Genomic DNA, 72089 nt, shown 5'->3' with positions numbered 1-72089 from the left:
CAAGAATTCTCTTTCTTTATCCTCAATTGAATCACTGTTCGCGACCCAAGATTCTATTTTATCATCAATCCAATCCCTGTTTTTTCTTTTCCTTAAAAATAAATAGATGAGGGCATGCGAGAAATCAAACGGCTATAGAATGGAGATTGAAATTTCATTTTTTTATATGAAAGGGGTGGCATGTGAAACCAACAATCCCATATTATGGAACAAGGGCAATGGCACTTGCGAAAATAGGTTTTGAGCCTATCTTCCTGCCCGCCCCCGGTTCTCTATGCTCGGTTCCACTATCAATCCCAGATCCATCTATTTGAGGGAGTTCCAATTCTGTGCTCTTTTAATTGCTTAGAAGGGTTCAAGAACCCCTTTACATCCAGGGCTCATCGAAGTCCTATTATGTGTATATTCGGTAACAGGGATATCAAATGGTCGACTGCGAAACCCATCAGTGTTCAAAAATAGAATAATATTGCGATGCCCTCATTCGACGATCATTCAAGGGACTGCTTTTGCAATGTCTATCATATGAAGAAGCTCAACAAGCCTTGCAAGAATTACCTACTTCACTAATAGGGGCATAGTAATAGTTGTTTGCTGGGTTGGTTTTGCTCTCTACCTTCTCACAGTGGGATGAAAATAAGAGAGATGAACTGGAGTAGAAGCCAAAGATGGGGCCGAGAATCTGTGATCAATCCGAAGAACCACTCCCAGATATGATTTTGCTCCCCCTTCGTACTACAATGAGATTCCTTCCCAGCTTTCTTTAGGCTTAAGAAGGTTGCAGTGAGAATGAGAATCACTTCAGAACTCTAGGGGAATGGGCATTTTAGGGCACCCCCTCAACATCTCTTATAATGTGTTTTACGCTGTTGAAAACCTTCCTACGATTATGATTATTGCTCTGAATGGAAAAGCATAATAAATGTTCGAAGGACTGAACAAAATCTTAAATTCCCAGAATATGGATGAGATCCCGCCTCAGATGTACTCTTTTGAGGGATGATGAATCCCTTTTTTTAGGAACTGAGCAAAAAACCTCTCTCAAATTTCCATAAAGATTTTATCCAAGTTATTCAAAAGGAATTCTGACATTGAATTTCCTCTTCTGGTTTTAATATGAATTGACTCCACTTTGGTCACTAGCACATTAACATTCAATTTTTGATAACGATATCAGATAAACCAGATAATAATCTTACTTATCCCCAACGCTAAAGTACCAGGCATTTCGGGGACTAGCTCACTTCTAGTCTTTTTTTTTGGGAAACCAACTACTTTGCGGACTGCTCTTACTGCTCTTTTCTATGCTTCCTGCTTCTGACTACTTGTCTTTCCCTCACTGTCATTGCCTTCCTATGCAGAAATGATTCGCAAGCTTGCGCACACGTGGGAAAGTTGAAGCTTACTGAGAATGGAGAACCTTGGATGACTGTGGAGGTCTGAAAACAAGACAGTCCAAAAAAGGTCCCAAAGTGAAGTTGACGATCTGTTTAACCTTTTTCTGGATCTTCATCTTGCCCTATGCGCTTATGCGGTAAGTGCCGATGTTAAGGATCCTTTAGTTCTAAGCGAGGGCTTGACCCTTTGAGGCGGACATCTTCTTCTACATCTCTCTTCTCAGATCACCCATGATAGGACCCCTTGTCTACGTCGTCAAAGAGATGGGTCTTGGGACCCCATCTCCCACAGTAGACATAAAAATTTGATTATTCCTATTAGATATGAGATAGCACTTTATGGCCTCTGTGATACTTCTGAATTACATCTACCTTCCCCCTTTTCAGGGCTTCAAATATCCCCTATTGTAGTGCCTTTAAAGAAAGCTTATAGTTTAGGGATGCGCTAGTTTTCCACCCTATACAAGAAAAGCACTATGCCTCATTGTAGTAGGTGTCTACTCCATTTGGCCAGTTCTACAAAGATTCATAGCTCAATTGCATGTTGGAACAACCGAAAAAGCGAGATTCCCTATTCTTTTTATCATGTCCGCCCCCAATCCTCGGGTCTTGAAAGACAACCGATTAGAGACGAAAGTTACACCGGAGTTCAGGCTTTTTTTGTTAAGGGTATCACAGACAAGAGAATAAAGGGTTTGAGCATTCGAAATACTAATACTGGGAGATTGGGGATCGGTTGAAACACTCGAAGCTCACAAGATCCCACTACAGTGGATCGGCCGGCTCGTAGGCTCTTCCATGGACCTACAAAATAAGTACTTATTTATGAAATCCGCCTTAACGTAACGGGAAGGACCTCAAGATGGTTATTGCTTCTGTCTGAATTCGACATCACGTATGTAACCCAAAAGGAAGGGAAAGCCTTGATCAATATGATAAAGATGCGCTCAAGCGCCCAACCTAGTAAAGGGGCTTGGGCTCGAAAGCTAGCCCCGATAAGCAGCGGCAGTAACTCTAACTGTCCTAAGGTAGCAAAATTCCTTGTTGCATAAGTAGCGACCTGCACGAATGATATAGTGACTGCCCCGCTGTCTTTGACAGTCATCCAGTGAAATTGAATTCTCCGTGAAGATGCAGAGTAATAATGGCTAGACGGTAAGACTCTGTGTGCACCTGTCCCCAATGGAAGAATGAGTGATCTGTTCCCCTGCGGATCATGGCCTTACCGTTTGGGGTACGATCAGTTCACTGGGAGGATTGCCCTCCCAATTCTAAGTTTTTCCCTAGAAGTTTAAACCTGAGAAGTGGGTATTTGCCGATAAGTAGCCTTTTCTTTATTTAAAGGAGTCTAGTTTATACAAATGTGCTTACACCTGATAGTGATGGATATGGATGACGAAAGCCCTCCAGCAAAAGCCGAAGCACAGGTTCGGAGACCTCTCTAAATCCCAAGAAGAGAATTTATGGTCAATGTTATTTCACTCAAAGAGCATGACCCCATTGGCGAATAGAATATTTAAACTGGGGCTGGGGACTTTCATTTGATCGAAGGGCTTCTTTCTCCTTTCAGGTCTTTCTCGCGTCTTGCCGGGCATCCATTACCTTGTTTGACTGAACTCGTTGGTTCTGCTCTCTATTCGGTCATACCCCGGTTCAAAAACCTTCTCTCATAGATTCCCTTCACCAAGTCATCGCCAACAATCAACTCTTATCCTTTGGTGTCAAAGGGCGAGTTCCTTTCACTACTAGAAATCCGGAAAAAAGCGACCACAAAAAGCGATCAAAGTTGGTCGCTTATGGCACAAAAAGCGACCAAAAAGCGACCAAACACGCCTGGTAGCTATATTGATGGTCCCTTTTATTTAGGGACCAAAGTTGGTCGCTATTTAGCGACCAACTTTGGTCTCTAATCTAAAAGGGCCAAATATTCTGATTTTTGACTTTAGTGACCAACTTTGGTCGCTATATTAATTTAATAATATAAATTTGGCGACCAAAGTTGGTCTCTACATATGAAATACGTTGTTTTTAGTTTATCATTAATCATTAGAAAGCGACCAACTTTGGTCTCTAATCCAAATATTATATTTTAAAATCTGGATAATAGAGACCAAAGTTGGTCGCTAAATTCAAGAATTTAATTTTTTTTTAAAGATAAGCGACCAACATTGGTCGCTATATTTCCAGAAATTGTATTTTTTTTTAATACAAATCTGGGCAAGTAGCGACCAAGGTTGGTCACTATTGCCCAGAAAATTATTTTTTTATAGTGAAATGCGACCAAATAGAGACCAAAGTTGGTCGCTTTTCTTGGTATATTTTTGGCAGAAACTGCCTGTTTTGGCAGCTACACCACCTACCAGCTTACCAAACATCCTAAACAGGCATTTTATGCCAGCAACAACAACAACAACAATTAAAAGCAACAATCAATAGAACTAACACATTAAGCTAACAAAACTAAGTTAACGCTTATTACAAGCCCATTCGAACTAAAAAGAACTAACACAATAGAACTAAGTTTTTTGTCTAGTTCAAAGTATATAAAGTACTCAAGGAGTGTTCTTTCAGCATCCTCGTCCGAAAGTTGGATTGCCTCGCCCGATTTATTAGGTGGTTGACTGCGTATGAATTCCCCCACGTCAGCTGCATGTGAAGCGAACCTATATGAAAAATTATATATATTGAATTATTATTTCAAAATTTATATAAAAGTAAATCAAAATACTTAATGAAAAGTAAAAAACTTACATGTATATAGTCGAGGCTCGACCCTCCTTTCTGAATCAGTCTCTTTCTTCTTCTTTACAATACGAGTTTCATTGAATAGCTCATCTTGCTTCATTGGCATCATAAAGCTGTCTGGTGGCTTTGGTGATTATCCTCGTGGTACTATTACTCGGGATGAACTTGGATACAGAGAATAACTTGGATACAGTACCTGACAGGGTGTGTCTTTGATCAATTATTGATCTCTATAGCTACAATGATAATGAGAAGGCAACGACATGTGTTTCAAAATAGTGATGGTAAAGGTAGGATTTAACATTTCTTAAGTAGATAAAAGAGGTTATAGAGGAATTCTCTACTTCACTTTCCAAGAGGAAAAGAAGTTTGATTGATAGTGACAACGTTGATGAAGGCGGAATGTTTTCCGTTGGTCATGGTAGTTCCTATAAAGTGGGGATCATAAGACTCTATAATGACAAAGATTATAGGAAGTTTTGTTCTAAACTTTCTTCCAAGTCTGATCCGTACAAGCTTAATATGATATTGGTGATATTTCTTCGGATTCAGACAATGATTTGACCGACAAAAGTATGGAAATGCTCTTAAAAAGAATTAAAGGTAAAACGTTTTTCTTGGTAGAGAAGGATGATGAAAAATTTTTATCTTTAATTCTTTTTAAGAGCATTTCCATACTTTTGTCGGTCAAATCATTGTCTGAATCCGAAGAAATATCATCAATATCACATTAAGCTTGTACGGATCAGATTTGAAAGAAAATTTAGAACAAAACTTCCTATAATCTCTATCATCATAGAGTCTTATGATCCCTATTCTATGGGAACTGCCATGACCAACGGAATACATTCCGTCTTCATCAACCTTGTCACTCTCAATTAAACTTCTTTTCCTCATGGAAAATGAAGTACAGAATTACTCTATAAGCTCTTCTTTTGTCTACTTAGGAAATACTAAATTCCTACCTACACCATCACTATTTGAAACACATGTCATTGCCTTCTCATCATCATTGTCGCTAATGAGAAGAACAATTAAAGGCACACTTTTCCAGGTACTGTGTCTTAGTTATTCTTGGTGGAAGTTCTATTGCATGTCTAATAACGTCCGGCAATCTAAAATTCCAAAACAAAAACTAAAAGTTCAATTCATATCCACAAAAGTTCAACTCATATCCTAAAAGTTTCAACTCATATCGTAAAAAGTTCAAGTCATACATAAAAGCTTCAATTTATATCATATAAGTTCAATTCACAAGAACAAAATCTAAAAACTAAAAGTTCATCAATTCTTATCCTACGAGTTAAAACATAAACTAAAAGTTCAATTTATATCCTAAAGGTTCAATTCATATCCACAAAACTTCAAGTCATATCCTAAAATTTCTATTTATATCCTAAAAATTCAACTCATATCCTAAAAGTTTCAATTTATATCCTACAAGTTCAATTCAAAAGAACAAAACCTAAAAACTAAAAGTTATATTCATATACTACGAGTTTAAACATAAACTAAAAGTTCAAGTCATATCCTAAAGGTTCAATACATATGTGTCACGACCCGGATTTCCCACCATCGGGTGTCGTGATGGCGCCTACTATCGGAGCTAGGCAAGCCAAATATTTAAAACACCTTTCCCGCTTTCTTTCAAACAATATAATAAACGACACAGAATCTAAGCGGAAGACTTTAAATCTAAAGCAACTGAAAACCAAAAGTGCGGATGTTTGAACCAAAATGCTACCCAAAGTCTGGTGTCACTAGCTCACGGACTACTACAAAATACTACAATCGATGTCTAAGGGAAAATACATCATGTTTGTCTGATACAAGATAAACAAACAAAAAACATGGAAAGGGACTTCGGTCTGCGAACGCCAGCTAGGCTACTTCGAGAGTCCCTGGACTGAAGATAGCTCCCAGAAGTCCTACTGCTGCGGTCCGTAAGCTGCTCCCTGATCTGCGCACCAAAAAGTGCACAGAGTGTAGCATCAGCACAACCAACCCCATGTGCTGGTAAGTGCCTGGCCTAACCCCGGCGAAGTAGTGACGAGGCTAGACAATACCTACCACAATTAACCTGTACAGATATATATACAACAAGTGCAAGAAAACAATAACAAGATAATACAAAGTAAAACTGGGAGGGGACATGCTATCGGGGAGTAACAGATAAAAATGAAATATCGGAAATAAACAGAAGAAACTCTGGTTTCCATGATATATATATATATATATATAGTGGACGGCGTGCCACACATAATATCATATATAAGTGGAAGGCGTGCCACACGATCCCATAATATCATATATAAGTGGACGGCGTGCCACACGATCCCATAATATCATATATAAGTGGACGGCGTGCCACACGATCCCATAATATCATATATAAGTGGACGACGTGTCACACAATCCCATAATATAGATCGTAATATCTGACTTCATATAGTAGACCCCTTCAGGGGAGAATAACAACTCAATACCTTTAACCCGGCAAGGGTACAACTAACAGCCCAAAATATCCCGACAAGGGAGAATATATATATCAGTCTACATATCCCGGCAAGGGAGTATTCACAACACATTCTCCTTTTAAATCATTCTTCCTCAACCGTTCAAATTATATGAAACTTATCAAATAAACAAGGAGCTTGTGTCACATTATTCGAATTAAAAGCAATCAAGACACACGGTCATGCTAGACTCTGGTGCATAGATAACCGTCACCATGCTTATACACCGTACTCCACATTAGCAAGTAGCAAATATTATCCTAATCCTATTCCCTCAAGCCAAATTTAGAACAAACACTTACCTCGAATGCTCCAAACCCAACTCACGCTTCTAGTATAGCTTTACCTCTTGATTCCACCACCAATCCGCTCGAATCTAGTCATAAGTTACTTAATCACATTAATAATTACTAAATGAATCATCCCCAATGCATGAAAATAGATTTTTCAAGGTTTTTCCCAAAAAGGTCAAAAATACCCCCGGACCCACGTGGTCGAAACTCGAGGTTCGGACCAAAACCCGGTTACCCATTCCCCCATGAATCCCAATATATGATTTGTTTTTAAATCGGACCCCAAATTGAGGTCCAACTTCTCAATTTGTAGAAAACCTAGGTTCTACCCAAAACACCCAATTTTCCCCATGAAAATCTTTGATTTGAAGTTGAAATTATGTTAAAAGATGTTAAGGAATAAAGAAATTAAGTTAGAAATCACTTACCAATCGTTTTGGAAAAAAAAAGTTGTTTGGAAAATCGCCTCTTAGGTTTTGGGTTTTTGGAAAGTGAAAAATGACTGAGATTTTCCGAACTTGTATACATTTCTGAGGACCTGGCGCGGACCGCACAAAAATGTGTTGCGGCCGCGCCGAGTGGGAGAAAAATTGGGGCTTCTCTGAACCCTTCCAGCGCGGACCGCTCTGTTTTGGTGCGCGGCCGCGCTGGTTGACCTGAAACCCTAGCCCTCAGACTCAGCCACGCGGACCGCACAGAAAGGCATCGCGGCCGCGCGGCTCCAGCGCGGACCGCGCGGAAATGACCGCGGCCGCGCTGGTGTCTGCAACACCGGAACCTGCATTTTCTTAAGTCCAAGACCTCCCGGGCCCCATTCAAAACTCACCCGAGCCCTCAGGGCTCCAAACCAAACATGTACACAACCTTAAAAACATCTTACGGACTTACTCATGCGATCAAATCGCCAAAATAACATCATATACATAGGATCAAGCCTCAAACACATGATTTTATTTCTTCAACTTTCATAACTCAAATTCTCCATTTTTAGTCTGAACACGTCATATGACGTTCGTTTTTAGCCAAACTTTACAGATAGTGCTTAACACATATTTAAGACTTGTACCGGGCGTCGGAACCAAAATACGAGCCCGATACCTATATTTTCTATCCCCTTTTTCATTTCAAATTTTCATATCAACTTTCAGAAAAATAATTTCTTTTAAAATGTCATTTCTCGGGCTTGGGACCTCAGAATTTGATTCCGGGCACACACCCAAGTCCCATATTTTTCTACGGACCCTCAAGGACCGTCGAATCACAGGTCCGGTTCCGTTTACCCAAAATGTTGACCGAAGTCAACATTATGCATATTAATGCCAAAATTTATCAAATGTTTCACATAATTCACATATTCTAACATAAAAACTTTCCGGCTACGCGCCCGAACTGCGCACGCCAATCGAGGCAACTAAAAATGAGGTTTTCAAGGCCTCGAAAGTGCGGAACAAAGAAGAACTACGGTAATGACCCTTCGGGTCGTCACATTCTCCACCTCTAAAACAATCGTTCGTCCTCGAATGGACAAATGAAAGAAGTACCTGAGTCGGGAAATAAATGAGGATAACGGCTCCGCATATCGGACTTAGACTCCCAGGTCGATGCATCAGGAGGCTGACCTCTCCACTGAACATGCACCGAAGGAAAACTCCTCGACCTCAACTATCGAACCTGCCGGTCTAGAATAACCACCGGCTCCTCATATGACAGATCCTTGTCCAATTGGACAGTACTGAAATCCAACACGTGCGATGGATCTCCGCGATACTTCCGGAGCATAGATACATGAAACACGGGATGCACAACTGACAAGCTAGGTGGCAAGGCAAGTCTATAAGCCACCTCTCCCACACGATCAAGAATCTCAAATGGACCGATGAACCTAGGGCTGAGCTTGCCCTTCTTCCCAAATCTCATCACGCCCTTCATAGGCGATACACGGAGCAATACCGCTCACCGACCATGAAAGCAACATCTCTGACCTTGCGGTCTGCATAACTCTTCTGTCTGGACTGAGCTGTACAAAGTCTATCCTAAATAATCCTGACCTTTTCCAAGGCCTCCTGAACCAGATCCGTACCCAATAATCGAGCCTCTCCCGGCTCAAACCATCCAACTGGAGACCGATATCGCCTACCATACAACGCCTCATACGGAGCCATCTGAATACTGGACTGGTAGCTGTTGTTGTTGGCGAACTCTGCTAAAGGCAAAAACTGGTCCCACGATCCTCCAAAATCAATGACACAGGCTCGGAGCATGTTCTCAAGAATCTGAATAGTCCTCTCGGACTGACCGTCCGTCTGGGGATGAAATACTGTACTCAACTCAACCTGGGTGCCCAACTCTCGCTGAACCGCTCTCCAGAAATGCAAGGTAAAGTGTGTACCCCGATCCGAAATGATAGATAACGGCACCCTATGAAGGCGAACAATCTCCCTGATATAAATCTCGGCTAACCTTTCGGACGAATAGGTGGCTGCAACATGAACAAAATGTGCTGACTTGGTCAGCCTATCAACAATGACCCAAACTGCATCAAACTTTTTCCGAGTCATCGGGAGTCCAATAACGAAATCCATCGTAATCCTCTCCCACTTCCACTCGAGAAGTGCAATCCTCTGAAATAGACCACCGGGTCTTTGATGCTCGTACTTAACCTGCTGACAATTCAAACACCGAGCCATGTGCGCAATGATGTCTTTCTTCATCTTACGCCACCAATAGTGCTGCCTCAGATCCTGATACATCTTCGTGGCGCCCGGGTGAATAGAATACCGAGAACTGTGGGCCTCCGCTAAAATCAACTCTCGAATCCCATCAACATTGGGCACACAAACTCGCCCCTGCAATCTCAATACACCATCATCATCTAAGGTTACTTTCTTGGCACCTCCACGCTGCACCGTGTCTCTCAAGACACACAAATGGGGATCCTCAAACTGCCGCTCGCGGATATGCTCTAATAGTGAGGAACGAGCAACCGTGCAAGCTAACACTCAAGTATAGCTTTACCTCTTGATTCCACCACCAATCCGCTCGAATCTAGTCATAAGTTACTTAATCACATTAATAATTACTAAATGAATCATCTCCAATGCATGAAAATAGATATTTTTTTAAGGTTTTTCCCAAAAAGGCCAAAAATACCCACGGACCCACGTGGTCGAAACTCGAGGTTCGGACCAAAACCCGGTTACCCATTCCCCCATGAATCCTAATATATGATTTGTTTTTAAATCGGACACCAAATTGAGGTCCAACTTCTCAGTTTGTAGAAAACCTAGGTTCTACCCAAAACACCCAATTTTCCCCATGAAAATCTTTGATTTGAAGTTGAAATTATGTTAAAAGGTGTTAAGGAATAAAGAAATTAAGTTAGATATCACTTACCAATCTTTTTGGAGAAAAAAAGTTGTTTGGAAAATCGCCTCTTAGGTTTTGGGTTTTTGAAAATTGAAAAATGACTGAGATTTTCCGAACTTGTATACATTTCTGAGGAACTGGCGCGAACCGCACAAAAATGTGTTGCGGCCGCGCCGAGTGGGAGAAAAATTGGGGCTTCTCTAAACCCTTCCAGCGCGGACCGCATTGTTTTGGTGCGCGGCCGCGCTGGTTGACCTGAAACCCTAGCCCTCAGACTCAGCCACGCGGACCGCACAGAAAGGCATCGCGGCCGCGCGGCTCCAGCGCGGACCGCGCGTGCCACACGATCCCATAATATCATATATAAGTGGATGGCGTGCCACACGATCCCATAATATCATATATAAGTGGACGGCGTGCCACACGATCCCATAATATCATATATAAGTGGACGGCGTGCCACACGATCCCATAATATAGATCGTAATATCTGACTTCATATAGTAGACCCCTTCAGGGGAGAATAACAACTCAATACCTTTAACCCGGCAAGGGTACAGCTAACAGCCCAAAATATCCCGACAAGGGAGAATATATATATCAGTCTACATATCCCGGCAAGGGAGTATTCACAACACATTCTCCTTTTAAATCATTCTTCCTCAACCGTTCAAATTATATGAAACTTATCAAATAAACAAGGAGCTTGTGTCACATTATTCGAATTAAAAGCAATCAAGACTCACGGTCATGCTAGACTCCGGTGCATAGATAACCGTCACCATGCTTATACACCGTACTCCACATTAGCAAGTAGCAAATATCATCCTAATCCTATTTCCTCAAGCCAAAGTTAGAACAAACACTTACCTCGAATGCTCCAAACCTAACTCACGCTTCTAGTATAGCTTTACCTCTTGATTCCACCACCAATCCGCTCGAATCTAGTCATAAGTTACTTAATCACATTAATAATTACTAAATGAATCATCTCCAATGCATGAAAATAGATATTTTTTTTATGGTTTTACCCAAAAAGGCCAAAAATACCCCCGGACCCACGTGGTTGAAACTCGAGGTTCGGACCAAAACCCGGTTACCCATTCTCCCATGAATCCCAATATATGATTTGTTTTTAAATCGGACCCCAAATTGAGGTCCAACTTCTCAGTTTGTAGTAACCTAGGTTCTACCCAAAACACCCAATTTTCCCCATGAAAATCTTTGATTTGAAGTTGAAATTATGTTAAAAGATGTTAAGGAATAAAGAAATTAAGTTAGAAATCACTTACCAATCGTTTTGGAGAAAAAAAGTTGTTTGGAAAATCGCCTCTTAGGTTTTGGGTTTTTGAAAAGTGAAAAATGACTGAGATTTTCCGAACTTGTATACATTTCTGAGGACCTGGCGCGGACCACACAAAAATGTGTTGCGGCCGCGCCGAGTGGGAGAAAAATTGGGGCTTCTCTGAACCCTTCCAGCGCGGACCGCACTGTTTTGGTGCGCGGCCACGCTGGTTGACCTGAAACCCTAGCCCTCAGACTCAGCCACGCGGACCGCACAGAAAGGCATCGCGGCCGCGCGGCTCCAGCGCGGACCGCGCGGAAATGACCGCGGCCGCGCGGCTCCAGCGCGGACCGCGCGGAAATGACCGCGGCCGCGCTGGTGTCTGCAACACCGGAACCTGCATTTTCTTAAGTCCAAGACCTCCCGGGCCCCATTCAAAACTCACCCGAGCCCTCAGGGCTCCAAACCAAACATGTACACAACCTTAAAAACATCTTACGGACTTACTCGTGCGATCAAATCGCCAAAATAATATCATATACATAGGATCAAGCCTCAAACACATGATTTTCTTTCTTCAACTTTCATAACTCAAATTCTCCATTTTTAGTCCGAAACACGTCATATGACGTCCGTTTTTAGCCAAACTTTACAGATAGTGCTTAACACATATTTAAGACTTGTACCGGGCGTCGGAACCAAAATACGAGCCCGATACCTATATTTTCTATCCCCTTTTTCATTTCAAATTTTCATATCAAATTTCAGAAAAATAATTTCTTTCAAAAATTCATTTCTCGGGCTTGGGACCTCAGAATTTGATTCTGGACACACACCCAAGTCCCATATTTTTCTACGGACCCTCAAGGACCGTCAAATCACAGGTCCGGGTCCGTTTACCCAAAATATTGACCGAAGTCAACATTATGCATATTAATGCCAAAATTCATCAAATGTTTCACATAATTCACATATTCTAACATAAAAACTTTCCGGCTACGCGCCCGAACTGTGCACGCCAATCGAGGCAACTAAAAATGAGGTTTTCAAGGCCTCGAAAGTGCGGAACAAGGAAGAACTACGGTAATGACCCTTCGGGTCGTCACATTTTCCACCTCTAAAACAATCGTTCGTCCTCGAATGGACAAATGAAAGAAGTACCTTAGTCAGGAAATAAATGAGGATAACGGCTCCGCATATCGGACTCGGACTCCCAGGTCGATGCCTCAGGAGGCTGACCTCTCCACTGAACATGCACCGAAGGAAAACTCCTCGACCTCAACTATCGAACCTGCCGGTCTAGAATAACCACCGGCTCCTCATATGACAGATCCTTGTCCAATTGGACAGTACTGAAATCCAACACGTGCGATGGATCTCCGCGATACTTCCGGAGCATAGATACATGAAACACGGGATGCACAGCTGACAAGCTAGGTGGCAAGGCAAGTCTATAAGCCACCTCTCCCACACGATCAAGAATCTCAAATGGACCGATGAACCTAGGGCTGAGCTTGCCCTTCTTCCCAAATCTCATCACGCCCTTCATAGGCGATACACAGAGCAATACCGCTCACCGACCATGAAAGCAACATCTCTGACCTTGCGGTCTGTATAACTCTTCTGTCTGGACTGAGCTGTACGAAGTTTATCCTAAATAATCCTGACCTTGTCCAAGGCCTCCTGAACCAGATCCGTACCCAATAATCGAGCCTCTCCCGGCTCAAACCATCCAACTGGAGACCGACATCGCCTACCATACAACGCCTCATACGGAGCCATCTGAATACTGGACTGATAGCTGTTGTTGTAGGCGAACTCTGCTAAAGGCAAAAACTGGTCCCACGATCCTCCAAAATCAATGACACAGGCTCGGAGCATGTCCTCAAGAATCTGAATAGTCCTCTCGGACTGACCGTCCGTCTGGGGATGAAATATTGTACTCAACTCAACCTGGGTGCCCAACTCTCGCTGAACCGCTCTCCAGAAATGCAAGGTAAACTGCGTACCCCGATCCGAAATGATAGATAACGGCACCCCATGAAGGCGAACAATCTCCCTGATATAAATCTCGGCTAACCTTTCGGACGAATAGGTGGCTGCAACATGAACAAAATGTGCTGACTTGGTCAGCCTATCAACAATGACCCAAACTGCATCAAACTTTTTCCGAGTCATCGGGAGTCCAATAACGAAATCCATCGTAATCCTCTCCCACTTCCACTCGAGAAGTGCAATCCTCTGAAATAGACCACCGGGTCTTTGATGCTCGTACTTAACCTGCTGACAATTCAAACACCGAGCCATGTGCGCAATGATGTCTTTCTTCATCTTACGCCACCAATAGTGCTGCCTCAGATCCTGATACATCTTCGCGGTGCCCGGGTGAATAGAATACCGAGAACTGTGGGCCTCCGCTAAGATCAACTCTCGAATCCATCAACATTGGGCACACAAACTCACCCCTGCAATCTCAATACACCATCATCATCTAAGGTTACTTTCTTGGAACCTCCACGCTGCACCGTGTCTCTCAAGACACACAAATGGGGATCCTCAAACTGCCGCTCGCGGATATGCTCTAATAGTGAGGAACGAGCAACCGTGCAAGCTAACACTCTGCTAGGCTCAGAAATATCCAACCTCACAAGACGATTGGCCAAGGCCTGAACATCCAAAGCAAGCGATCTCTGGCTGACTGGAATATAAGCAAGACTACCCATGCTGGCGGACTTCCTGCTCAATGCATCGGCCACCACATTGGCCTTCCCCGAGTGGTATAAGATAGTAACATCATAATCCATTAGCAACTCTAACCACCTCCTCTGCCTCAAATTCAACTCTTTCTGCTTGAACAGATACTGAAGACTCTTGTGATCAGTGTAAACCTTACACGTCACGCAATATAAGTAATGCCTCCAGATCTTCAGGGCATGAACAATGGCTGCCAACTCGAGATCATGAACCGGATAATTCTTCTCGTGGATCTTCAACTGCCTCGAAGCATAAGCAATGACCTTGCCTTCCTGCATCAACACTGGACCAAGCCCAATACGAGATGCATCACAATAGACCGTATATGGCCCTGAACCTGTGGGCAGAACCAATACTGGTGCCGCAGTCAGAGCCGTCTTGAGCTTCTGGAAGCTCGCCTCACACTCATCCGACCACTTGAACTGGGCACTCTTCTGGGTCAATCTGGTCATAGGGGCTGCAATGGATGAAAACCCCTCCACGAACCGACAGTAGTAACCTGCTAACCCTAGGAAACTCCGAATATCCGTAGCTGAAGCTGGTCGAGGACAGTTCTTGACTGCCTCTATCTTCTTCGGGTCTACCTGAATACCTACTGCTGATATGACATGACCCAGGAATGCGATCGAACTCAACCAAAACTCGCACTTTGAGAACATAGCATACAACTGACTATCCTTTAGGGTCCGAAGGACCACTCTGAGGTGCTGCTCATGCTCCTCCTGACTGCGGGAGTATATAAGAATATCATCAATGAAGACTATCATGAACAAGTCCAAATAAGGTCTGAACACTCGGTTCATCAACTCCATGAACGCTGCTGGGGAATTAGTCAATCCAAATGACATGACCAAAAATTCATAGTGCCCATACCGAGTGCAAAATGCTGTCTTAGGGACATCAGACGCCCTAATCCTCAGCTGGTGGTAGCCAGATCTCAAATCTATCTTTGAAAACACCCTCGCACCCTGAAGCTAGTCGAATAAATCGTCGATCCTCGGCAGTGGATACTTATTCTTAATTGTAACCTTGTTCAATTGCTGGTAATCGATGCACATTCTCATCGAACCATCCTTTTTCTTAACAAACAACACCGGCGCACCCCAAGGCGAAACACTGGGTCTAATGAAACCTTTCTCAAGCAAATCCTTCAGCTGTTCCTTTAACTCTTTCAACTCCGGCGGGGCCATACGATATGGTGGGATAGAAATGGGCTGAGTGCCCGGGGCCAAATCAATACAAAAGTCGATATCCTTGTCGGGCAGCATACCCGGCAAGTCTGAAGGGAAAACCTCAGGAAACTCCCAAACAACGGGCACAGAATCAATAGAAGGGGCCTCTGCGCTAGAATCGCGAACATACGCCAAGTAGGCCAAACATCCCTTCTCGACCATACGCCGAGCTTTCACATACGAGATAACACTGCGGGTACAATGACCAGAAGTCCCCCTCCACTCTAAACGGGGTAAATCCGGTAAGGCTAAGGTTACGGTCTTGGCATGGCAATCCAAGATAGCATGGTACGGGGATAACCAATCCATCCCCAATATAACATCGAAGTCGACCATGTCCAAAAGCAACAAATCAACACGGGTCTCAAGACCCCCAAACACTACGATACAAGAACGATGAACTTGGTCGACCACAATAGAATCACCCACCGGTGTTGACACATAAACAGGAATACTCAACGAGTCACTAGGCATAACCGAATAGGGTGCAAAATAGGACGACACATATGAATACGTAGATCCGGGATCAAATAGCACAGAAGCATCCCTATCACCGACCAGAATGGTACCTGTAATCACAGCATCTGATGACTCAGCCTCTGGCCTAGCTGGCAAAGCATAACAACGGGGCTGGGACCCACCTCCCTGAATCATATCCCTGGGACGATCTGCTGCTGGCTGACCCGTACCTCTAGCGGTCTGAGCTCCACCTCTAAGACCTCTACCTCCACCTCTATGTCCTCTACCCCCGCCTCTAGCCGGCTGGGCAAGCGGTGGGGCAACTAGTGCCTGGATCATCGGGCGAGAACCCTGCTGCTGCGAGCTGCTGGAAGCTCGAGGGCAATTTCTGGCAATGTGACTCACATCGCCGCAAGTATAACAAGCCCTCGGCTGCTGAGAAAAACGAAGTGGTGGTGCACTGATAGGTGCTAATGGTGAACTGAAGAGCTGCTGGTCAGAATACTGCAACTGAGAACCACGACCACCTGGTGTGCCATGAGAAGCCTGGAGAGATGACTGAAAGGGCCTCGAAGGATGGCCTCTACCATAAGAATCCCTACCTCCAGACGAGGTACCACGGAATCTACCAGAATGACAGGGCCTTTTATCAGACCCATGACCACCTCCCTGAGCAAGTGCCATCTCTATCCGGCGGGCACCATCTGCCGCCTCCTGAAATGAAATCTCACTACCGGCACTCATGGCTATCTGAACACGGATCGGCTGGGCCAACCCATCAATAAACCTCCACACCCTCTCTCTATCGGTGGGGAGTATCACAATGGCATGACGAGCAAGATCAATGAACCGGGTCTCATACTGGGTGACCGTCATAGGACCCTGCTAGAGACGCTCAAACTGCCTGCGAAGAGCATCTCGCTGAGTAACTGGAAGAAACTTCCCCAGAAATAAATCTGAAAACTGATCCCAAGTCAATGATGGCGACCCTGCTGGCCTAGCTAAACAGAAATCCCTCCACCAAGTCTTGGAGGATCCTGCCAGGCAAAAAGTGGCGAAGTCGACCCCATTGGTCTCTACAATGCCCATAGTCCGTAGAACCTCATGACAGCTGAATATAAAATCTTGAGCATCCTCTGAGGGGGTGCCACTATATGTGGTTGTGAAGAGCTTGGTGAAACGATCAAGCCTCCACAAAGCATCCGTGGACATAGCCGCACCATCACTGGACTGAGCCGCAATACCTGGCTAGGCTGCCACAACTGGCTGAACTGCCACGGCTGGCTGAACTACTGGAACCTGAGCCTGAGGAGCTACCGGCTCTGGAGAACGAGTATCGGGAGTCTGAACTCCTCCCCTAGCCTGAGATGTGGCTGGAGCTACAGGAAGCAAACCCGCTTTAGAAATGCCCTCCATAAAGCCTACCAGTCGGACCAAAGCGTCCTGAAGCACTGGAGTGGCTATGAAACCCTCTGGGACCTGAGCTGGGCCCACTGGAACAGCTGGGGCCGGAACCTCCTCCTCAAAATCGACCTGAGGCTCCGTCGCTGGAAATGCTGATCGGGGCTAAGCTCTGCCCCGGCCTCGGCCTCTGGCACGGCCTCGGCCTCGCCCTCTGCCCCTAATAGGGGCTGCTGCTGGGGGCTCAGGCTGTTGCGCAGTAGAAGAGAAAGCACGTGTCCTCGCCATCTACGAAAGAACAGAGTGGAAAGACAATCAGTACTTGAGAAACAGAATCGCACGACAAGAATGAACAAGGTGAAGTTTTCCTAACTCAGTAGCCTCTGCGGGATAAATACAGACGTCTCCGTACCGATCCCTCAGACTCTACTGAGCTTGTCCGTGAGTTGTGAGACCTAAGTAACCTAGTGCTCTGATACTAACTTGTCACGACCCGGATTTCCCACCATCGGGTGTCGTGATGGCGCCTACTATCAGAGCTAGGCAATCCAAATATTTAAAACACCTTTCCTGCTTTCTTTCAAACAATATAATAAACGAGACAAAATCTAAGTGGAAGACTTTAAATCTAAAGCAACTGAAAACCAAAAGTGTGGAAGTTTGAACCAAAATGCTACCCAGAGTCTGGTGTCACTAGCTCACGGACTACTACAGAATACTACAATCAATGTCTGAAGGGAAAATACATCATGTTTGTCTGATACAAGATAAACAAACAAAAAACATGGAAAGGGACTTCGGCCTGCGAACGCCAGCTAGGCTACCTCGAGAGTCCCTGGACTGAAGATAGCTCCCAGAAGTCCTACTGCTGTGGTCCGTAAGCTGCTCCCTGATCTGTGCACCAAAAATGCACAGAGTATAGCATCAGCACAACCGACCCCATGTGCTGGTAAGTGCCTGGCCTAACCCCAGAGAAGTAGGGACGAGGCTAGACAATACCTACCACAATTTACCTGTATAGATATATATACAACAAGTGCAAGAAAACAATAACAAGATAATACAAAGTAAAACTGGGAGGGGACATGCTATCGGGGAGTAACAGATAAAAATGAAATATCGGAAATAAACAGAAGAAACTCCGGTTTCCATGATATATATATATATAGTGGACGGCGTGCCACACGTTCCCATAATGTCATATATATATATATATAGTGGACGACATGCCACACGATCCCATAATATCATATATAAGTGGACGGCGTGCCACACGATCCCATAATATCATATATAAGTGGACGGCGTGCCACACGATCCCATAATATTATATATAAGTGGACGGCGTGCCACACGATCCCATAATATCATATATAAGTGGACGGTGTGCCAAACGATCCCATAATATAGATCGTAATATCTGACTTCATATAGTAGACCCCTTTAGGGGAGAATAACAACTCAATACCTTTAACCCGGCAAGGGTACAGCTAACAGCCCAAAATATCCCGACAAGGGAGAATATATATATCAGCCTACACATCCCCGCAAGGGAGTATTCACAACACATTCTCCTTTTAAATCATTCTTCCTCAACCATTCACATTATATGAAACTTATCAAATAAACAAGGAGCTTGTGTCACATTATTCGAATTAAAAGCAATCAAGACTCACGGTGATGCTAGACTCCGGTGCATAGATAACCGTCACCATGCCTATACATCGTACTCCACATTAGCAAGTAGCAAATATCATCCTAATCCTATTCTCTCAAGCCAAAGTTAGAACAAACACTTACCTCAAATGCTCCAAACTCAACTCACGCTTCTAGTATAGCTTTACCTCTTGATTCCACCACCAATCTGCTCGAATCTAGTCATAAGTTACTTAATCACATTAATAATTACTAAATGAGTCATCTCCAATGCATGAAAATTGATTATTTTTTTTAAGGTTTTTCCCAAAATGGTCAAAAATACCTCCGGACCCACGTGGTCGAAACTCGAGGTTCGGACCAAAACCCGGTTACCCATTCCCCCATGAATCCCAATATATGATTTATTTTTAAATCGGACCCCAAATTGAGGTCCAACTTTTCAATTTGTAGGAAACCTAGGTTCTACCCAAAACACCCAATTTTCCCCATGAAAATCTTTGATTTGAAGTTGAAATTATGTTAAAAGATGTTAAGGAATAAAGAAATTAAGTTAGAAATCACTTACCAATCGTTTTGGAGAAAAAAAGTTGTTTGGAAAATCGCCTCTTAGGTTTTGGGTTTTTGAAAAGTGAAAAATGACTGATATTTTCCGAACTTGTATACCTTTCTGAGGACCTGGCGCGGACCGCACAAAAATGTGTTGCGGTCGCACTAAGTGTGAGAAAATTGGGGCTTCTCTGAACCCTTCCAGCACGGACCGCACTGTTTTGGTGCGTGGTCGCGCTGGTTGACCTGAAACCCTAGCCCTTAAACTCAGCCACGCGGACCGCACAGAAAGGCATCGCGGCCGCGCGGCTCCATCGCGGACCGCGCGGAAATGACCGCGGCCGTGCTGGTGTCTGCAACACCTAAACCTGCATTTTCTTAAGTCCAAGACCTCCCGGGCCCCCATTCAAAACTCACCCGAGCCCTCGAGGCTCCAAACCAAACATGCACACAACCTTAAAAACATCTTACGGACTCACTCGTGCGATCAAATTGCCAAAATAACATCATATACATAGGATCAAGCCTCAAACACATGATTTTCTTTCTTCAACTTTCATAACTCAAATTCTCCATTTTTAGTCCGAAACACGTCATATGACGTCCGTTTTTAGCCAAACTTTACAGATAGTGCTTAACACATATTTAAGACTTGTACTGGGTGTCGGAACCAATATACGAGCCCGATACCTATATTTTCTAACCCCTTTTTCATTTCAAATTTTCATATCAAATTTCAGAAAAATATTTCTTTCAAAAATTCATTTCTCGGGCTTGGGACCTCAGAATTTGATTCCGGGCACACGCCCAAGTCCCATATTTTTCTACGGACCCTCCGGGACCGTCGAATCACAGGTCCGAGTTCGTTTACCCAAAATGTTGACCGAAGTCAACATTATGCATATTAATACCAAAATTCATCAAATGTTTCACATAATTCACATATTCTAACATAAAAACTTTCCGGCTACGCACCCGAACTGCGCACGCCAATCGAGGCAACTAAAAGCGAGGTTTTAAAGGACTCGAAAGCGCGGAACAAGGAAGAACTACGGTGATGACCCTTCGGGTCGTCACAATATGCTAAAGTTTCAATTTATTTCCTAAAAGTTCAACTCATATCCTAAAAGTTTCAATTCATATCCTAAAAAGTTCAAGTCATACATAAAAGCTTCAATTTATATCCTACAAGTTCAATTCACAAGAACAAAACCTAAAAACTAAAAGTTATATTCATATCTTACGAGTTTAAACATAAACTAAAACTTCAAGTCATATCCTAAAGGTTCAATTTATTTCCTAAAAGTTCAACTCATATCCTAAAAGTTTCAACTCATATCGTAAAAAGTTCAAGTCATACATAAAAGCTTCAATTTATATCGTACAAGTTCAATTCACAAGAACAAAATCTAAAAACTAAAAGTTCATCAATTCTTATCCTACGAGTTTAAACATAAACTAAAAGTTCAATTTATATCCTAAAGGTTCAATTCATATCCACAAAACTTCAAGTCATATCCTAAAATTTCTATTTATATCCTAAAAATTCAACTCATATCCTAAAAGTTTCAATTTATATCCTACAAGTTCAATTCACAAGAACAAAACCTAAAAACTAAAAGTTATATTCATATCCTACGAGTTTAAACATAAACTAAAAGTTCAAGTCCTATCCTAAAGGTTCAATACATATGCTAAAGGTTCAATTTATTTCCTAAAAGTTCAACTCATATCCTAAAAGTTTCAATTCATATCCTAAAAAGTTCAAGTCATACATAAAAGCTTCAATTTATATCATACAAGTTCAATTCACAAGAACAAAACCTAAAAATTAAAAGTTATATTCATATCTTACGAGTTTAAACATAAACTAAAACTTCAAGTCATATCCTAAAGGTTCAATTTATTTCCTAAAATTTCAACTCATATCCTAAAAGTTTCAACTCCTATCGTAAAAAGTTCAAGTCATACATAAAAGCTTCAATTTATATCGTACAAGTTCAATTCACAAGAACAAAATCTAAAAACTAAAAGTTCATCAATTCTTATCCTACGAGTTTAAACATAAACTAAAAGTTTAATTTATATCCTAAATGTTCAATTCATATCCACAAAACTTCAAGTCATATCCCAAAATTTCTATTTATATCCTAAAAATTTAACTCATATCCTAAAAGTTTCAATTTATATCCTACAAGTTCAATTCACAAGAACAAAACCTAAAAACTAAAAGTTATATTCATATCCTACGAGTTTAAACATAAACTAAAAGTTCACGTCCTATCCTAAAGGTTCAATACATATGCTAAAGGTTCAATTTATTTCCTAAAAGTTCAACTCATATCCTAAAAGTTTCAATTCATATCCTAAAAAGTTCAAGTCATACATAAAAGCTTCAATTTATATCCTACAAGTTCAATTCACAAGAATTTGTAGGTATTTAGGTATCCTACAATACCTAAAAATTAAAAGTTATATTCATATCTTACGAGTTTAAACATAAACCAAAACTTCAAGTCATATCCTAAAGGTTCAATTTATTTCCTAAAAGTTCAACTCATATCCTAAAAGTTTCAACTCATATCGTAAAAAGTTCAAGTCATATCCTAAAAGCTTCAACTCATACCTAAAAGGTTCAATTCATATCCTAAAAATTCAAATCGTATCCTAAAAGATTCAATTCATATCCACAAAAGTTTAAGTCATATCCTAAAGGTTCAACTTATACATAAATGCTTCAATTTATATCCTAAAGCTTCAACTCATACCTAAAAAGCTCAAGTCATATCCTAAAAGTTCAACTCATATCCTAAAAGCTTCAAGTCATATCCTAAAATTTCTATTTACAACTAAACTATCAAGACAATACAAAGATTCAAGGTTCAATTTATATCCTAAAAGTTATATTCATATCCTACGTGTTTAAACTTAAACTAAAAGTTCAATTTATATCCTAAAAGCTTCAACTCATACCTAAAAGGTTTAATTTATATCCTAAAGCTTCAACTCATACCTAAAAGGCTCAAGTCATATCCTAAAAGTTCAACTCATATCCTAAAAGCTTCAAGTCATATCCTAAAATTTCTATTTATAACTAAACTAGTTTTATCCTAAAGGTTCAACTCATTGTTATTTCAAGCTTTATCACACGGCTAATGTTAGTTATCCTCTATGTGGGTGACTTGTTGTACTCAAACAAGAGCCACGCAACGATTCGCTTAAGGCGTTAAACATTAACATTGTCTTGAACTTTAAGAGAAAATCCAAATATATATACTATCACGTGTCTATATTAAATATCTACCTATAAACTAATCAAGATTAAACTAAAAGTTCAATTTATACCCTAAAAAGTTCGATTCACAAGAAAAAATCATAAACCCTAAAAGTTTAGGGTTTCTTCTCTTCAAACCATTTCTTGCCCAAATTAATAGGTAAAACCAAATATTTTAGCTACTAACAATTATCATAGATTTAATTTAGCTAAGAACAATTAATTTTTAGGGTTCAAACTAGAAGGAATTAAACAAATTAAAATAAGTCTATTTCGAAAAAAAAATAAAGGAGAGAGAAACCTACTAGCTGGGCAGTGGAGGACACCGACGGAGTTGCTGCTGCCGCCGGCGGGCGTCGGTGGCGCCGCTGCTGGAGGGAGACGGAAGGGGGGGGGGTTGAGTGTGAGAGAGAGAAGAGAGGTTTTGGGGAATTTTTTGAAGAAAATAAGAGAATGGGAGGGGAAACCCGTTTTTAACTCTGTTTTTACAAAAAGCGACCAACCTTGGTTGCTATTTTTGGTACCAAATATGTGTTGACTATTTTGACCAAAATAGCGACCACAGTTGGTCGCTAAATTCTGACCGTTTTACCAGAATAGCGACCAATGTATCAAAAAAAATTAAATTAATTATAATTCAATTTAAAATTTATATTTATTTAATTCAATTAATTTTAATTCAATTTAATATATATAATTTTAAATTGAATTTAAAGTAATTTAATTATTTAAAGCTTTCAATTCATATCCTATATATATATATATACGCCATATTCGATATAGTATTACCTAATACACTTATACTCAGTGCATAGTATAGCGTAAGTATATATATATATATATATATATATATATATATATATATATATATATATATATATATATATATATATATATATATATAAGCTATATTCAATACAGTATTACCTAATACACTTATACTCAGTGCATAGTATAGCGTAAAGTATATATATTATATATATATATAAGCTATATTCGATACAGTATTACCTAATACACTTATACTCAGTGCATAGTAAAGCGTAAGTATATCCACTTATATATATATATATATATATATATATATATATATATATATATATATATATATATATATATATATAAGCTATATTCGATACAGTATTACCTAATACACTTATACTCAGTGCATAGTAAAGCGTAAGTATATATATATATAAGCTATATTTGATACAGTATTACCTAATACACTTATACTCAGTGCATATTATAGCGTAAGTATATATATATATATATATATAAGCTATATTCGATACAGTATTACCTAATACACTTATACTCAGTGCATAGTAAAGCGTAAGTATATATATATATAAGCTATATTTGATACAGTATTACCTAATACACTTATACTCAGTGCATATTATAGCGTAAGTATATATATATATATATATATATATATATATATATATATATATATATATATATATATAAGCTATATTCGATACAATATTACCTAATACACTTATACTCAGTGCATAGTATAGCGTAAGTGTATATATATTATATATATATAAGCTATATTCGATACAGTATTACCTACTACACTTATACTCAGTGCATAGTAAAGCGTAAGTATATATATATGTATATATATATATACGCCATATTCGATATAGTATTACCTAATACACTTATACGCGTAAGTATATTATATATATATATATAAGTTGTATTCGATACGGTAATACCTAATACACTAATACTTAGTGCATAATATAGCGTAAATACATATATTATATATATATATATATATATAAGTTGTATTCGATACTGTATTACCTAATACACTTATACTTAGTGCATAGTATAGCGTAATTACATATATTATATATGTATATATATATATATATATATAAGTTGTATTCGATACGGTATTACCTCGTACACTTATACTTAGTGCATAGTATAGCGTAAGTACATATATTATATATATATATAAGCTGTATTCGATACAGTATTACCTAATACACTTATACTTAGTGCATAGTATAGCGTAAGTACATATATTATATATATATATATATATATATATATAAGCTGTATTCGATACGGTATTACCTCATACACTTATACTTAGTGCATAGTATAGCGTAAGTACATATATTATATATATATATATATATATATATATATATAAGCTGTATTCGATACGGTATTGCCTCATACACTTATACTTAGTGCATAGTATAGCGTAAGTACATATATTATATATATATAAGCTGTATTCGATACGGTAATATCTAATACACTAATACTTAGTGCATAATATAGCGTAAGTACATATTATGTATATATATAAGCTGTATTCGATACGGTATTACCTCATACACTTATACTTAGTGCATAGTATAGCGTAAGTACATATATTGTATATATAGACACACACGCCCGCTTCGTAGTACTATTCATCCCTTGTATTACAAAAGTATTAACGACTTACATTTATATTATTTACATAGTAAATACAAAAGTGATTTTTAATTTTGACCGTTGTTGACTAGAATAGTGACCAATTATGGTTGCTATTTATTCATGAATTTAGTTTAGCGACCAAAGTTGGTCGCTAAATTTAAAATTGATTTAATTATATTTCATATAATAATTAAATTAATAATATAATTATTAAAATTGAATAACTGGGACCCAGTTAAGCGACCAAAATTGGTCGCTACCTTTCTTGCCTTTATGTAGCGACCAACGTTGGTCGCCAATTTTATATTATATATATTTATATTTTATAGTTTTTTCAAAATAATAATATAATTATTAAAATTTTGTAAGCGGGTCCCACTTTAGCGACCAATATTTGTCGCTAATCTCAGTAAACGTTTGACCAAGCAAGTCTGACCAATCCAGTCAACATTTTGACTACTTTAGCGACCAACCTTGGTCGCTATTTTGTTTCCACAATTTATTTTATTATTTTTGCTAGTTTAGCGACCAACTTTGGTCGCTTTTTCCCATTGACCAAATTTGGTCGCTATTTTTTGGTCGCTTTTTACAGGAATTCTAGTAGTGTTTCTTGTTGCCTAAAAACTTTCTTTTATTCTCATTGGAGAAAGACTCTCCCGCGACAAGGTTTTACACATATGGCCAGCTGCTTTCTTTATTTCGCCTTCCCTTAGTCCGTCTAGCGCCTTTCGGTTGGGTTCCGCCCTGGGGTTAGGTTAGACCGCTTCGATTTTTTTTTTCTAGTATCGATTTCTTTGCAATATGAAATGCAGTTGAAATAGATATTTGCTTGAAAAGAGAGCGGTACTACAAAAGAGGTGTAAGACAGAAATAAGTCGACTGCTATCATTCTGCAAATCAGGTTTTAGAAAAAGTTTCTTGAAGAGTGAATTCGATCCTATAGTCATCTTCTTTGTTCGAAAAGGTTGGGTGTGATTTTCACATTTTCTCATTATTTTAGGATGGACAAGGTCAGAATTAAAAAAACTATTTACGTAGGCGCTGGCGGCTTTCCACTTTCAATTGGAAGGGCATCTTTCTATTGTCGGAAAGGTCAACCTCAAATAATGTAAATTGGGTCAGACGACAGACAACCCGCTTCGCGAAGGTGAGGAAGAACTGATTGCAAGCAAGCGACGTGCTTTTTTCTAAATAGGGTGGTATGGATGGCGAAGGAAGGAAAGAAGGGCAAGTCAGCTAGAAATTGCGTATAGTAAGATGGGGGCCCGGGCTGCGGAGGATTCTGGGTTTTTCAGCAGCAAGCTACGGTCTAACGACCCCTAACTTAGGTTGGGGCGAAAACTCTAAATTGTTGTTGTTGTAATCTCGTGACTACAAAGGATATGAGATATTGACTACGAAAACTATTGATATAATAACATTATTGTTCCCTAAGCAATCAACGTATAGAGCGGCTTTAATTAGTGACTTAGTACTGTTGAAGTCTCCATTAACTTTATCCACATTTAGATAGACATGCGAAAACGATAGAACGAGATCGATAAAGCATGATTAGATATGTCGAAATATTAATGTTATGTGTAGGGGTGTACAAAAGAAATCGACAAACCGCATCACCCCGATAATTCGAGCCAAACCAAGAAAAAAACTCGACTATGATTTGGTTTGATTTGGTTTAGTATTGGAGAAAAAAACTTGACCATAATTGGTTTGGTTTGGTTTGGTTTTAACTAAAGAAAGTCAAACCGAAACCAAACCAACCCGATATTATATATATAGAAATTTTAGATATATTTATTGTGATGTAATTTATAAATATTTCTTAAAAAATTTCATAAATTTACCTTTTAAGGTATTATTTTAAGGTTGGACTTAGAACTTTCGACAGTTCCAATAAGTTTTATAGCCATTAATATCAGTAAATTAAATAACGCTAACAAAAGCCCAAACCAAAATCAAATCAATACTAATGCAAACAAAAGACATTCAATTCAATAGTCAATACTACGAACGGGAATATATTGAATATCTATTTTCTATTTTGCAATAATCTAGATCAAAATGCATAACCTATTTTTATCTTTTCTTTAGCGCTTACTCATGTAATTAATACTCCCTTATTAGTCTACTTACTTAAGCATGGCTTAGTACTTTTAGATTATGTTTATTTTTGTTATGGTTTTTAATTAGCAATATTTATGTCACATAATTTTATTGTCTTTATTGTTGAATATTTTAGGATAATGCCATGACACATCTCATATTTTGTATTATTTACTTGAAAAATACTTTATATAGTTGTATCGTACTAGGATTAAAGAAATATTTTAAGCACAAGTTATATATTTTGTTCTACGAAGATTTTACCGGGAAAAAAACCCGAAAATCCGAAATACCCGAAAACCCGAAAAAACTCGAGAAAAACCGAGATTGAAAAACCCAAGTTTTATCGGTTTGGTTTGGTCTTTAGATTTAATAACCCGACACAATTGGTTTGGTTTGGTAATCGTAAAATCCGAATCAACCCGACCTATGTACACCCCTAATTATGTGTATGGAGTGAATATGAAGATGGGATATATAAGGAAAAATTCATTTTTTTTTCTTTTTGTAGTGCATCAAAGATGAGATAAAGAGTTCAATGTTTGTATGTTCACAACGTAATAACATTTTGAACTTTCAAATTATTTAAAAACTAACCTGGAAAAGAGGAAAAGGCACATGTTATTACTTGTTAGATACATTATATATAAAAGTAATTTACATGATCAATGTACATAACCTAATCTTAAGACATATAAATTGCAAAATAATTAGGGTATTCAATCCTATTGTTTTATTATCAGATTCAGATGCGACCACATTAAGTACAGAGTTATGGGCAACCCATAGTTTAATTTTTTTTATAAGGATATAAATATAAAACACAATCAAATTAAAGTACTTCAAAGTCAACTATAAGTACCTACAATAAGCATGAAACTATGAAAAGAAGGCTAGGCAACTGTAGTACCCTAAATAACGTTAAGAGTTATGTCATAATCATAATTCACCAATTTATGTGACACTTACCCCTCTCACATTATTGCTTTAACACTTAACAGCTACATCTACTTGATACGAGTCGGCATAAGAGGTAGATTTAAAATTTTAATTTTATAGGATAATTTTTAAGGCTCTTGATATTGAACCAATTATATTATTAAAGTTATAAGTTTATATCTACTATTTGCTACTATAATTTTAGCAGATCCTTTACATAAATTTATGATTCACGTCGAAAATACAGGATTCAGTTGAACCCGATAACATCACACTAGATCAGCCCCTGAGTTGGATAGTCATAGTACTTGATAGAGCGAATTATCTTGTGTGCAACTCTAGAGTAGCTCCTATTTTTTTTATTTTTTTTATTTTACACCCGATATTTAATACTCGCATTACAGACAAATTAATCTAGAGTTGTGGAGCGTAAGGCGCATTAAAGAACTTTATAGTAGCTCCATTTAAATGCGTGCATGATTATTATTTTCATTGTAAGACTATTTAGAATGATTTAAGCAGAAATGATTTATTTAAGAGATGATGTGATGTGCATGTGGCATGTATTAATGAAATGTGCCACTGAAAGTAGAAAGAATAAAAGAACAGCCGAACGGGAATGTAATATATAAAAATGTTAAGTTTACCATTGATTAAAACTTAGATATTAATTCCAATTAACTTCGCAGCCAACAGACACAATAATTGAGACGAGACGTACCAATTTAAGCAGTTGTTGGCATTAAAGCGCCTAATTGTTAACTCCTCGAAGAAAAGTATGAGATGACGAGTAAACTCAGAAGAAAAATTGATGGCAACTTCTCCCTGATTAAATTTTGCAAAATTTTCCTAAAGTTTTAATGTACCTACGCGTTGTTTCCCCTCAGAGCACTTTTTCTTCTTCCCTTATTTAAAACTTTTAGGGGTCGTTATATAGGATTTATTAGAGAAATAATGTATGTATTAGCTTTGGTATTATTAATCCATTAATTTGTTTGATACATTTTTTTAATTTATGTATAACTAATATAGAGCAAATCATGGCATTAGTAATAGCAAGACTATTTTTGGTTCATATATATATATATATATATATATATATAACACAAGGAAAAACTAGGAAATACAATGCATAGTACTGTCAGTGCCTGGGTACTGTAATTCCCCAAATACTGCGATGTTTGTTTTACTGCATCAATATTACATGCCAAAATTTTTCTAACAATTTTAGTTCCTACTTCCTAGGAATATATCATTTGCAAACATCGGAGGAACTGCTAGTAAGCTGGTTTTTCCCAAAAAACTTGGCTTTGCTTCCTCTTTTGTCAGTGCATCTGCCACCCTATTCTGCTTCCTGTACGTGTGTCTCACTGTGACCTTGTCCTCATTTGCATTAACAACCTGCATTCATAAATCATGGAATCATATGTTAAGTTACCTGTAAGAAGCATTTGGATTATTTTTGCCGAGTCTGTATTGATGTCCAGAGGGATCCATTCATTTGCTCAGCTAGTTGCAGCCCTTTCAGGAGAGATTTCAGCTCAGTCATGGTATTGATGGTATGTGGTATATTCTCTATATACCCCATAATACAATCCCTATTATGGTTCCTGAATACTCCACATATTCCTCATATGCCTGGATTACCCCTAGCAGCACCATCTATATTCAGTTTGTAGTACCCTCTTCGGGGGGCTCCCATTTCACATTGATTTGGAAAGGCTTCTTGATGGTGTCATTTTTCACCAACATAAAGTATTCAGTTGCTTTAGAGATGGTGTTGGTAGTGTTGATGCTATCTTTTTGTTGTTGAAGAGGTTGTGGTTCCTAGTTAGCCAAATGTGCTAGAACATAAGGGAATGATGTTCTCCCAAGGAATGTTCTCGTTAAAGAGTATGTTCCTAAGTTTATTCCATGTTGATGGCCATGGTTGGGCTGAGAAGATGGGATTCAGCTGCCTACTTTCATTCAAAGCCTTGGATAGCAACTCCTGCCAAAATTGAGCTGCATTTATGCATTCAAAGAAAATGTGGCAACTTGTCTTGATTGCTTTGGCAGAAGCAGTATTGTGGGTTACAGGTAACCCCAATTCTGTGCAGGTAGGCTTCTGTAGGTAACCTATTTTTGGCAAGAAGTCAGATGAAATTCTTAACTTTGTTAGGAGCTTTTAATTTTCAAGTTCAAATGAAGGTCCTTTCCTCCCCATTTCCAAAGTGCTCATTGCTTTTGCTAAGGAATGTATAGGCTGAATTGTTGGTGAAAGACCCAATTGGAGTCAATCCCCAAATTAGCCTGTCCTCCTTGGTAGTGTTGTGAGGGATGAAAATAGAATTGATCATGTTAGAAATACTCGCAGGCACTTCCATAGAGTTAGAAGAGAGGTCCCAAGTCCCTGAATTGTAGATAGAATATACTTTGATAGATATGTCATTTAGGGTTAGGGGTCCTGCAATCATATCTTTTATGCCTGGCTGGTTAGGTATCCAAGCATCATTCATGAAGCTCACCCTGTTTTCCTTGTGGACCACCCATCTGCTAGCCATCATACATGTATCACATCCCTTAAGGATGCATTGACAGGTAGGAGATTTAGGTTTCCTAGGGGTGTGGTTCCAATTACAGTGCTTAGAGATCAGAACGCTAGCCCATAAGCTTGAAGTGTTTTGATAGATCCTCCAAGCCAGACTTGCATGGGTTGCTTTGTTTTTAAGCTCTTATTTTTGGAGGCCTAGCCTACCATTGGTATTCTTCTTAGTGACCTTATCCCAACTAACCAGATGCATTTTTTTCTTATTTGGGGTAGTACCTCAGATAAAATTCCTCTGGATTCTATCAATTTGCTTGGTGATTTTTATAGGAAAATTGATATATTGCATGACATGGTTAGAGATACTATTGAGGGATGTCTTAGCCAGAATGGTCCTACCAGTCATGTTGAGATAATTTATTTTCCAGCCAGCCAGCTTGGATTGTATATTGTCTATTATGAACTAAAAGTCAGAACTAGTGGGTCTCTTATAGAACATAAGGAATCCAAGGTATTTTCCAAAGGAAATAGTAGCTTGGATTGATAGTGCAAGTGAGACATTCCATGATATCCTGACTAGTTTCAGAGGAGAAGAGAACTATGGACTTATTGAGGTTAATTTTTTTGCCAGAGTTCTCATTGAAGAACTGCAGGATAGAATATATGGTGGTGCAGTCCCTATTGTTTGCCTTGGCAAATATGGTAAGGTCATCAGCAAAGAAGAGGTGGGAGATTCTTGGGCCATACCTGTTGATACTGATAGGTTATCATTGGTTGTCCAGCACAGCTTGGTCAATTGACATGAAGAGTTTTTCCATACACAGGATGAGCAGGTAAGGGGATATGGGATCCCCTTGTCTAATGCCTTTGGAGGGCTTGAAGGGTTCAGTTTTACCTAATGCAAGACATAATTAGCTTAGCCAGACTAGGGAGAAGTTGAAACATGGAGTGTGTCCCTAATGAAGGACCATTCTAGCATGTCAAAAGCTTTTTCTAGATATATTTTAAGGATAATGTGAGCCTGTTTCCCCTTCATTCTCTTAAAGTGAGTAATATACTCTTGCATAATGATAGCATTGTCATAAGCTCTCCTATTTGAAAGAAACCTGGCCTAGCAAGGTCCAATTATGTCATGAAGCATTGGCTTGATTCTGTTTACAATAATATTAGTGATGGACTTGTAGATTGTGTTACAAAGTCCAATTGGTCTGAAGTTTTTGAGCATGGAAGCTTGGGGAACTTGGGAATAAGACAGAGCAAAGTCTGATTCATGGTCTCATCTATGGAGTTAGTAATGAAGCATTGCTTGCAGAAATCAATTACTGAATTTCTTACAATGCTCCAGTACTTCTAATAGAAGAAGGGATGGAGGCCATCAGGCCCAGGGGCCTTGAAGGGCTTGAAGGAGAAGATGGCCATTTTTATTTCTTTGATCTCAAGAGGCCTATCTAGCTTATTCCTTTGAGAGTCGGATAGGGTATGGGTCATAGCCATATAGTTGGTGGTGGATATGGGAGCTTGTGACTGTGAGGAGGTATAGAGATTCTTGAAGAAGGACAAAATGGATGTTTTGATGTCCCCTTGATCATAGAGCCAATTTCCACTCTCTTCTTTGAGGGAGAGGATCCTGTTTCTTCTTCTCCTGTTGAGAGTGGATGTGTGGAAGAATCTATTGTTGGCATCCCTTTCATTTAGCCAGTTAATCCAAGATTTAAGTTTCCAAAAATCCTCTTCATTCTTGAGGATGGAATCTAGCTCATTGGTCAGGTTGCTTTCTAGGTTTAACAAGTAGCTGTTGAACTGATAATTAGGAGATTTTTGGATTCCTGCAATTCTGGCTAAGATTCTTCTTTTTATGGAATATATTACCAAAAGTGTGCCTGTTCCACTGGGAAAGGATGGGTGGCTAGTCCACATGGATTCAAACCTAAAATGTCTGGTGGATTTATTGAGTGAATCCCTTTTTAGCACAACTTGAATGGGGAAGTGATTGTGAGCACGTGATTTTTGCCCTATGAGAACTACTCCCAAAAATTCAAAATAAAATGGTTTTGTGTTGTTTGTGATTTATTTGTATTTTTGTCTGTGCATGTTTATTTCTAATTTAATTAAGAAAAATACAAAAAATATGTGTTGCATGTGCATTTAGGTTCTAATTTTACAATTTAGGAATTAATTAAACAATCAAGTTTGTTTTACAAAATGGAAAAATCACAAAAAATATGTACTTTGCATTTTTAGCATTTAATGTCCAAATTGTGTGATTTTATCTTTATTGGTGTTTAATTTCGTGTGATAATTATTATTAAGAGCTAATATTTTAAGTTAATTGTCGATTTTATAATTTAATTTAGGATTTTTAGGTTTTTAATTTTGAAAAATTAGTTTAAAGAAGTAAAAGAAAGTAAGAACAAAAATAGTAATGAAATCGGACTGGGCCATCCCTTAATTTGAACCAATCAGGCCCAAACTACACCTCACACGCCCAATCCAGGCCCAAACCGGCCAGTCCCAGATATATCCAAACGATGTCGTATCTGGATAATAGATCCAAGCCGTTGATACGACTTGATCCAATGGTCCAGATCACTCCATCCTCACTCGGTCTAGCCCGACCCGTTTTACATTCAAACCGACCCAACCCCCGCCTAAAAGAAACGGTGTCGTTTCTATTAGTGTTTAATCCAGTCTGTTAATTTTAATTAATCTAATGGACTGGATCGAATCCTTCATCCACTATATATGCCCAAACCATACCCCGCCCCCCAAGCCAACCCCCCCACCTCTTCGTCTCTGAGCTTCAGAGACTAAATAGATCCTCTACCTCTTACCACCGTGCTCCGCCCACCGAAAATCATCTCACGGCGGTTCCGATGGTCCAAACGACCCCATCTTTACACCACTGATTCCCCTCGACCTCCCCATTCCGAATCCCTAACTCTTATCCCTCGAATCCCAGTCGAGTGCTTCGAATATTAGATCAAAAATTAGGCCGGAACCCTATCTCATCCAATGGCCTCCAATTTCACACCACAGCTTCCCCAAGACTTCCTCGTTCCAGTCCCATACTCATTTCCCTTCAAATCAAGCCCGAGCATTTCGAATTTATTCGAAGGTCCAAACCCTAGCGCCGCCACAAGATTATCTGGTGGCGGCGCCACCTCCTAAGCCATCCCTAACTCACACCCTGTGATCTCTTGGACCCCCCCACCATGAATCCTTGATCGATTCTTTTCAGATCATCGTGGGGCAGCTCGGATTCCAGATCGAAGTTAGGCAGGCCAGGTTCCATGAATTTTGAGCCAGAGACTAACTTTAGCCATGCTGTTTTCCTTCGAAAACACATAAGTCCGTCTCGTCTTGAAAGTGGGAAGATCCTCGAGTATTTTTTTTATCAAGTTGTAATTCGAGTAAGTCTTTTACGTCCAGTTTTGATTGTTCACTCTTGCAGTTCCGTTTGTTTACTCTGTCCCTTCCTCTTCTATAAATTGGCATGAATTTCCCATTTGAATTATGGTCAGTAGTCTAAGGTCCAAAATTGGGCTAGTTTGCGAGTTGAATTTGTCAAGAACCGGTCTAATTTGTGTCTGTTTAGTTTGGTCAAGTTCAGGCTACCAATTACTTTGTCGTTGTGATGCCTTAATCAGTGATGTTGGCCTGTAAAATAGACCTAATGCTTAGGAAATGGTTCATGATTGTCTGAACCTAGACTCGTGCTATTAATCAGGTTTCGTTTCCTGACACTTGCTTTGCCTCATCTCTAATTGCAGTCTCATGTTGATAGTAGTTGGGTTTAGCCAAATTGTTGTGAATTAAAACTTATTCTATAGTGTGTGATTCCCTTTGTTTGCAATTCATGCTGTTGATTACCTGTCTAGTTGGTTATCAGGAGGTCTCTAGTCTTTCAAATATGAAGTTTTGTAATCTGTCCAGTTGAGTTAGGAGTCAGTTGTTAGGAATTTGATAGTTTGAACTGGTTACAGCTGAAGGGTTTGGTACAGAGTGAAAGGGATTGGTTAGGACAGTAATTTCAGGGACTTTAGGAGGGTATTTTGGGATTGAAAGGTTTGGAATTGGTTTAAGTTGAATGTTCTGATTAGTAGGGTACTAAAGTACCATTAAACTAATGAATTGTTTAAGTGCTAATGGGGAATAAAACATAATGATAGGGGAAGGTTTAAAGGAAATGGATTAAAAAATAGGTGCTCATACCTATTTGAATTTAAATAAGGAAAGGACAAGGGATAATGGGAAAAAGGGACTCTAGTGGGATTGAAAAAGGGATCATGGGCAGAATTAGTTTAAGGATTCTGCGTAAGTGCTTTGGAGATGGGGGGGGCAAGGTCAGTGTTTGGTATAAAAGAGGGGTCTGGACAGAGTTAAAGGGGTTTTTTTTTTGGAGAGTCTGGTCTGGGTTTTCTTTTGGGCAGACCTTAGAAGAGAAAAGTAATCTGAAAAGAGAGAGAAAAGAGTTCAAAGTTTAAACAGGTTCTGAGATGGCTTAAGATGAGTTTGGGTGTAGTGTTGCAGTAGTGTGTTTTTTCTGATTTCCTTTCTGAGGTCGTTTGAGCTGTTTGAGTTTGAGTATTCTGGTTTTAACTGGTTTCAAATCCACTTGGGTCTGCTGCATATGTTACTGGGCTGTTGGTGGATTGTTGTTTGTATTGCAACTCGTATTACTGTTGTGCTGCTGCTGACTGCTCTTCTTTCTTTGTTCTATTTTTTATTTCAAATCCAGGTACATATCCTGTAACTTCGAGTTTGTAGACATGAAGTAAAATGCTGAATGAATCTCTGTTGATATGTCTTCCGTGATTCATGTAGTATAAAATTCCAATAGAATTTTCGTGATCCATGTATGCCTTAGACTTTCACTAGATTTCTATTTGTAACTAAAACTGGACTGTTTGGATTATTGGACTATGATTATTCATTAGCCTTAGTATAGTTTAGTTTGCTTTTGTGTAGTTTAACTTTTTAAAATTAAAAATAGCTAGAACAGGAAACTGCTCTCAAGATCTATGATTTTCATTTGTATTCACAACTGGAAATTCAAACTATTATGAGTAATTAGCAGAAAATATCGGTTGTAGTGTTAAGTAGATTAAGATCTGATAAGTAAATTACTGATTGGAACTTAATTTTAAAATGGATTACGTGCTCCTACTAGTGTAAGATCAGGCCTTCTTTGTTTTTTAATACATTAGATAGTTCATTTGAGGATATAAGTCACATACAAAGAAATCATTAGCATGTGGCGGTCTGAAATTGATATGGGTTTTAGGAGTACGAGTTCAGCACGTTTGGTCAACCCTACACAACTCAGGCGACCTTGGGTAGGATAATTGAACTCAAAAGTTGGCATGTTAATTTGAATTTAGAAGTGATTATTTGTTTGCCAATAATTAGGCCATTGTAAATAAAATCAGTATGCCAAGATTCAAATAAAATCAGTGGGAGGTCAGGGCCTAAACGTGATTGCTCTGCTCAAATCGGACTTTGGTCAGACTCTACTTAAGGCCCAACGTCAGTCAGCCTTCCCCTTTCTTAAAAAATGGATAATTTTTCCTTCCTTTGGGCTGCCTTTGAAGCCCAACCTGCTGAAGACCTTAGTGTTCTCACTAAATTCGATATTGTGATGTAATACTTTCAATGATGGTTTATTAATAATGCTAATTAATTAGGACCTTTCTTTTATTTGTAGAGACAATAAAGGTAGAAAATCATAGTCTCTTTAGGATTGGCCTTTAAATAAAATGAGATGAGCCTCGCCGAATAAAAAATGCAAAATTACGGGGCGCTCAATAAATATTTGTCTTAAAATACTTAGATTTAGGGACGGGCCGTTTAGCAAAATTTTACGGCCTTACCCAAAATAATGATACGCTAGTCGCTTTAGACGCGCCTTTAATAATTTACTTTCTTAAACTCGGGTGCACATTTATGTGACCCAAATCCAAATCTCAACAGAGTTGAAATGTGTCAATAACCACGGGTGCATTGATGTGACGTGGTTCGAGATGTATTTTCACGGCGTTGCAATTCTCGTTAAAAATAATAATAATAAAAGCGGTAAACAGTTAAATTTGCACATAGGTTCAACATGTATTAAAATCAGATAAAGAAGCCGAATATGACAATTGAGCGACCGTGCTAGAACCACGGAACTCGGGAATGCCTAACACCTTCTCCCAGGTTAACAGAATTCCTTACTCAGATTTCTGGTTCGCGGACTGTAAAACAGAGTAATTCTTTTCCTCGATTCGGGATTAAACTGGTGACTTGGGACACCTTAAATCTCCCAAGTGGAGACTCTAAATTAAATAAACAAATCCCATTTCGATTGTCCTTTAATTGGAAAAACTCCCTCTGCGCCCCTGCGGGGCGGGTGAAAAAGGAGGTGTGACAGCTCTGGCAACTCTGCTGGGGAGATAACAGACTCCGGGAGGGGTTCAAGAATTCGAGCCTGGAATAATTATTTTTATTTTGCTTCATTTATTATTTGATCTTATTACATGTTTTGGCCTAAGTGTGTGAAATATTGCTTTTATTGCTTTGATATTATCTGAACTGTATATAAACTGCTACGAAACCCTTCTCTTCTCACCTCCGGGGATGTGCTTACTGGTTGAGACTCCCTATTCTGTTAGTGTTATACCCTGAAATAAGAAAGAGGCAGGACAAGTTACAAAGCCGGACGATCTCGCGGGTCCCCGGTACGTAGCCCCCTCCTCGACTCGAGTTGTCCGCTCGGGTACACAGTCTAGAACAAATACCCAGGTTACGAACCTAGAATAACTCAGCTTCATGCCGGATCCCTAGTAGGAATGTTTGTTTGCATCATGTGCATTTGACTTTGGAGGCTCAACACAGGGGTTGGGTCTGTCTAGGACAGGGGTACCAAAACGACAAAAGACCATCCTGATGCATCCAACTTGCTACTTGTGCATTTGTTTGCTTCGGACTTGCATGCTGACCGGTTTTTGAATACTTTGAGGAAAGAGAGATAGAGGTAGTTAATCGCCTATTTTGAAAAAAAATCAATGTCCAAATAGCGTCGAAACTCTGTCGAATTTTTGAGAAAAATGAACAAAAAAAAGAAGAAAAAGAAAAAAAAGGGTTTTGTTTATGAAAAATGGTTTTATTTGCCATTAAAAAGAGGCTTGTTTTCAAAAGAAGTTTGTTTTATCTACCCGAACTACGCCGGTTTAATTCTCACAGGGTGCGGGATACGTAGGCAACCCTCATCGGGTCCAACCTCCCCTTTACAAAAATGTCAAAATTTTAATTTTCGTCATAAATAAGTCGGGTGACGCCGTTTTTGTCAAAATAGCCGAATGTTCCCAAAAGGGACGCCGGAGGGCTAACTTTGCATAAACGGCCACTTGTAGTCATTTTTTGGATTTTTGACCGGTTGACTCACCCAGCCTCAAAATCTTCGTTCCTAAAGTACTGAAAGGCCGTGTTCGGAACCGAATCTTTCTTTTAATCTGTGAAAAATTAAAAAATAACCAATTTGTTGAGTTAAATAAATTTTATTTTTTGCTTAATCACCTTAATAAATGTGCAGGATGAGCACGATGCGAAATGAACCTTTTTCAATAATGACTAAAATCCCTTTCAAGTTGCGGCTATGGTGGGGATGATTTAGGTGGTGAAGGGCAAGATGAGGTCAAGAAATATCTAAAAGGTCTTATGGGTTTATTGGAAATCCAACCTCGGGGGGATATCATAAGAGCTTTGGTCACCTGCTGGGACCCGGAACACAATGTCTTCCACTTCTCCGATTTTGAACTCACCCTGACTTTGGAGGAAATAGCCGGGTACATCGGAAATGCTGAAGTTCCGTTGAGGCAAAAATACCTGGTTGCTCTAAGAGCTGTCACTGTGCATCGGTTTTTAGATTCGTCGAAGATACCCAGGATGGTCCATAACCCAGATTTGGTCGTAGGTTTTTGTAATCCGCGCTTCATATACGACAGATACGGTCATGTCAGAGGATTCAACAACCCGGGTAACAAGTTATGCAGCAAAAGTTACCGTCAGAAATGGGACGAGCATAGACGAGTGGCTTTTATGATAACCTTTTTGGGCCTTTTGGTATTTCCAAGGAAAGACGGAAATATTGATCTGAAAATAGCCGGGGTCGTCAGTATCTTGCTCACTCAAGATGAAAGAACTCTTGCGCCTATGATAGTATCTAATATCTTCCGAGCTCTCACAACCTGCAAAGCCAGAGGGAACTTTTTCAAGGGGTGTAAATTGTTGCTACAAATATGAATGACTGAGCATCTCTGCCACCGTTCCCCGCTCTTGACTTATGGTTCCTCGAAGAAAACTTGCATAGAAGAGTTATACACAAGAATCAAGGGGGTCAGTCTACCCGAGGGAGTTACAACGAGGACATCATTCTTTCGGACCCTCACTGCCAGCCAAATACAGTGGACACTAGTATGGTTGCCCGTTGACGAGGTCATCCATATGCCGGCAGGTAGGACCCACTTTCTATTGATGGGGCTCAAGAGCATTCAGCCTTACGTGCCATATCGGGTTTTGAGACAACTCGGGAGATGCCAAACAGTGACACAGGAGGAAGATCTTAGTGCTCAAGTAATTAAGATTAGCCCTGACGGACAGTTCCCTGAAGCAAGAGTCCGTCAGATCTGGAGTGAATGCCAATGTTTAAAAGCAGATACTTGCGTGCAGGATCAAGCTAAAGGCGAAGTGGCACCAGGATACCTTGCTTGGTACCTGAGAGAACTTGAGCACGAAAGGCCGGCTAAAAGACCCCATCTCTAGGAATTCGTCAAGGCGTCGCAAGAACAGTGGGATTGGTTGGCTAAAGAGCACGAGTACAGGGTTACAATAGGCAAGTTGGAGAAGCAAGTTATAGATTTGAAATTTGAGAAAGATTTGCATATCGCTGTAGATGAGGGAGGAAAGAGAAAACTAGCTTAGGAAAACGAGTTCCTCAAAGCTCAAATCCAGGAAATGCAAATAGCTACCAGAAACCCGAAGAGAAGTCGGGCTGATGAAAGGCTTATAAACGGTCTAAAGAAGAAAGTCCTCGAGTATCAAGAAGACCTGGAAAAATCTAAAGCTGGTCTAGCCAGAATCCAGGTGAAATGGATAAAGAAGGCAGAAGAGCGAGCACGGTCTATGCAACAAATGAAGAGGGACTACGAAAGGAACATCGCAATATTGAGAGAAACAATATCCACTCTCAAAGAGCAGATCTTCAGACAAGCCCGAGATGCCAGAGCACATAGGAAGCGCTACTATGATATAATGGCCCGAATGGAGAAACAGATGAATGAGTTTCAGGATCAACTCCTTTACAACGCTCAAATGTTGGGGATGCAGAATCAACAAATAGAGCGATTGTTCATGGAAAGGGACAGAATCAAGGGAAGAATCGACGATATCGGGCACTACATCACCATAAAGTGCCTAGCTTGTGAGGATATGTCCCTTATCACCTTCTTTGCTTCAATAATGATTTATGTCCACCAGATCATGGAAGATTTGAAAGATCTGCAAAGGGGACTTGCACCAAAGCCCGCGGAGAGGCCGAACGACGCCCCGCGGGCGCCAAAATTCAAAACTCTGAAACATTCATAGTTTGAGTCTGTATTTTCCTTGTCTTCAGAGTCGGTTGTCCGTCGGAGTTTGTATTTCCCTTTTTGGCATGAAGTCTGTAGTCTGTATCAAGTCTGTCAATTTCCTTTCAAAAATGTTTTGCCTTGTAATAAAACGTTTTGCTAGTAAAGGTTGAAAAATCCAAAAATGGTGTCTTTATTTTCCGCACTTGTGGCAGAACTACGCGCGGTCTGATTCATGCGGGGACATGATACATAGGCAATCCACATAAGATTCGACCACCACTAAAAAGAAAAAGAGAAAAGGCAAAGTGAATAAAAGAAAGGAAAAGAAAGAAGTAAAAAGAGAGATAAAGAAAGTTTCAGAAACACTTAAACGAGGCAGAAACAAAGTAAGCCGGAATGACGCACGCGGTCGAAGCAAAGACATGTTAGAAATGGTTAAACTGCCTAGGAACATTGCATCCCCCAATTTGAAATTGCAATATGTGTTAAACTCTAACGCTAACAAGTTTGTTGTTAATTCAGAGATTTCGAACTAGTTAGTTTGTTAGAACGTTCTGGCAGATTACCATTACCAAACAAAATCCAAAGAGCCCATACTAAAAAGCATGACTAGTTTAGACCAAAGTGTCGAGGATGAAAGGACGGAGAATCAAATGCTGAAGGAGGAAATGGATAAAATGAGACAGGAGATGAAAGAGATGCAACTGGCCTTAGCTAGGGTACAAAAAGTGTCTGGCCCTCCCGTTACTCCCACTCTCCCACCAGGACACACGCCGGAATACCCTCCCCCGGCCCTTCGACAAGCTTCCCTAGTCACCAATACTATCAGGGAAGAAATGCCTATGATCCCCAAGCTTCACAACCCAATCAGAACCCTCCTCCACCAAATGTTCCTATTTTCGTGGCACCCCCACCTAGCCATGTTACAAAGATCATCCAGTGGGCCATTGTTTCAGGCTCACGATAACCAATATTACCCCCTGAACCAACCTTCAAAGCACCCGAGCCTCATACTTATAATACTCACTTCGAGATCCCGGTAGAGACTGAAAAGCCGGCTAAGAGCCCAGAGCAAGACGAAGTGCTTCGAAAGTTTAAAAGCCTGGAGCAGTCCTTCAGGAATATCCATGGGTTAGGCAACCAAGTTAGTGTGGCCTACAAAGATCTGTGCCCATTCCCCAACATTCAATTGCCAGCAGGATTCAAGATGCCAAAGTTTGATCTATACGAGGGGCACGGTGATCCAATGGCACATCTGCAAGGTTTTTGCAGTAAGATGAGAGGGGCCGGGGGAAAAGACGAGCTGTTGATAGCTCATTTTGGTCAAAGTCTAAACAGGTCTACACTGGAATGGTACACAAGATAGGATCCTAGCAGGTGGTACACCTGGGACGATCTAGCACAAGCCTTTGCAGGACACTTCCAGTACAACCTTGAGATCGTCCCTGACCGTCTCACATTGCTGAAACTTGAGAAGAAGCCCGAGGAAAGCTTCCGAGAATTTGGGTTCCGCTGGAGAGAGCAGGCGGTAAGAGTTGATCCTCCAATGAGAGAGGGGGAAATGGTGGACTACTTTCTGCAGATTCTGGAGCCAACTTACTTTGGTCACCTGGTGACGTCAGTTGGCAAATCTTTCAACGAAGTAGTAAAAATGGGCGGTATGATTGAAGAGGGGCTTAAGTCCAACAAAATCCTGAGCTATTCGGCGATTAAAGCAACCACTCAGGCCATCCAGAGCGGCACGGGAGGTGTGCTCGGAAAAAAGAAAAGGGAAGATGTCGCAACAGTCGAGGCAGGTACTTGGTCCAGATCCAGAGGTCCCCTCCCTTACTACCAACCTAGACCCCATCACTCAAATTACCCACACATTCCATACGACCCTCCACAGCCCTACTACCCACCACAAGAGCCGCATTTCTCTGTCCATCACGCCCAAACTTACATCCTGTGAGCACGTGATTTTTGCCTTACGAAAACTACTCCAAAATAAATCAAAAAATAAAATAAAGTTCTTTTACTGTGTAATTTTTGAATTTGCGTGGTGTTAAATGTTTGTGTTATGTCCGTAAATGTTTACTTTGTCATAATAAAATGGAAAATAAAATAAAATACATGTTGCATGCATATAGGATTTAATTATGCATTTAAAATATAATTTAAATAAAATCACAAAAAAAATATGCATTAGTTCTATTTTAAATATTCCACTGTGTGATTAATGTTTTGTCTATGTGTTAAATAATTGTTATAAAGTAATTAATATATTTTTGTGAAGTTAAAATTGTTTTATAATTAAAATTAGAAATTTAAATTAGAAAAATGAAATAATTGAAAAAAGAAATAAAACAATCGGACCTGGATTAAAATCCAGGCCCAAAATCAAGTTAACCCCCCCTCAGCCCAATCAAAACAACCCAGGTCCGGTCCAACTCAGGAGCAAATCCAAATGACGATGTTTGGTCCCACTTCATCAAGGACCGTTGGATTAAATCAATCCAACGGCTGATATACCTTGCCCTTACCCGGAACCCTCTACCCGACCCATTGACCCGACTCAGCCGACCCTGGCATTAAACCAAACGACATCGTTTGGTTTAATGAACTGATCCTGGCCCTTCATTCTACTTGATCTAACGGTTAGTATCAATTCACCTTCCCCCTATATAAATCCCAAATCCCTACCCCGGCCCCTAACTGAACACCCCCCCTCCTCTCACTGTTCATCATCGTCCCCAAACCTCATCCCTAACCCTAGCCGCCCTAGAATCCCACCGCCTGAAACCCGGCGGCATCAACGCCGCCGGTCACCAAAATAACACCCTAGAACCCCCTGAACATCCTCTACACAAATCTGACCTTAGTTTCCTTCGAATAAGACCCCAACTCTTCGAATACTAAATCGAAGGTGGGTCTGAAAACTCAAACCTTTCCAATGGCTTCCAAAATAACACCATAGTACCCCCTAGCATGCCTCGTTATGGATCTGAAGTTTGTTTGGCTCGAATCAGTTCCGAACTTCTCGAATCTTCTTTTGAAGATTCGGACCAAACAAGAACAAACTCAGATCCGTTCTAAACTGACACCAAATGACCCCTAGGCTACCCTCACCCTTGTGTCGTATTTGGTCCCCCTCGAATCTGACCAGAAATGGTTAAGTCCCAAATCGAACCTTCAAGAACCCTAGAAATACCAGACTTTTGGATTCTGTTCACTTCAGACGAAAGATTGAGGTTTAATCGACCTTAGTCAAAGTATTTTCAATAGAAAATACTTCGACTAAGGTCTGTTTGATTTCAAACAAGGTCCAAATCCAAATTGAGTTGAGTCCGGTTGAATTTGAAGGTTCAGAGGTAATTTCTGTTTCTTATGTGCATTCTACGTGTATTCTATGTTCGTTTCATTAGTTTGTTTAATTTTTCATAATTTTCTAGTCAAATTTTGTTATACTGTCCCCTACCCGTCTACTTGATTCTAAATGTGAATTGTTTCTGTTGATTGTGATTATGTACAATGTGTGTAATCGACTCGATTAAGTTCGTCGATTAGTTGTATTGTGAATCTTGCTTCTGAAAATGTTGACTGAGACAACCTGTTTTGAGTAGATTATTTTGCTATAACCATTTAATTAGTTATTGTTAATCAGATGGTTCTTGTTTAATAAACCAGTAAATTCAAATGAATGTTGTGTATGTGTTGATTTCTGAGCATTGAGTTTCAGGGCATTGTCAGTATATTGACAATGCTCTTGTATTTGTTTGCTTTTTGGTTCAGTTTTGAATCTCAGTTGAGATAATCCTGCGTGTTCTGCGTAATGTTTGTGTGTGTTATTCAGGTTCAGTATTCAATTGAGAATCATCTATTTAAATTCAACTCTTGTGCATAAATGTGATGTACTGTCTCAAATCATAGGATTGGTTATAACTGCTTAAACAGATTTTAAAATCTCTGTATTGTTAGATTCTGAATTTAAGGCAATAATAACAGTAATTACAGTAGGAATTCTGGGACATTTTTGGGACAGAACAGTAAGGGTAATGTGATAGAATAGTGGACTGAAAGTGGGATGTTAATGGCTATAATTTAAGATACTAATGGGGAACAAGAGATAATGGGCTGCTGAAAAACAAGATAATAGCACTCAATAGGATTTAAAGTATTCAAAAGTAGTTTTAATGGAACTTTTCTGATTTTTTTTAAAAGGAGAAAAGGGCCCTGGCAGCACTAGAAGGGGAGAGGACAACCTTGTATAAATAGAGGGGGATTGGGACTGATTTAAAGGAGCTCTTTCAGAAAGAAAAACAAGGAAAAAAGAGAGCTTTCAGGCAGATTTTGAAAGAGAAAAATCTGATAAGAGAGATTTTTTTTTGAGGGCACATTTTGAAAGAGAAAAATCTGATAGAGGCAGATTTTAAAACAGAAAGATTTTAAGAAGAAAAATCTGATTTTGAAAGGAGAAGAAATCTGATTTAGGAGCTCTTTTAGAAAAAGAAATAGAAAAGAAAATATTCGCACACACACACACACAGTGAAGCTGAAACAGAAAAAATAGAAAAGAAAAGAAAAAATTCGAAACTTTGTTGTTCTTTTTGGAATCTGTCCGGGTATATGTACTGATACTATTTGGTCTTAAAATCTGAAGTTCTTCAAGAAGCTTTACTCTTGTGAATCTGGGTTTCTCGGGATTTGTTATTGCTCAAATCTGTGAAAATACTGATATTCTGCCAGTATTTTGTTACTGCTGCTACTGCTGAAATTTACTTCTTCTACCTTCATTTCCAGGTACTTATCTTTTGAATTTTATGTTGAAAAGAGATTCAACATGACAAATCCATGAAGCCTGAATTGCAAATTCTGTTTCCAATTGTCCAAGTTCATTAGTTTAAATTTTATTTTTTTTTTGTTTCATGTTAGTTAACTAGTAGTGAATTCAATTTGATATCTATGAGTTAATCGTCTTATTTTGAAATTCATATAAAGCTTTGTAATAATGTTAGCCATTCCGAAATCTCATTGTTATAGGTATATGTGAATTGTCAAAACAGGGAGTAAGGCATAAAATTGGCCATTGATTACATCCCATAATACCATTAGCTAAATGTAAAGTAGAATGGAAATATTAAGAAGTTACATTAGTAGTATATCTTGTAACAAATATGATTTTGTTTAGATTGGTATAAGTTATTATATGGTATGATGACAAGTATAATCATATGAGTAAAGTGAGTTGGTATAGCTCGTCATGATGTTAAGAATATTATGAATGTTTAGGCGTACAACTATGTTGTATGTAATACAGTTCGAATTGAATCAATTTGAATAATAACTCTTTTCTCATCAATTTGATTATTTATCGTTATAAATAAACTGAGCAATTATAATTCTGGATCAAAAAACAAGCATGTGAGAATGAGGTGATATGTATAAGAACCAATCGCAACACTTTATATCAATGGTAAATAAAAGTAGAATTTGCACTAATTAAAATAAATAAAAATTGTTCAAAAATACTTTTTCCCTTCATAAATTATTTTTGTGAGTTTCATATGGCATTCATCCTTTGGTATATATATATGTTGTATTTGTGAAGAATAGTATTAATCATGTTCTTATTTTACTTTGAATTTGAATAGTCTTGGGATGAACATAATTAATACTAGGAAATTATAGTCAACGGGCAATACTTAATAAATTGTGAATTCTTTTAAGAATTTAAAGGCATCCCCTAAAAATATGAATTTTACAGGAATTTCATATAAAAAATGTGTAGATATAATAAACAATTTTGTGGAAAATCCATAATATTATTACAAAAATTTCACGCAATTAGGGGTGCGTTTGAGTACCCTGATTTTTTTTTTTTTTAAAAGAAAAGCAAATTCGGATTATGCGTACGCGCAATTTCGAGCGAATATTTAAGAAAAGGATTTTTCCAAGGATGTTAAAATAATTTCATATAACCCGAGGTGTGCAGTTCATTATTTAAATAAAAAGGGTGATGATGTTCCTGATTTTATTTTAAATTTCGAACATATATTTTTTATAAAAACTATAACATGGACAATTTTATTGTGTACACGTACGCATGGCATGATCCCCGGTAATTATAAAAAGTATATAATACGAATATACGTACGCGTAATTCGTCCATATAATTGTAAACAATAAGTAAAAAGCGGTAGTAAAATCATGCAATAAAAACGTATTTCGTAAAATCAAGATAATTAAGCCAATAATAAAAATAGTTAAGCGACCGTGCTAGAACCACGGAATTCGGAAATGCCTAACACCTTCTTCCGGATTAACAGATCCTTACTCAGGATTTCTGGTTCGCAGAATAATAAACAGAGTCATATTCTCCTCGATTCAGGGATTAAAATTGGTGACTTGGGACGCCTTAAAATTCCCAGGTGGAGACTCTGAAATAATTAAATAAATCCCGTTTCGACTGTCCTTCAATTGGAGAAAACTCCCCACGCGCCCCGCGGGCGCGGTAAAAAGGAGGTGTGACAGCTCTCGCGACTCTGCTGGGGATCAAAGTGTAAACTGTAACCCAGAACCATTGGTTCAGGGTTTAAAGAATTCGAGCTTAAAATATCTGTGTTAATTGGCTTTATTTACTATATGATTTTCAACTGTTTATATGATTAACATGCTAAATATTTTTTTTTACCGCTTTAATATTATTTGAATTGTGAATATATACAACTGCTACGAAACCCCCTCTTTCTGAGTCTTCTAAACTTATGGTGCACACGTGCGCGTGGCCCACCTTTATGTTAAAGGTCATACCAAATAAGACGAAGTTGGGACAAGTAACTAGGCCGGATAGACTTTCGTTCTCCCGGTACGTTTTCCCCGCTTCGGCTCAAACTGTCCGTTTGGGTAAGCCAGGTTTAGAACAATCAACCTCAGGTTTTTCACTTAGAATAACTCAGCCATGTACCGGATCCCTAGTAGGAACGTATATTTGCATCATGTACATTTGGCCTTGGAGACTCAACATAGGGGTTGGGTCTGTCTAGGACAGGTGAACCCGAAATAAAAAGACCATCCTGATGCATCCTACTTGCTACTTGTGCATTCATTTGCCTCGAACATGCTTGTTGACCAGCTTAAATGAAATCATGGTGAGAAGAGAGGAATAAAATGGGTTGTTTTAAAAATTTCAAAAAAAGAAATAGTTTTAAATCTTGAAATAAAGGTATTTAATAAATAAATTTTTTTTTTGAAAATGATTTTTTTAGTGTATATTTTCAAAATGAGTCTTGACTTTATTAAATTAAATTTCAGATACAAAATGAGCACCACGCAAAACCCCCCATCCACGAATACAGAAGAGTTTCTATTTCAGCTTCAAATGTGGTGGTATGATTTAGGCGAAGCTGGTCAAAAATGGGTCGTCAAGCATTTGGGAAATCTCACGGATATTATGAAAGTTAAACCCCGTGATGATCTGATTGCGGCGTTAGTAACTTTTTGGGACCCTGTTCACAATGTCTTTCGCTTCTCTGATTTCGAGCTTACTCCTACATTAGAGGAGATAGCTGGATATGCTGGTTTTGACGGAAGTCTAAGAAATCAAAGCCTGATATTCACAAAGGCTCCCTCGGTACATCGATTCTTCGGTCTTCTGAACATCAGCAGTCAAATCCGGAAAAGCAATGTCATCAATGGATGTTGTTCCTTCAACTTTTTGTATTCAAGGTTCGGAAAGTCAGATGGGTTCGAAATTCATGAGAAAGGCCTTACTAACAAGCAAAACAAAGACACTTGGCAGATTCACCGTCGCTTTGCCTTCATGGTGGCTTTTCTAGGAATCATGATCTTCCCAAACAAAGAGCGAACAATTGATATTCGCACCGCGAAAGTTGTGCAAATCCTCACCACCAAAGAAAATCACACCCTTGTCCCCATCATTCTCTCAGACATTTATCGGGCTTTGACTTTATGCAAATCAGGAGCAAAAGTCTTCGAAGGATGCAAAATTTTGTTGCAAATGTGGGTGATTGAACATCTCCAACAACAGCCCAAGATTATACAGTATGGGTCAAACAATGATAATTGCATCGAGAGTTATAAGGAAAGAATAAAAAATTATCAGGCTCCAGAAGGGATAGAAGCATGGGTATCTCATCTAAAAGCTTTAACGGCAAATCAAATTGAATGGACTTTGGGATGGCTCCCGATGAGGGAAGTAATACACATGTCAACCTCAAATAGTTATCTGGTACTATTGGGATTGAGAAGCATCCAGCCGTATGCGCCACTAAGAGTCCTAAGACAACTAGGGAGATATCAAATAGTTCCTGATGATGAAGATTTGAGTATGCAAGTAATCGAATTACACCCAGAAGCCGCTATTCCCGAGGCTCTACTTCATCAGATGTGGAATGGATGTCGATACTTGAAAAGTGATACTCAAGTCGCAGACACTACAAAGGGTGAGATAAATTCTGTATATGCAAGGTGGTTTGAAAATCGGTCTCGCGTGGATGATGTACCAGAGCCTGAGCTAAGAAGGCCAACAAAAAGATCCCATGTTCAAAACTTCAATGATAAAATCCAAGAGCGGATGATCTGGGGAGAAAAGGAAAAAGGGTACAAAGCAACTATCCATGCCCTAAAAGGAAATCTGATAAGCCTCAGTTTGGAGAAAGATTTGCAAGCACAAGAAGCCGAAGGCGAGAAGAAGAGTCTAGCTTGTGAGAATGAAAATCTTCATGCTCGATTCCAAAGAATGAAAAGAGTTTCTGAGACACCAAAGAGGAGCTGGAAGGATCAAAAAACCATCGCCAATCTTTTTGAAAGAATGCAAGATTATGATTCTATTCTTGCAGAAAACGAAAGGGCATTGAGCAAAGCAAAAGAAAGGATCCAGCAATTAAACAAAGAAGCCAGATCTAATAAGGAACGCCAAGATAGGCAATCCGAAAAAGACAGGGCACAATTCAAGAAGGAAAAAGACCATTGGATGCGATCAGAAGACCAGCTTCGTGCGCAACTAGAAGAGGCAAGAAGATGCAATAGAGAACATCAACAAGCAGACCTCGACAGGGAAAGAGCGTAAGCAAGATTAGAGCAGGCCAGACTCCGAGCTCTGTTAGAATCAGCTCTAGATCATGAAAACCGTGTCAGAGATATAGCCACCACTCGTCAGCAGCAATTGCAAGACCAAGACCAACGTCTCCAAGGTTTCAGGGCACAAATCCACGACCTGGCAGTCTTCACATCTCAAAGTTATGTAAACTGCCAAGGAATGGATTATGAAAGGTTTACAGAGCATGCGCCCACTTTTGCTCGTCATCTAGCAATGGAATTGGAAAGTATGTATCGTACGCTGGGAGGTCATCCAGGTCAAGCTCCACATTGAGCAAATAGTCTAATAATATACAACACAAGTGGAAAGTAGGGCACGTTGTGAGATGTTAAGAATTGTATCTTTTATTTTGATTTAAGTGTGTGTGTTTCAAGACATTTTCTTAAAAGTTTGCAAATGTAATTCCATCTTTGTATAATGAATAAAAGTGATTGCCTTTAGTCCGAACTACGCAAGGTCTGATTCATGTAAGGGTATGATACGTAGGCAATCTCTATAAGATTCGACCACCACGATAAAAGGCATATATAATAAATAAAAGTGAATAACAATAAAAATTTCAAGAAAGCTGGGACGACACAAGCAGCCGAGCAAATGCATAATAGAAAGGGATTATTTGTCTAGGAGCATTGCATCTCAACGTGTGATTATATATGTGTTAATCTCTCAAAACTAACAAGTTTGTTCATTTCCAGAATTCAAGCAATTAGTTTCTCTAAAGAGTATACTGACATATTATCACTATCACACAAGATCAAAAGGACCAATACCCGAAAGTATGTCTATCCCAGATGTTGACACAGGTATGGAGCTAGAGGAGATGGATGTCGGGAAAATGAAAGAAGAGATGTTTAAACGCAAGCAGCAAATGGCTGAGATGTACCAAGCCTGGTCTACAGGACAGTTACCCCCATCTTACCCAAATAACCCTGCTCCATCAATGACCCAAACTCAGGATAATATTACCACTGAATTATCCCCAAACTTCCCCATTTACCAGCATTACCGAGGCACCACCTCTCAGACACCACAGTCTCCACCTCCGAAACTAGTTCCATACTTTCCTCCACCTATGACTCCTGTTTTCGTAGCACCTCCCCCTGCTACATTTCACAAATCTCCTAGTGAGCCTACATTCCAGGCCCAGGACAACCAATATTACCCCCCGGAGCCCACCCTCAAAGCTTCCGAAATTAATTCAACTGCTTCTCATTTTGATCTCCCAACAGAAATTGACAAGCCAGCCAAAAATCCTGAACAAGAAGAGATGTTCAGGAAGGTCAAAAGTCTAGAACAATCATTCAGAGACATGCGAGGATTAGGTGGACAAGTCAGTGTAGCATACAAAGATTTGTGCTTATTCCCCAATGTACAATTACCAGTTGGCTTCAAGATGCCCAAATTTGACCTATACAACGGGCACGGCGACCCAGTAGCCCACTTAAGGGGATTCTGTAGCAAGATGCGAGGAGCTGGGGGAAAGGATGAATTATTGATGGCTTACTTCAGTCAAAGTTTAAGCGGATCAGCTTTGGAGTGGTATACACGCCAGGACCATGGGAGATGGTACACCTGGGATGACCTGGCACAGGCATTCGCATACCATTTCCAATAAAATCTGGAAATCATCCCAGATCGATTATCTTTGACAAAATTTGAGAAGAAACACAATGAAAGTTTAAGAGAGTATGGTTTTCGGTGGAGAGAACAGGCAGCACGAGTGGATCCTCCTATGAAGGAGAGTGAAATGGTAGACTACTTCCTCCAAGCCTTGGAACGAACTTACTATGCCCGTCTAGTTTCAGCGGTTGGGAAATCATTCAACTTAGTGGTGAAGATGGGAGGTATGGTGGAAGAAGGCCTCAAAACAAATAAAATTATGAGCTATTCAGCAATTAAGGCAACTACTCAAGCTATTCAAGGCGGGGTAGGAGGAATCAGAAGAAAGAAGAGGGAGGAAACAGCGGTAGTTGATTCAGGAATTTGGTCGGGACCCAGAGGTTCACCACTTTACTATAATCAACAACGACCTCGCCAATCAGCTTACCACCACGATTCATCCCAACACTACTATCACCCTTCGGAGCCTCATTTCTCCATTAACCATGCTCAAACATACAATCAGTCACCTGGTCACACCAATTGGCGTGCTCCTGCCACACCAAGTACTTACCCACGAGCCTATCCCGGACCAGGTTTCAGGCCGAGGCCAGCGTTCAAGGGGGAAAGAGAACAGAAAAAGAAAACTTACACTCCATTGGGAGAGTCTTACACTAGTCTGTTCCACAGGCTGAGACAGCTGGACATGCTGAGACCAATACAATCCAAGCTACTCAATCCTCCTCCAAAGAATCTGGATTACACCATTAGTTGTGAATATTGCTCAGGTGCACCAGGCCATGATACGGAGAAATGCTGGCATTTAAAAAATGCAATACAAGAGCTGATTGATACTAATAAAATCGAGGTTCAAACCCCCGAAGCTCCCAATATCAATAGAAATCCAATGCCAGCCCATCAAGAGGCCAATATGATAGAAATCATACAAGCTGATGGGGAGACAAAGAAGCCGTCACAAACTATCATGATGATCAAGTCTCATGAAGCTAAACCAGATAAGCAGTTAACAGAGGAGAAGCCGGTACCTAAACAGAGCAGAAATGGCAATGAATCATCTGTGGTAGACAAGGAGGGATCATCGAGCAAAGTTGCCCCAAAACAAGAAAGGCCGAAAGTGATAGTACCAGGGGTTGCTAACAAACCCATTGTATTCGTGGAAGGAGCCCGTACAGATAGGGTTATTATCGCACCTGTAATCCAGCTGCCGGTCATCAACAACAAAGCCATCCCATGGAACTATGAACGGGTGACTGTAATGTACAAGGGAAAAGAAGTCAAGGAAGAAGTGTGTGAGGTGCAAGGCTTGACTCGTTCGGGAAGATGTTTTACGCCCGAAGAGTTAAGAAAAACTAAAAATAATCCAACACCAATAAAGAGAGCTGTGACGGAAGAAGAGGCGGAAGAGTTTTTAAGAAAAATGAAACTCCATGACTATTCTGTTGTGGATCAATTGAAGAAGACACCCGCTCAAATTTCATTGTTGTCATTACTGATCCATTCAGAGGAGCACCGTCTGGCTTTAATGAAAATCCTGAATGAGGCTCATGTTCCTGAAAAGATCTCTGTAAATCATTTGGGAAGAATAGCCAACAGAATCTTTGAGACAAACAGAATTACATTTGCTGATGATGAATTACCTGCGGAAGGTACCGAGCATAACAGAGCTCTTTACCTCACCGTGAAATGTAAAAACTCCGTAGTAACCCGGGTATTGGTTGACAATGGGTCAAGTGCAAACATATGCCCTCTCTCCACTTAAGCAAATTAAAAATTAAAGAGGAGAGGATCCAGAAGAATAGTATCTGCGTACGGGGGTTTGACGGTGAAAGCAGAGATTCATTTGGCGACATAGTGTTGGAACTAACAATAGGGCCAGTTGAATTCACAATGGAATTTCAAGTGTTGGACATAACTGTCTCTTACAACTTGTTGTTGGGCCGACCATAGATCCATGCTGCTAAAGCAGTCCCGTCAACACTACATCAGGTTGTCAAGTTTGAATGGGATCATCAAGAAATAGTTGTGCATGGGGAAGAAAGTTTAAATGCTCGCAGCAGTACCATTGTACCGGTCGAGGGAACAGAAAATGACCAGGGACCATGGGTATACCAAGTATCCGACACAGTGTCGGTAGAGAAAATTCCAGAGGGGAAATACCTTCTGAATCCAAAGATATCCTCTGCATCAGTCATGATAGCTTATGAAATGTTAAAGAATGGTTTTATACCCGGCAAAGGCCTGGGCTTATCTTTGCAAGGAATTATACAACCAGTATCTCTCCCCGAGAACTGGGGAACATTCGGTTTGGGGTTCATACCCACCGTAAATGACGTGATAAAGACCAGAAAGTTGAAACATAAGGCATGGGATCTTCCAAAACCAGTCCCACATCTTTCAAAATCTTTTGTCAAGACCGGTGCTAGAAATCGCCCGATAACAACAATTCCTAAATCCCGGGTCAATCCTGAGGAGAAGTTGATTGAAATATTCGAGAAGTTGTTTGATGATGTGAATATGTTGGAAAGCGGAGAAGGGTGTAGCAATGCGGAAGTTCAATTCGTTGGGCCAGAAACAAAGCTTAATAATTGGAAAGCCACTCCTCTCCCCATTCGAAAGGAGTCTTGGTAGTTTATTTTTATTTTCTTTCAAGTTTGTTTGGGTTACTTCAGGGTTTTAACTCAATGCTTATCTTACAGTTTGTTTGAAGTGTGCAAACCTTGTTATCTTTCATCATCCAATAAAAAGCAGTTTCCTTTTTATTATCATTCCTGATAGTTTTCTTTTCTTTTTTTTTCTTTCTTTTTTCTTTTTCTGTACAGTTCTTTTTACGCTGGCTCTAGTGATATGGCATGCATGAGAAATCCTCAGCCCAGTCTTAAAAATCAATCTGGTTCCGAAGTAATAATTCAAGAAATATATTGTGATTATGAATCAGAATATGATGAAGATGAGGTTTTTGAAGAGATTAGTAAAGAGTTAATTCACTTTGAGGAAAAAACCAAACCTAACTTGAATGATACCGAAGACATCAATATAGGGGACACGAGTAATGTCCGGGAAACCAAAATAAGTGTCCATCTCGAACCAAAGATCCGAGAAGAGTTAATTAAAGCACTCATAGAATTCAAAGATGTTTTTGCATGGTCATATGACGACATGCCGGGCCTGAGCACTGATTTAGTAGTTCACAAATTGCCCACCGATCCAACGGTGCCTCCTGTCAAGCAAAGACTGAGAAAATTCAAGCCTGATATGAGTGTGAGAATTAAGGAAGAAATCACCAAATAATTGGAAGCAAAGGTCATTCGTGTCACTCGATATCCTGTTTGGTTGGCTAATGTCGTTCCTGTACCAAAGAAAGACGGCAAAATTAGAGTATGCGTCGACTACCGCAATCTCAACAAAGCGAGTCCAAAGGATAATTTTCCATTACCCAATATCCATATTTTGATCTACAATTGTGCCAAGCATGATATAGGATCTTTCGTGGATTGTTATGCCGGGTATCATCAAATTCTAATGGATGAAGAAGACGCAGAAAAGACGGCATTCATCACACCATGGGGAACTTATTGCTACCGGGTAATGCCGTTCGGTTTGAAGAACGCCGGAGCAACCTACATGAGAGCGATGACCACAGTGTTTCATGATATGATACACAAGGAGATTGAGGTATACGTAGACGATATGATCATAAAATCAAAGCATCAGGCCGACCACGTTGGGGATTTGAGGAAGTTCTTCTTAAGACGTCGAATGTACAACCTCAAGCTTAACCCTGCCAAATGCGCATTTGGAGTTCCATCTAGAAAATTGCTGGGATTCATAGTCAGTCGACGAGGTATCGAGCTAGACCCATCAAAAATCAAAGCCATCCAAGAATTGCCACCTCCTAGGAACAAAACTGAAGTAATGAGTTTGTTGGGAAGGTTAAATTATATCAGCAGGTTTATTGCTCAGCTCACAACAACTTGTGAGCCAATTTTCAAATTGTTGAAAAATGATGCTGCGGTCAAGTGGACCGATGAGTGTCAAGAAGCGTTCGATAAAATAAAAGGGTATTTGTCGAACCCACCCGTGTTGGTCCCGCCAGAGCCAGGAAGACCTTTGATTCTTTACTTAACAGTTTTGGAAAATTCATTTGGTTGTGTATTGGGGCAACATGACCTCACTGGCAGAAAAGAACAGGCCATCTACTACCTTAGCAAGAAGTTCACAGTTTATGAGGTTAAGTATACTCATCTGGAAAAGACATGTTGCGCCCTAACATGGGTAGCTCAAAAATTGAAACACTATTTGTCATCCTACACTACTTACCTCATTTCTCGGTTGGATCCATTGAAATACATTTTTCAAAAGCCTATGCCAACGGGAATACTTGCAAAGTGGCAGATATTGCTCACAGAATTTGACATCATCTATGTAACTCGAACTGCAATGAAGGCTCAAGCACTGGCCGATCATTTAGCCGAAAACCCGGTCGATGAGGAATACGAGCCGTTGAAAACCTATTTTCCTGATGAAGAAACAATGCATATCAACGAGGTGGAGCGAATTGAAAAACTTGGCTGGAAACTTTTCTTTGATGGAGCCGCTAACATGAAAGGAGTCGGGATAGGAGCCGTGATCATTTTTGAAACAGGGCATCACTATCCTGTTACGGCTCAATTGCGATTTTATTGCACCAATAATATGGCTGAATATGAAGCTTGCATTTTGGGGTTAAGGCTAGCCGCAGATATGGGTATCCAAGAAATCTTAGTCATGGGAGATTCGGATCTTTTGGTACATCAAATTCAAGGAGAATGGGAAACTCGAGACTTGAAGCTCATACCATACCGACAATGTCTACATGATCTTTGCCAGCGGTTTCAATCAGTGGAGTTCCAACATATTCCAAGAATCCATAATGAGGTCGCCGATGCATTGGCTACCTTGGCATCAATGTTGCATCATCCGGATAAAGTTTATGTAGATCCGATACATATTCAAGTCCACGATCAGCACGCTTATTGCAATATGGTCGAAGAAGAATTTGATGGTGAACCATGGTTCCACGACATCAAGGAGTATATCAAGATGGGGATATATCCCGCACAAGCCACAGGAGATCAAAAGAGGACCATTAGACGATTGGCAAATGGATTCTTCTTAAGCGGAGGAGTTTTGTATAAAAGAACACCAGATCTTGGATTATTAAGATGCATAGATGCCAGACAAGCTACAGCTGTCATGTCTGAAATACATTCGGGAATTTGCGGACCCCATATGAGTGGATATGTATTAGCAAAGAAGATCCTCCGTGCTGGTTACTATTGGCTTACCATGGAGCGAGATTGTATCAGTTTTGTGCGCAAGTGTCATCAATGCCAAATACACGGAGATTTGATTCATTCTCCACCATCCGAATTGCACACAATGTCGGCACCATGGCCCTTCGTTGCTTGGGGCATGGATGTGATTGGACCAATTGAGCCGGCAGCATCCAATGGGCACAGGTTCATTCTGGTAGCCATTGATTATTTTACCAAATGGGTTGAGGCCAAAACATTTAAATCAGTGACCAAGAAAGCTGTGGTCGATTTTGTCCACTCAAATATCATATGTCGATTCGGAATCCCAAAGGTGATCATCACAAATAACGGTGCTAATCTTAACAGCAACTTAATGAAGGAAGTATGTCAACAATTTAAGATTACACATCGCAACTCTACCCCATATCGGCCCAAAGCGAATGGAGCAGTCGAGGCAGCCAACAAAAATATAAAGAAGATACTTCGGAAAATGGTAGAAGGTTCAAGACAATGGCATGAAAAATTACCATTTGCATTATTAGGATACTGCACTACTGTTCGCACTTCAGTAGTAGCAACTCCTTATTTGTTGGTATATGGCACTGAAGCAGTAATTCCTGCAGAAGTTGAGATTCCTTCCCTTCGGATCATCGCCGAAGCAAAGATTGATGATGATGAATGGGTCAAAACCCGTCTGGAACAGTTAAACTTGATTGATGAAAAACGATTGGCCGCAGTATGTCATGGTCAATTATATCAAAGAAGAATAGAAAGAGCATACAACAAAAAGGTGCGTCCACGGAAGTTTGAAGTGGGTCAGCATGTGCTGAAACGTATTCTTCCACATCAGGTTGAGGCAAAAGGCAAATTTGCCCCGAATTGGCAAGGACCATTCATTGTGACCAGAGTATTGTCGAATGGTGCACTATGCTTAACAGATATTGAAGGAAAATACATAGACATGGCGATCAATTCTGACGCGGTAAAGAGATATTACGCATAACTTTTTGAATGTTTGTATTTAGCATTATTTCGAAGATTGGAATGACAAAGGCAATTTATTCTGCTATCCAAACACTATACCCTTTGTTTCCCCTTTGAGCCATACTTGTTTCTTTCTTACCCTCTCTTGGAATCAATGAAAAAAAAATCATCACTATTATTTAGTGAACTACGTTTGACCTGATTCCTCAAAGAAGGATATGTAGGCGCCTCACAGCTCGGTCATAGGGTGCACAACATACACAATGTGCACGAAAAGAAACATTAAGAGACCCCAATCAAGAAACTGGGGCAGGAATTGTATTGGAAATAAGAAAAGATTCCAAGAGTTGTAATTTTAAACCCATACCAAAGCTATTTAGCTTTTAATACCTTTTCCATTTCTAACCCCATACCAAAAAGACCTTTCGATCAATCTTAGAAAATGCTGAGACAAGCAAATGAAGATGATTCATAACACTCTGGTACAAACAAGAAAAGAAAGTAAAAATGAGAGAGTCTTATAGGTGAAAACTCACACGGGCACCATAAGGCGACGGAAGTTGAGAGAAAAGTAAAAATGAGAGAGTCTTATTGGTGAAAACCTTCGTAGGCACCATAAGGCGAAAAGGAAGTGAGAAATGAACAAATGAGGAAGGTTTATCGGCGAAAACTCTTCGAGATATTGCAAGTCCAACAGGTCTGTGAAATGAAAAATGAAGTTGGATTATGGAAATTTTGGGGAAAACGAAAATGAGACAATTGAAAAGAGATTGATTAAAAGACTGGGTTGATTAATCCGAAATGCATACCCTGATCATTGGTGCCAGTAACTCCAATCAGATAAGTTTTTATTCTTTCTCCAACAGTCATCCAAACTTGGATTTTTCTTTTCATTCTATAATTGTCGAAATCAGCGTGTTTCGTCACTAATAATCTTACTTTTCTAAAGCTTTGAGATAAGTTTTATTCCAAACAAATAAGAAGGAATGTCAAGGTGTACTACCAAGATTCAAGGTTACATGATGCAAAATACGGCCATGAAAGGCGGGAGATAAAAAGATATGGGTGTAAGAAAAGTGAAATCAAAAGTGGATCAGCAAAGTCAGAAGGGACATATAATTAAAGTTAAAAGGGTTCGAAGGAAAACATACAGAGGGGAATCCTATAGTCAAGGATCAATTACAAGGACAAAACAGTCTTTTTCAACCATTCCAAGGCAATAAAAAGAGACGAAGAGAAGCCTCACCATCGGCAAGAATACCCCAGTTAACCACCCTGCTTTAAACTAACGAAGTTTTCTTTGATTTAAAACAGGGGCAAAGACAATATTTGTGTCAGGAAATACCTGGTAGAGAATTAAAGAAGTCAGGCGTCCACCTGGAGAATGAGGATGAGAAATGAAGAAGTCAGGCGTCCACCTGGAGAATGAGGATAAGAATTGAAGAAGTCAGGCGTCCACCTGGAGAATGAGGATGAGAATAGAAGAAGTCAGGCGTCCACCTGGAGAATGAGGATAAGAATTGAAGAAGTCAGGTGTCCACCTGGAGAATGAGGATGAAGAATTAAAGAAGTCAGGCGTCCACCTGGAGAATGAGGATGAGAAAAGAAGAAGTCAGACGTCCACCTGGAGAATGAGGATAAGAATTGAAGAAGTCAGGCGTCCACCTGGAGAATGAGGATGAAGAATTAAAGAAGTCAGGCGTCCACCTGGAGAATGAGGATGAAGAATTAAAGAAGTCAGGCATCCACCTGGAGAATGAGGATGAGAATTAAAGAAGTCAGGCGTCTACCTGGAGAATGAGGATGAAGAATTGAAGAAGTCAGGCGTCCACCTAGAGAATGAGGACAAAGAATTGAAGAATTCAGGCGTCCACCTAGAGAATGAGGACAAAGAATTGAAGAAATCAGGCGTCCACCTGGAGAATGAGGATAAGAAATTAAAAAGAAATCAGGCGTCCACCTGGAGAATGAGGATGAGAAAAGAAGAAGTCAGGCGTCCACCTGGAGAATGAGGATGAAGAATTAAAGAAGTCAGGCGTCCACCTGGAGAATGAGGATGAAGAATTAAAGAAGTCAGGCGTCCACCTGGAGAATGAGGATGAGAATTAAAGAAGTCAGGCGTCCACCTGGAGAATGAGGATGAAGAATTGAAGAAGTCAGGCGTCCACCTGGAGAATGAGGACAAAGAATTGAAGAATTCAGGCGTCCACCTGGAGAATGAGGACAAAGAATTGAAGAAATCAGGCGTCCACCTGGAGAATGAGGATGAAGAATTAAAGAAGTCAGGCGTCCACCTGGAGAATGAGGATGAGAATTGAAGAAGTCAGGCGTCCACCTGGAGAATGAGGATGAGAATTGAAGAAGTCAGGCGTCCACCTGGAGAATGAGGATGAGAATTGAAGAAGTCAGGCGTCCACCTGGAGAATGAGGATGAGAATTGAAGAAGTCAGGCGTCCACCTGGAGAATGAGGATGAGAATTGAAGAAGGAGAATGAGGATGAGAATTGAAGAAGTCAGGTGTCCACCTGGAAAATGAGGATAAGAATTAAAGAAGTCAGGCGTCCACCTGGAGAACAAGGATAAGAATTAAAGAAGTCAGGCGTCCACCTGGAGAATGAGGATGAAGAATTGAAGAAATCAGGCGTCCACCTGGAGAATGAGGATGGAGAATTGAAGAAGTCAGGCGTCCACCTGGAGAACGAGGATAAGAATTAAAAAGTCAGGCATCCACATGGAGAATGAGGATGAAGAAGTTAAAAAGAAGTCAGGCGTCCACCTGGAGAATGAGGATGAAGAAAGAAAAGAAGCAGTCAGGCACCCACCTGGAGAACAAGGAAATACAATTGAAGTATTGAAGTCAAAAGCCTGCTCATATGAGAAAGGAGCACACTTAGAATCAATAAAGCAGAGGAGTCCAACAATATCCCCAGCAAGAAACAACAAGAGTCCCAAACAGATGAAGAAAATACGGGACACAATGAAAAGGAAAACGAAAAAAGCCAAATGCCCAAGAGTCACCAAGATATCAAGACAACAAGAAACGCAAGGGCATGATCTAGATAAGATTTTATAATTCATGTACCATAGTCTAGTTTAGCTTTTTGTATTACCTTGGAAGTAAGGTGTAATAAGGAGTTCAGCAGGCAGTAAAAACAGCACGAAGCAGCAGTAACATCACAGTCCCACGGTAGTCCCAGCTACCCCAAAACTTCCCGAACTACATTGACCTGATTCCTTTATAGCCAAGGATATGTAGGAAACCTTTGAAGCAGAGGTTCGGTCAAATCTTTCAAAAAAAAAATGCTTCCCACGGAGTATTTGAACGGGCAAAAATCGCTCGTATCCGCTCACTTTATCTTTGCACGAAAACTCTTCGAGTTTACGCGCAAAGAGGGGCAATTGTGAGCACGTGATTTTTGCCTTACGAAAACTACTCCAAAATAAATCAAAAAATAAAATAAAGTTCTTTTACTGTGTAATTTTTGAATTTGCGTGGTGTTAAATATTTGTGTTATGTCCGTAAATGTTTACTTTGTCATAATAAGATGGAAAATAAAATAAAATACATGTTGCATGCATATATGATTTAATTATGCATTTAAAAGATAATTTAAATAAAATCACAAAAAAAAATATGCATTAGTTCTATTTTAAATATTCCACTGTGTGATTAATGTTTTGTCTATGTGTTAAATAATTGTTATAAAGTAATTAATATATTTTGTGAAGTTAAAATTGTTTTATAATTAAAATTAGAAATTTAAATTAGAAAAATGAAATAATTGAAAAAAGAAATAAAAAAATCGGACCTGGATTAAAATCCAGGCCCAAAATCAAGTTAACCCCCCTCAGCCCAATCAAAACAACCCAGGTCCGGTCCAACTCAGGAGCAAATCCAAACGACGACGTTTGGTCCCGCTTCATCAAGGACCGTTGGATTAAATCAATCCAACGGCTGAGATACCTTGCCCTTACCCGGAACCCTCTACCCGACCCATTGACCCGACTCAGCCGACCCTGTCATTAAACCAGACGACATCGTTTGGTTTAATGAACTGATCCTGGCCCTCCATTCTACTTGATCTAACGGTTAGTATCAATTCACCTTCCCCCTATATAAATCCCAAATCCCTACCCCGGCCCCTAACTGAACACCCCCCCTCCTCTCACTGTTCATCATCGTCCCCAAACCCCATCCCTAACCCTAGCTGCCCTAGAATCCCACCGCTTGAAACCCGGCGGCATCAATGCCGCCGGTCACCAAAATAACACCCTAGAACCCCCTGAACATCCTCTACACAAATCTAACCTTAGTTTCCTTCGAATCAGACCCCAACTCTTCGAATACTAAATTGAAGGTGGGTCTGAAAACTCAAACCTTTCCAATGGCTTCCAAAATAACACCATAGTACCCCCTAGCATGCCTCGTTATGGATCTGAAGTTTGTTTGGCTCGAATCAGTTCCGAGCTTCTCGAATCTTCTTTTGAAGATTCGGACCAAACAAGAACAAACTCAGATCCGTTCTAAACTGACACCAAATGACCCCTAGGCTACCCTCACCCTTGTGTCGTATTTGGTCCCCCTCGAATCTGACCAAAAATGGTTAAGTCCCAAATCGAACCTTCAAGAACCCTAGAAATACCAGACTTTTGGATTCTGTTCACTTCAGACGAAAGATTGAGGTTTAATCGACCTTAGTCGAAGTATTGAAAATACTTCGACTAAGGTCTGTTTGATTTCAAACAAGGTCCAAATCCAAATTGAGTTGAGTCCGGTTGAATTTGAAGGTTCAGAGGTAATTTCTGTTTCTTATGTGCATTCTACGTGTATTCTATGTTCGTTTCATTAGTTTGTTTAATTTTTCATAATTTTCTAGTCAAATTTTGTTATATTGTCCCCTACCCGTCTACTTGATTCTAAATGTGAATTATTTCTGTTGATTGTGATTATGTACAATGTGTGTAATCGACTCGATTAAGTTCGTCGATTAGTTGTATTGTGAATCTTGCTTCTGAAAATGTTGACTGAGACAACCTGTTTTGAGTAGATTATTTTGCTATAACCATTTAATTAGTTATTGTTAATCAGTTGGTTCTTGTTTAATAAACCAGTAAATTCAAATGAATGATGTGCATGTGTTGATTTCTGAGCATTGAGTTTCAGGGCATTGTCAGTATATTGACAATGCTCCTGTATTTGTTTGCTTTTTGGTTCAGTTTTGAATCTCAGTTGAGATAATCCTGCGTGTTCTGCGTAATGTTTGTGTGTGTTATTCAGGTTCAGTATTCAATTGAGAATCATCTATTTAAATTCAACTCTTGTGCATAAATGTGATGTACTGTCTCAAATCATAGGATTGGTTATAACTGCTTAAACAGATTTTAAAATCTGTATTGTTAGATTCTGAATTTAAGGCAGTAATAACAGTAATTACAGTAGGAATTCTGGGACATTTTTGGGACAGAACAGTAAGGGTAATGTGATAGAATAGTGGACTGAAAGTGGGATGTTAATGGCTATAATTTAAGATACTAATGGGGAACAATGGATAATGGGCTGATGAAAAACAGGATAATAGCACTCAATAGGATTTAAAGTATTCAAAAGTAGTTTTAATGGAACTTTTCTGATTTTTTTTAAAACGAGAAAAGGGCCCTGGCAGCACTAGAAGGGGAGAGGACAACCTTGTATAAATAGAGGGGTATTGGGACTGATTTAAAGGAGCTCTTTCAGAAAGAAAAACAAGGAAAAAAGAGAGCTTTCAGGCAGATTTTGAAAGAGAAAAATCTGATAAGAGAGATTTTTTTTTGAGGGCACATTTTGAAAGAGAAAAATCTGATAGAGGCATAATTTAAAACAGAAAGATTTTAAGAAGAAAAATCTGATTTTGAAAGGAGAAGAAATCTAATTTAGGAGCTCTTTTAGAAAAAGAAATAGAAAAGAAAATATTCGCACACACACACACACACAGTGAAGCTGAAACAGAAAAAATAGAAAAGAAAAGAAAAAATCCGAAACTTTGTTGTTCTTTTTGGAATCTGTCCGGGTCTGTGTACTGATACTATTTGGTCTTAAAATCTGAAGTTCTTCAAGAAGCTTTACTCTTGTGAATCTGGGTTTCTCGGGATTTGTTATTGCTCAAATCTGTGGAAATACTGATATTCTGCCAGTATTTTGTTACTGCTGCTACTGCTGAAATTTACTTCTTCTACCTTCATTTTCAGGTACTTATCTTTTGAATTTTATGTTGAAAAGAGATTCAACATGACAAATCCATGAAGCCTGAATTGCAAATTCTGTTTCCAATTGTCCAAGTTCATTAGTTTAAATTTTATTTTTTTTTGTTTCATGTTAGTTAACTAGTAGTGAATTCAATTTGATATCTATGAGTTAATCGTCTTATTTTGAAATTCATATAAAGCTTTGTAATAATGTTAGCCATTCCGAAATCTCACTGTTATAGGTATATGTGAATTGTCAAAACAGGGAGTAAGGCATAAAATGAGCCATTGATTACATCCCATAATACCATTAGCTAAATGTAAAGTAGAATGGAAATATTAAGAAGTTACATTAGTAGTATATCTTGTAACAAATATGATTTTGTTTAGATTGGTATAAGTTATTATATGGTATGATGACAGGTATAATCATATGAGTAAAGTGAGTTGGTATAGCTCGTCATGATGTTAAGAATATTATGAATGTTTAGGCGTACAACTATGTTGTATGTAATACAGTTCGAATTGAATCAATTTGAATAATAACTCTTTTCTCATCAATTTGATTATTTATCGTTATAAATAAACTGAGCAATTATAATTCTGGATCAAAAAACAAGCATGTGAGAATGAGGTGATATGTATAAGAACCAATCGCAACACTTTATATCAATGGTAAATAAAAGTAGAATTTGCACTAATTAAAATAAATAAAAATTGTTCAAAAATACTTTTTCCCTTCATAAATTATTTTTGTGAGTTTCATATGGCATTCATCCTTTGGTATATATATATGTTGTATTTGTGAAGAATAGTATTAATCATGTTCTTATTTTACTTTGAATTTGAATAGTCTTGGGATGAACATAATTAATACTAGGAAATTATAGTCAACGGGCAATACTTAATAAATTGTGAATTCTTTTAAGAATTTAAAGGCATCCCCTAAAAATATGAATTTTACAGGAATTTCATATAAAAATGTGTAGATATAATAAACAATTTTGTGAAAAATCCATAATATTATTACAAAAATTTCACGCAATTAGGGGTGCGTTTGAGTACCCTGATTTTTTATTTTTATTTTTTTTAAAAAAAAAAAGCAAATTCGGATTATGCGTACGCGCAATTTCGAGCGAATATTTAAGAAAATGATTTTTCCAAGGATGTTAAAATAATTTCATATAACCCGAGGTGTGCAGTTCATTATTTAAATAAAAAGGGTGATGATGTTCCTGATTTTATTTTAAATTTCGAACATATATTTTTTATAAAAACTATAACATGGACAATTTTATTGTGTACACGTACGCGTGGCATGATCCCCGGTAATTATAAAAAGTATATAATACGAATATACATACGCGTAATTCGTCCATATAATTGTAAACAATAAGTAAAAAGCGGTAGTAAAATCATGCAATAAAAACGTATTTATTAAAATCAAGATAATTAAGCCAATAATAAAAACAGTTAAGCGACCGTGCTAGAACCACGGAATTCGGAAATGCCTAACACATTCTTCCGGATTAACAGAATTCCTTACTCAGGATTTCTGGTTCGCAGAATAATAAACAGAGTCATATTCTCCTCGATTCAGGGATTAAAATTGGTGACTTGGGACGCCTTAAAATTCACAGGTGGCGACTCTAAAATAATTAAATAAATCCGGTTTCGACTGTCCTTTAATTGGAGAAAACTCCCCATGCACCCCGCGGGCGCGGTAAAAAGGAGGTGTGACACACCCAGCCTCCGGCTCACCCGCAATGGCGTGCGCTGGCTCCCCAGAATATATATCCACCTCCACAAAATACATATCAACCACCAAGGGCCTACAGGAATCCGTCGGGACCAGGTTTCCGTGGGAATCAGACTTTCAGGAATGAAAGAGTGCAGAGGCAGAGAACATTCACTCCGCTAGGAGAAACCTATACTATTCTGTTCCGCAAATTGAGGCAGTTAGGCCTATTGAGTCTTGTGGAGCCCAAATTGCCAAATCCCCTTCCCAAAAATCTGAACCACTCGGTAAGCTGTGAATATTGTTCGGGGGCTCCCGGCATGATACTGAGAAGTGTTGGAAGTTGAAGACTGCCGTACAAGATCTTATTGACACAAAGAGGATCGAGGTCCAGGAGCCAGAGGCACCTAACATCAATTAGAACCCGTTGTCCGCACACCATGAAGCCCACATGATCGAACTAGTGCACGAAGGAGGGAAGCTCAAGAAGCCCTCACAAACGGTAATGATAATCCGTGCCAGTCCGAAAGAAAAGTAGATCAGTGGAAAAGGGGTAGTACATTCGGAAAGGGTAAAAGGCAAGCCAGTGGTGGTGATAGGGAAGAGTTCGTCTGATGTTTCCAAGAATCCAGAGCCGGTCAAAGTAATGGTGCAAGGGATATCAAGCAAGCCCGTAGTCGTGAAGGGGGCATGCACAGGACCAGTTGTTATCAGGCCAATAATGCAGTTGCTGATAATCAGCGAGAAAGCTGTGCCATGGAGCTACAGTCAAATAATGGTAATGCATAAGGGGAAGGAAGTTGTGGAGGAAATATTTGAGGCATAAGGGTTAACTCGTTCGGGAAGGTGTTTTGCCCTCGCAGAGTTAAGAAGGGCCAATCCAATAGCGACAAAGAATACAGTTATCGAGGAAGAGGCGGAAGAATATTTAAAGAAAATGAAGGCGCAAGATTACTCCATTGTGGAGCAGTTGAGGAAAACCCCGGCACAGATCTCATTGTTATCGTTGTTGATCCATTCAGATGAGCATCGCCAGGTATTGATGAAAATTCTAAACGAAGCCCATATTCCAGATAAGATCTCTGTGAATCATCTGGAGAAAATAGCAAACAAGATTTTCGAGGTTGACAGGGTCACTTTTTCAGACGACGAGTTGCCCGTGGAGGGTACAGAACATAATAGAGCCCTTTATTTGACCGTGAAGTGCGAAGACTCGGTAGTCACTCGAGTACTGATTGATAATGGGTCCAGTGCCAATATATGTCCTTTGGCCACATTGAACAAACTGAAGGTCGATGGTAACATGATTCACAAGAACAACATCTATGTTCGAGGGTTTGATGGTGGTGGTATAGACACAGTGGGTGACATCATACTTGAATTAACAATTGGTCCAGTCGAGTTCACCATGGAGTTTCAAGTGTTAGACGTGGCAGTATCATATAATCTTCTAATGGGGCGACCCTGGATCCATGCTGCCAAAGCAGTGCCTTCTACATTACATCAGATGGTCAAATTCGAGTGGGATAGGCAAGAGATCGTAGTACATGGGGAAGACAATGCAAGCGCCTTAAATGATGCCATCATACCCTTCATAGAGACTGATGATGATAAGGGACCGTGGGTTTACCAGGTTTTTGATAAGGTTTTAGTGGACAAAGTTTCCGAAGGTGAAAGCATCCCACTTCCCAAAATAGCAGCTGCAACTATCATGGTAGCCTCAGAGATGTTGAAGAAGGGGTTTGTGCCAGGCAAAGGTTAGGGGCTGATCTTCAGGGTATTGTTCAGCCGGTTTCTTTGCCCAAAAATCTGGATACCTTTGGGTTGGGGTTCAAGCCTACAGCGGCGGATGTGAGACGGGCCCACAAGTTGAAGAAAAGAGTCTGGGTCCTTCCCAAGCCAATCTCGCGCCTGTCTAGATCATTTGTCAGAGAAGGTATCAAAAAGTTGTCGGTCCCGAAAGTTCTTGGACCACTGATTGGGCCAGATGGAGATTTGAATGAGGGCTTCGAAAGGCTGTTCGACGATGTCAACATGATAGAAGCTGGAGAAGGGTCCAGTAGGTTAGATGTACAGTTTGTGGGGCCTAGGGCAAATATCAACAATTGGATGGCTACTCCCCTTCCTACCCATAGGGTGTCTTGGTAGTGGGCTCTGATTTTTCTTTCTTGTTTTTGGATTATTCTAGGGTTGTAATCCAGCTTTGTTTTGTATTCGGCAAAGTGTGAAACTCTGTTATCCCGTATTTTAATAAAGTGAAAGCTTTTCTCTTCTTATTTTGTTCTAATTTTTGTTTTCTTCTTTTCTCTTTCTGAACAGTTCTCTTTATATTGGTTCTAATGACATGGCATGCACAACGGATCTTCAACCCAGTCTAAAAAATCAATCTGATTCCGAACTAATTATACAAGAGGTCGATTATGATGATGAATCAGAATACGATGAGGATGAAGCCTTCGAAGATATAAACAGAGAGTTAAGCCAGTTTGAAGAGAAATCCAAGCCCAACTTAAATGACACAGAAGCTATCAATTTAGGGGATGCAGATAATATCAGGGAAACTAAAATAAGCATCCACATTGCACCGAATATCAAGGAAGAACAAATCAAAGCACTTATTGAGTTCAAAGACATTTTTGCATGGTCGTATGATGACATGCCGGGGTTAAGCACGGATTTAGTGGTTCACAAATTGCCCATTAACCCGGTATGCCCTACCGTCAAGCAGAAATTGAGGAAGTTCAAAATAGACATGAGTGTGAAGATTAAAGAGGAAGTAACCAAGCAGCTGCAAACAAAGGTTATTCGGTTCACTCGATATCCTGACTAGTTGGCTAGCGTGGTGTCAGTGCCAAAGAAAGATGGGAAGATTAGGGTGTGTGTCGATTACTGCAATCTGAACAGGGCAAGCCCAAAGGATAACTTTCCATTACCCAACATCCATATCTTGATCGATAATTGTGCCGGACATGAGATCGGATCTTTTGTGGATTGCTATGCTGGGTATCATCATATTCTGATGGATGAAGAAGATGCGGAAAAGACGACTTTCATTACGCCGTAGGGGACTTATTGCTACCGGGTAATGCCATTTGGTTTGAAGAATGCTGGGGCAACGTACATGAGAGCAATGACTACTGTGTTTCATGACATGATACACAAAGAGATTGAGGTATACGTGGACGATGTGATCATAAAATCCAAGCATCAGGAAGACCACGTAGCAGACCTAAGGAAGTTTTGCCAAAGACTTCGAAGGTACGATATTAAGCTCAAACCGGCCAAATGTGCATTTGGTGTTCCATCTGGAAAGCTGTTGGGATTCATCGTCAGTCGGCGAGGCATTGAGTTGGACCCGTCAAAGATCAAATCCATCCAAAATTTACCACCGCCGAAGAACAAGACAGAAGTAATGAATCTGTTGGGAAGGTTGAATTATATCAGCAGGTTTATTGCTCAACTCACAGCAACTTTTGAACCCATTTTTCGGCTACTGAAGAAAGATGCTACGGTAGAATGGACGGCAGAATGTCAGGAAGCATTTGACCAAATCAAAGGATATTTATCAAATCCACCTGTGTTGGTTCCACCAGAGCCGGGAAAACCGTTAATTCTTTATCTAACGGTCCTGGAGAATTCGTTTGGCGGCGTGTGGGGCAACACGACATTACAGGAAGGAATGAGCAAGCCATCTATTATCTCAGCAAGAAGTTTACAGGCTATAAGGTTAAGTACACTCAACTCGAGAAGACATGTTGCGCCCTAACTTGGGTGGCCCAGAAATTGAAGTATTATCTGTCATCATATACTACTTATCTCATTTCACGCTTGGATCCACTGAAGTATATTTTCTAGAAGCCTATGCCCATAGGGAGATTGGCGAAATGGCAGATATTACTCACATAATTCGACATCGTCTATGTGACGAGGATAGCCATGAAGGCCCAAGCATTGGCTGATCACTTGGCTGAGAATCCTGTTAATGAAGAATACGAGCCCTTGAGGACATATTTTCCTGATGAAGAAGTGATGCATATAGATGAGTTGGAAATGACCAAGGAACCAGGATGGAAGCTTTTTTCGATGGATCCGCAAATACGAAGGGAGTTGGAATAGGAGCGGTACTTATGGCTCAGCTGCGTTTCTATTGTACTAACAACATGGTTGAGTATGAGGCATGCATCTTGGGTCTACGGCTAGCTGCAGACATGGATGTCTAGGACGTCTTGGTCTTGGGAGACTCGGACCTCCTGGTGCATCAGATTCAGGGTGAATGGGAAATAAGGGATTTGAAGCTCATACCATATCGACAATGTTTACACGATCTGAGCAAGCAATTTCGATCAGTGGAGTTCAGACACATCCCAAGAGTTCATAATGAGATTGTCGATGCTTTGGCCACCTTATCATCAATGTTGCACTATCCAGACAAAATTCATGTTGACCCGTTGCATATTCAGGTTCGTGATCAGCATGCTTATTGCAACATGTTAGAGGAAGAGCTGGATGGCGAACCATGGTTCTATGATGTCAAGGAATACCTCAGGATGGGGATATACCTGGAGCAGGCCGCCGGAGATCAAAAGAGAGTCATTCGGCGACTGGCAAATGGATTTTTCCTCAGTGGAAGAGTGTTGTACAAAAGAACACCAGATTTGGGATTGCTGAGATATATAGATGCTAGTCAAGCCACGACAGTTATGACAGAGGTACATGCTGGAGTTTGTGGGCCACATATAAGCGGATATGTATTGGCGAAGAAGATTCTTCGAGCAGGGTAATATTGGCTCACTATGGAGCGTGATTGTATCAGTTTCGTGCGGAAATGCCATCAGTGTCAGATACACGGAGATCTGATTCATTCTCCGCCGACAGAATTGCATACAATGTCAGCACCATGGCCATTTGTTGCCTGGGGCATGGATATCATTGGACCAATTGAGCCAGCAGCATCCAACGGGCATAGGTTCATCCTGGTAGCCATTGATTATTTCACTAAGTGGGTTGAAGCCAAAACTTTCAAGTCGGTAACCAAGAAGGCAGTGGTAGATTTTGTTCATTCCCATATCATCTGTAGATTTGGCATCCCAAAAGTGATCATCACGGACAATGGTGCTAATCTTAACAGCGATTTGAAGAAAGAAGTATGTCAACAGTTCAAGATTACACACCGTAATTCCACACCATATCGTCCCAAGGCGAATGGTGCGGTCGAGGCGGCCAACAAGAACATAAAGAAGATACTGAGGAAGATGGTAGAAGGGTCCAGACAATGGCATGAGAAGTTACCATTGGCATTGTTGGGTTATCTCACTACTGTTCGTACTTCAGTAGGTGCAACTCCTTATTTGTTGGTATACGGAACTGAAGCAGTGATACCGGCAGAAGTTGAAATTCCATCCCTTCGGATTGTCGCTGAGGCTGAGATTGATGATGATGAGTGGGTCAAAACCCGTTTGGAGCATTTGAACTTGATTGATAAAAAGAGATTGACAGATGTGTGTCATGGCCAGTTATATCAAAAGAGAATGGCAAGAGCATACAACAAAAAGGTGTGTCCCCGGAAGTTTGAAGTGGGCCAACAAGTGCTGAAACGCATCCTCCCACATCAGGCTGAGGCAAAAGGCAAGTTCGCCCCGAATTGGCAAGGGCCATTTATTGTAACCAGAGTGTTGTCCAATGGCGCTTTATGTTTAACACATATCGAAGGGAAATGCGTCGACATGGATATCAATTCTAACGTAGTTAAGAGATATTATGTATGATTTCTTTTAATTGTAATTGTTGTTTGTTTGCATTTGGCATGGTATCGAAGAATGAAATGACGGAGGCAATTTGTTCTTCCATCCAAACACTTCAACCTTTGCTTCCCCTTTTGAGCCTTATTTATTCTTTCATACCCCTCTTTTGGAATTAGTAATGAAAATGAAAGAAAAAGAGAAGAGAAAAATAATAATAATAAAGACAAAAGAAAAGTCACAAGAAAAACAAAGGAATTGGGAACTACGTTTGACCTGATTCCTCAAAAATGATACATAGGTGCCTCACGGCTCTGTCATAGTGTAACAAAAATAAAAATCCCCAAGCAAGAAACTGGGGCAGAAGTTGTGTTTGTAATTTTAGGAAGGAAGTTTGATTCCAAGAGTTGTAATGTTTTACCCATCAAAATTATTTTGAACCTTTTGATACCCTTTTTTCTTTTAGCCATACACAAAAACCCATATTGATGTCCAAAAAAGACCTCCCGATCAGTATCCGAGAAGTGCCGAGTCATGCAAATGGAAGTCGGGAATAACACTCTGATCCCTAGCAGAGAAGAGAATCATAAGCTGGAAATGAATTGATAGCCGAAAATCCCCAGCAGAGAGAGTCATATCGGTAACACTCCAATCCCCAGCTGGGAAAAATAAAATAAAATGAGAGAGTCTTATTGGTGAAAACCTCCATAGGCACCATAAGACGGCGGAAGTTGAGAGAAATAAAACGAGAGAGTCTTATCGGTGAAAACCTTCACATGCACTATAAGGCGACGGGAGTTGAGAGAAATGAGAGAGTCTTATTAGTGAAAACCCCTCGAAG

At 39.7% G+C, this 72089-nt stretch overlaps 1 protein-coding gene across 1 annotated transcript; it reads right to left on the bottom strand.

Annotated features, from left to right (window-relative positions):
* Positions 1-32300: 32300 nt before the first annotated feature.
* On the bottom strand, positions 32301-32867 carry LOC107760469 (uncharacterized). The gene has a single exon (XM_016578520.1). The coding sequence runs from the start codon at positions 32865-32867 to the stop codon at positions 32301-32303; it is 567 nt and encodes a 188-aa protein (XP_016434006.1).
* Between the last annotated feature and the right edge of the window lie 39222 nt (positions 32868-72089).

This window comes from Nicotiana tabacum, chromosome 18, assembly GCF_000715075.1.
Source record: "Nicotiana tabacum cultivar K326 chromosome 18, ASM71507v2, whole genome shotgun sequence".
In the NCBI taxonomy this organism is placed as follows: Eukaryota; Viridiplantae; Streptophyta; class Magnoliopsida; order Solanales; family Solanaceae; genus Nicotiana; species Nicotiana tabacum.
Note: the sequence above shows the minus strand (reverse complement) of the source record. Positions and strands in the feature narration are given on the sequence as shown.

Bases quoted from the DNA above. Each gene is read 5' to 3' on its own strand.
- LOC107760469 (XM_016578520.1), bottom strand. From the start codon at position 32,867: ATGTGGACTAGCCACCCATCCTTTCCCAGTGGAACAGGCACACTTTTG.